Raw genomic sequence first — 72,089 nt, forward strand, 5'->3', positions numbered from 1 at the left:
GCAGTTCCTCTTCTGGTTCACTGGAAGTTGTGGTTTTAACCTGTACCAAACCTGGGGTCATTACGATTTATAAAAATATTTTATTCAGATGACAATTATATAATTCAGGGGACATTCTGTGGCCTGTCTGGTCTAATGTTGTTCTTTAACTTGCTCCTCCCCACAGCAAAAGAGCTCATTAAACCCAATACAGACTAATAAAGCTTCTATAAAGTCTCAGAGATGTTGCAGGGATGGCACAGTGACAGGACACTTACGCTTCGACAAAGGCTCTCGTCTTCAACCGCCACCGTCTCTGTTCGTAGGTCTCCTTCACTTTTCATAAACTGTGAGCACTTCCTGTGCCTTACAGTAATGGATAACGACAGAAGACGAACTAGTAAGGAATGAAACGCAGGGGGTGAAGAAGAAGCTTCATTTGTTTGTATGTGTTGAGAGAGCATTTGTTTTGCACTATGCAGGGCTGACATCTATTGATTAGCTCTTCCAAGAAAATAAAAAAAACTGACATTATAAGCGCTATGAAATTCAGCAATTTTTTTTAACCTTCAGCTACGCTTTTCATTCGTCTGTGAAATAAATTAATAAATAAATCCCTACCACGAGGATGGGGTGTAGGGAAGGGGGTGGGGGAAAAATCGCTAAAGCTCTTTTGGTGTAATTGGCTGAATAGCAAAGACAGCAGAAAATTTACAGGCAGATGACAGTGTGAAGGGGACTCGGTCACAGCGCAAAACCATCCCCTCAGCACCAAGCCGGGAGAGGGGAGACAGACCCAGGCCAGCCACCCTCAGCAACAAGCCGGGAGAGGGGAGACAGACCCAGGCCATCCACCCTCAGCACCAAGCTGGGAGAGGGGAGACAGACCCAGGCCAGCCACCCTCAGCACCTAGCCGGGAGAGGGGAGACAGACCCAGGCTGAACCCCCTCAGCAGTAAGCCTGGGAGAGGGGAGAAAGAGCATGGAGCCAGGCAAGCATGGAGGCCTGACTGGCATCACTTAACCAGCACAAGCTGCTTTGTCTACCTTGCTTCAGGGTAAGCCACAGATCTGGGTCCAAGTTAAGTAAATAACACCAGCCTGCCAGTCAACCAGCCGGCCAGCCAGCCAGTCTGCAAGCCAGCCAGCCAGTCACCAGGCTAGCCAGCCAGCCTGCAAGCCAGACAGCCAACCAGTCAGCCAACAAGCAAGCCAGCCAGCCAGCCTGTAAGCCAGCCAGCCAACCAGCCAGTCAACCATCAGGCCAGCCAGCCAACCTGAAAGCCAGACAGCCAAACAGTCAGCCAACCAACCAACCAGCCAGCCACCCAGCCAGACAGTCAGATGACTGTGTGTCTAGGAAAGACTAGGAAAGAGAAATCCTCCCCAAAGTCACAGCACCGGCACTTCTCTTAATCCAATCAAACTGAAGGGAGAGAGAGAGACAAAGATAAAGAGAGAGAAGAAAGTAGAAAGAGGGAGAGAGAGGTAGAGAGGCAGAGGAAGGGGGAGAGAAAGGGGTGTGCGAGACTGAGAGAGAGAGGTAGAGAGGCAGAGGAAGGGGGAGAGAGAGGGGTGTGCGAGACTGAGAGAGAGAGGTAGAGAGGCAGAGGAAGGGGGAGAGAGAGGGGTGTGCGAGACTGCAAGAGAGAGGTAGAGAGGCAGAGGAAGGGGGAGAGAGAGGGGTGTGCGAGACTGAGAGAGAGAGAGAGAGAGAGAGAGAGAGAAAGGAGTGTGCGAGACTGAGAGAGAGAGAGAGAGAGAGAGAGAGAGAAAGGGGTGTGCGAGACTGAGAGAGAGAGAGAGAGAGAGAGAGAGAGAGAGAGAGAGAGAGAGAGAGAGAGAGAGAGAGAGAGAGACAGAGACAGAGAGAGAGAAAGGGGTTTAACAGATCCTCTTTTCTGCCTGTGTTTGTCCAGCAGCATTGGTATAATAACACCTCGTTCACAGTTTAGCTCTCCTCAAAGGACAGGCAGGGATAACACTCCAAACCCCACGGCTTTATCTCTCCTGCAGGTTTCCATAAAATGCAGAGCCAGGATGCTGGGGTCATGTGACTGCCATGTAGGTCAGGGCAGATGGGAGGGCGGGAGGGAGGGAGGGTCTGGGAGGGAGGGATGGAGGGAGGGAGGGAGGGAGGGAGGGAGGGAGGGAGGGAGGGAGGGAGGGAGGGAGGGAGGGAGGGAGGGAGGGAGGGAGGGAGGGAGGGAGGGACGGAGGGAGGGACGGAGGGAGGGAGGGAGGGAGGGTCTGGGAGGAAGTAGGTTTTCTGTGGAACTGTTGAAAATAGCAGCCTGTAACCAGATTAGATCAATAAGGATTGTTTCTTTATCTGTCTTAGAATAGGAGGTTGAGATGGCAGGCTCAATAAGAAGGCAGGTTTATGAACGAAAAAAGGGGCGAGGGGAAACGAGGTGAACCTAGATTGTCCATTTGAGGCTTTTGCATAAAATGTCTCAAGGTAGGCATAATACCAGGATGGGGTGTTTTCAAGCCCAAGTCTATTTGCAACGTGCTAAATTTAAAAAACATGTGCTGAACAGCCGTCGTCCATATAGCACGTACTGGGCTACTCATCTCCTCCATCGCGTTAATCGTCACATAATCTCCAAGAAGTGGGAGTTGAGAAAGAAGTGCAACTTACTGTGCACATTTAAGTGACAGCTGGCTGGGTCACTCGGATGCCAAGTAACAGGACACCCTAGTGTCAGTTTGCCTGAATAAATGTCAAAAATCCTAGCTCTCTGCTCTGACTGTACCAAATCTATGGATGAAACTGAAACCCTGAGTGAGATATCTTTACCAGCAGTTCTGCCCTCCACACAGCCAACAGTGATGTGAGTGTGCTTTCAGCAGCCGGGCTGTTTGACAGTGTGGTTAAACAGCAGAGAGCCTATCCACTGCAGCCTGGCTTGATCTTATTAGTCAGATGTTGGATAGTTATCAGGGGACTAAAGTGCTTGTCCGGTCAATACTTGCTGGGCCAGGACTCCTACTACCCTGCAGGACAGGCAGAGCAACACAGCTTCTCAAAACTCACCTCCCTTCATCAGTGGAAGGGTTATTCTGTAATCCACCACTCTCACTTGACCTTGACCATCTCTTTCTCTACGAGGAGGTTTGTCCTGTCTGTTCGTTATTGGAGACAAAAGTAAATGTCTTGAATATGTTCTAAATTCAGTTGCTCATTTGACTGAAAAAGTTTTAAGAAATCCCCCCCCCCCCCCCCCTAATTATAAAAATTCATAAAAAGTTATACAAATGTATAAATACATTTTAAAAGTGTTGGGTCATGCTGTTTTGCACATCTACATCTTACATCACTAACATGATACGTTCACCAGGGTATTTAACCAAACACAGACTATTTTCCATAAAAAAAAGAGGAAAAGGTCGATATTCCCGAGACCGAGCGGGGGGGCGTAATTGAGCTCAGTCGTCTTGGTTTCCGTGCGAGTTGGTGGTGGAGGAGGATCCCTCCCTACAAAAGCTGGACAGGATGAAGCTCTGTGCTGTAGGTTGACCTTGACCTGTCCCCTGACCCCTGTCTCCACTCAATCACTCCCTCCCATCCAGATCAATAAAGGACAGGTAATGTGCCAAACGCTGGGCCCAAAAGAGGAAATTGCTCATTCTGAATGACATCCTTTTGACGGTAGAAGCGCCAGGCACCAGTGGATGTATATTTGAATAACTAACCAGGCTGACATACCACTGAAGGGTGCTCTCCCATATTGATCAAATACAATGTCTGCCTGCACATAAAGGCCCACTTCAATTTTTTTTTTTTTTTTTTTTTTTTTTTATCAGCTGAAAAATACATAATAGAGATGATTTGAATTAAGGTTTGTTTTGCTTCAATTCATCTAACAACGCAGACAATAGTAGTTGTTGCTAGGGAAACACGATAACATGGTTTCTGTCTGTTGCTCAACAATCAATTACTTTAATGTCTTTCTGCTGGTGTTGACAGTGAAATTCAGAAGAGTCTGTTAAAAAGCAAAGGCCAGGTGTCTTTGTGTGTGATCATACCATATACAGACACTTTTGTTGGGTTAAGACATTCAACAACCCTTGTCTATTTACAGAAGTTCATGTTTCTTGTTGAAACAACACAGATGAAGGCCAAACTCAAGTGCAACCCTTTAATAACATTAAACAGGTGAACTACATTTGTTTCTGCCAACATGTATTTAGTAGTACTTAAACAAGATAATATATGTTTATAGGGAGTTATTAAAACCTCTTTATAACTAGTCTTGGAATTTATAAGAACCAGATTTAGCAGAAGTGGAAGGACCCTATAAGCTCTAATTCGTTTAAAACAGACACAAGAATTTTAAGTAGTTTGAAGTAGGACACCTTCTGGTAACCCAAAGTCAGGTGTCCATCTGAACCATCCCATTTAACTGGTATTTATAAACAACCCTTCCTTCCTTCTAAAAGCTACAAATGCTTAGGCTAATGCTGATCAGTGTTATTTCAGTGACGCTCACCCTAAACCCTGCTGACATTAAGTCTCCATAAGACTTTCATGCCACATGTATTGTTCTTAAGCTTTTGACAAATTGCATTGAAAAAATGAATTTTGAGGGCGATTTTTTAAGGACAAATTTGGGGTCCGTCCAAGGGGCCTGGCAGGCTCAGACCCCTGAACGCAAACTCAGTTTTCCCAGAGGTCTTCTTCACGTGGCTGGGACCCTTTTCTTACCTTTTGTGACCCTTTTTTCTTCCTCGAGTTAAATTGCTTCATTCGATCGAAGTGCCACCTGAATATCAGCGAGGATGTTCTGATACGCAGACCACCACAGAGTCTGTGCAGTTCAGGCTGTTGAGCGACAGGTCGTCACTCCTCACTAATACGGAGAGACTTGTCCCACATATTTCTGCGTCTCATGCAGAGTCTTACTGAAAGCGCACAACTTAACACTCCCCCCCCCCCCCCCAAACCAAAAGAGGCAAAAGGAAAGCGGGTAAAGAGCTTAAATTACCTGCCCCAGCGATGGCAAAGTAAATCGAGGGCTAATCTTGCCTCTAATGCCAGTATATCCCGACCTTTCAACTTAAAACTACCTAGTCCTGAGAGGAGGCAACCTTGAGGTAACTTATACAATATGCAAGATCTATACAATATCAAGGCAATAACAATCATTCTTTGAGTCTATTCAATTTTAGTCTCATTAATATACATTCATTCTTTATTTTATGTCAGTTAAGTTTAAGGTCATACCTTAAACTGAATCCGCCCCATAGTCGCTAATAACATCCTGGTATCTGGAGTCCAGTACTGGGCTCCTCAAGTTCAAGCTAAATCGAAAACTAACTGAGAACTTCACAACCTGGCAACTGGAAGTTTAAGGATTAGGAAAGGAAAAGGAAAATTCCATTAAAGGAATGGGTTAAAGTCAATCGGGTATTGAAGTAATTGCATTCATTTGCATTCAGTAGCAAATGACACTCTGGCACACCAGCAAATTGAAGACTAGTCACTGACACTATGGATGCTATTAGCCTTTGTATAGTGAATAAAAACTAAATGTACGGACGTAGTGACAAAACACTGACACATGGTCAGCCTTGTCTGGACCCACTTCTACTGGACATTATTTTCATCAGACTCCCACACAGCTAAGCCAGGCTGAAAACAGCACTTGCTTATACGCCAAACCTTTACTTGTTTATACGCCAAAAACATTGAAACGACAACGTTTCCTCAAAGTTTCCTGAAGGCTCACTGGTCCCCTTTCCCCTGAAAATAATACCGTGCTCCATCTTTCAAAGATGTACTTTTCCTAAAGCATTGTTGATTGCCCTGTGTCCATTACTTGGAGGGATTATGATAATATTCCACATTGTGCTCGGCGTGATGCACAGGAAATTCAATACTCAAAAGGTTAATGCAATCAATTAGGATGACAAAGGAGTAAAGTAAAACCCTCCTGCTTGTGGAAAAAAAGACACTGGAGAAGAGAAGGGGGAGAGAAGGTATTGAAAGCTTGAATGGACTGCAGAGAGAAGAGAGGCCCTCGAAAAGAGAGAAAAATTGCATTTATTCTGCGTGTACTGTTCAAAGGCAACCGTTCAGAGTGACACACACACACACACACACACACACACACACACACACACACACTGAGAGGAAGCAAGTAAGAAAGAAAATAACTCTTAAATAGTTAGGGAGTACTACAGAGTCATTATTTGAGGCTGAAGGTAATCAGATGAGGGGATTCTCACACCATTGGCCCACAGGTCCATTCATGTGGCTGATGATCTCCCTCTTCACATCTTTCCCTGGTTTCTCAGTCAAGTTTGGTCTCCACACTGCGTTCCCCGGTGTCGTGTTGCACTGCTCCAATATTAACAACAGTACAACTGAACAAGGGAGCGATATCTTTTGTTATTCAGATAGATGTTACAAAGCTACACAACACAAAGGAGACTCCTCATTGCAGATAAATGGATAAACTTGGATTGCGGTATTGAGCTCAACAGCCATTGTAATAATCCATATTACCTTTCCAGACTGTTGCTCAGTCTGTCAGAACGCTGACGTATTAATCACATCTTGGCAATCCTCCTTGGCAAATGGTATTGTTATGAGAGCTTGGGTGGCAATATTTCGCTAACATTTGCAATGCCTATTTTTTGCAAGCAAGTTGTGCAAGAAAAGCCTAAAACCTCATAACCCAGGTAGGTGGGGCAGACGCCTTGCTACCCACCCACCCACCCACCCACACACACACCTTCCTTTCCTACAACCCAAACGCATCCGTCACGTTTCCTAACAATTACATTTACATTTATGCATTCAGCAGATGCTTTGATCCAAAGCTACTTCCAAGAGAGAGCTTTACAAAAGTGCATAGGCCACTGATCATAACAACGAGATAGCCCCTAAAAACATTGCAGGTAGCCAACACATGATGCATACATCATTGTGTTCCTGGAGGAAACGAACATCAGGTCCAATTACGACATTGAGGAACATTAAATGTCTGTAGCTTGGAAGAATACACTGAAAACATCCCACAGCTCGACTTTCTTCTGTGTACTGCAACCTGAAGTTAAGTTTCACACCGCTGATAATTGCTCAAGTCATTAACTGACACACAGGTCTGGACGGCACCAGTATGACAGAAGTCTCTGTTGAGTCTTCACAAGCAGAAACACACAACCTGAACTCCTAGCACTTGGCTCAGTCCAAACGGGTTTTCCACTGCTAATTGGTCTGTTGCAACAAAGGTGATTTCAACAGTATGTCTGTGTTTACCCTTAGTGTTCGGGTAAGAGTCACCTCTCCATTTTGTGTCAGGGTAAGAGTCACCTCTCAACTCGACAACATCACAGTGCCTCAGCTCACCGTCACAACCAGGATGTAAAAAAGCGGGCTGATTGTATAACACCAAATCTGGGGCATTCAGGTCTAACCTGTGGAGAGCTGGAATAAACACACACAAAGGCGACGCCCACAGCGTAACCAAGGCGCCAAGTCTAACACTTAAGAATTCCTCTTTTCTCTCCTCTCACTCTTTTTCTAAAGGGCTCAACTGCAGTAATTTGACCTACATCCCATTTTTCTGTTTAGGCATTTTCCGAAGCCGGCAGCCGCGTCAGAAAAACAATGGATGAAAATAGGCTTTGAAGTCGGGTCTGAATGGAAGCACAGGGGCCGACACTTGAAATGCCCTCACAGTTGGGCGGCCCTCCGTCAAAAGAAAAACCAATACTATGAGTGAGAGGACACGTCGCTAGCGCTAGCTTCCTACGGCGCGAAGCCGGCGGCCGGAGGAGGGCTTTCACCATGTGCCCGCAATGATGGATGGATTTGCAGGAAAGTCTATTCACATGGAGATGTTACATCATAAATATTTACACTGGGCTGCAGTTTCCATGTAGCCTTTGCTTGTTTTGACACACTGGAAAAATTCAAATGGCGAAAAAAAAAAAAAAAAAACGGAAAAGAGAATGTAAGAGGGACTGAAAAGAGGCAAAAGAGGAGACAATGCTGTTGTTGTTGGGATGGTGGGTCAAGTTTGCTAAATTCACAACCGGAATAAAAATCACCCTCTATTAGGACTTTGAAGTTAGATTTAGTTTGTTATATATTTTTACTGTAGTCTAATTGCGATAACATAAACCAATAAATGAACCAAATGTTGACGTTGAAACATCAGTTTTATATATTCATTCTTTCTCATATTTTCATATACTGTCACTCACACAACACTGACCCCCCCTTAAAAAAGATAGAGATAGCAGGGCTGGTTGGAAGATTAGACTCTAAAGCAACTTTCCTCACAATCCTGCACCTTTTGTGGAAGAAACTTGACGGGCTTGACAGAGCAGCAAGCGCTCTAAACAAAGCCTGGCCTTCCATCCCTCAACTCAACTGTCTCCATCTGAAAGCCTCATCACTTCCCTCACGCCACAGGAGCAGCGAGGGAGGAAGAGAGGGAGGCAGAGGGGGAGGCAGAGAGGGAGGCAGAGGGAGGCAGAGGAGGAGGCAGAGAGGGAGGCAGAGAGGGAGGCAGAGGGGGAGGCAGAGGAGGAGGCAGAGGGAGGCAGAGGAGGAGGCAGAGAGTGAGGCAGCAAGGAAGGCAGAGAGGGAGGCAGCGAGGGGGGCAGCGAGGGAGGCAGAGGGCGAGGCAGAGAGGGTGGCAGAGAGGGAGGCAGAGAGGGAGGCAGAGAGTGAGGCAGAGAGTGAGGCAGCGAAGGAGGCAGAGAGGGAGGCAGCGAGGGAGGCATCGAGGGAGGCAGAGAGGGAGGCATCGAGGGAGGCAGCCAGCAGTTTAGTTGTTGGTAAACAGCCCTGGAAATGTCTTCGCAGCGAGTACAATTAAAAGCCTCTGACTCCCAGAGGAAGCCCCAGAACCAATGAAAACAAATTTGGCAGTTTAATTTTCTTCCCACTGTCTGAGGGAGGGGCGGTAGAGTGGGAGTCTTCTCAGGCCTGGTCTCTGGGAGCAGAGAGGGGAGAGGCAGGGAGGGGAGAGGCAGGGAGGAGAGAGGCAGGGAGGGGAGAGGCAGGGAGGAGAGAGGCAGGGAGGGGAGAGGCAGGGAGGGGAGAGGCAGGGAGGGGAGAGGCAGGGAGGGGAGAGGCAGGGGGGGAGAGGCAGGGAGGGGAGAGGCAGGGAGGGGAGAGGCAGGGAGGGGAGAGGCAGAAGGAGCCTATGTTGGAGTCAGTTGGGCTTTCTGATTAGCTGAATTAACTATATCAAAACCCAATTAAGCTAACTATACTCCAGCTATTCAGGTTGAGGCGAGGGGAGAGTTGGGTCAGGATGCGGGAGCGGCCTTCGCTGGCACACTCTTGCCTCTGCGGGCCTCCCAGAGCAACGTGATTACTGCCGAGGCACACCGAGGCACTGGAGATCAGTCTCTCCTTCAAAGCAAAGTCTCCCCGGATGATCAGCCCTTCCAATTTGGTGGCGGAATGGGGTTTGAAGAAGAAGAAGAAAAAAAACCTTGACTACTTAACCTGCTTTCTGCAAAATGGTAGGAGGCAATGAATTACCGGTGTAAGGTTAACCATTGTCTGTTGACACAAAATACACATTTCAAACGACACCTTTCCTGCACACATTGAAGTGTAAAGGTGGTGGTGCCGAACACAAAGAATATCAAACAGCTGTTGTTGACAAGAGGATCTATGAATCTGCATGTAGCTGCTGTGAAGGTGTAACGTAGAGTAGCCCTTGTTCAGAGCCCTGTAATTACAGCGTTTTCCTACCCGTCCTCTAATCTGTGCGCCGTAGCATCGATGTTGCGTGAGGGGGGTAATTTGGAGACGTAGTTAAGGGCTCTGATTGATGCTGGGAGGGTGTCATCGCTCCGCTCTCTGAGTGACGCCGGCAGAGACCGAGAAGCGCGGTGTCGCCCGTCTCGATTCCCAGGCACGCCACCCCCCCCCCCACCCCCCCACCGTCACCCCGCCCAAACCCCCCAGCCCCCCGGTGTCAGAGAGGGACCCCACTTTGACGTGAGGCAGCCCACAGTGTCACTTGTGAACGTCCAGATCTCTGTTGACTGGGAGGCCGTGGGCCAGGGCTGCTGCATGCATCCTCATGACAGGATCCCACATCAGCACTGCGCTCCGTCCTGCTAACATCATTAGCAGGTTTCATCTCAGGGACAAGAAAAAGAAGAAGACGGAAAAAAGAAGAAAAAAAACGTCCGCCCGTTTCCTCAAGTCAGTAGTCATTAACGTCTTCTCAGGAGTCAGATCTTACCCCGGCACTTTTTTTTTTTTTTTTTTTTTGGTTTACACTCGTCAATTAGTGAAATGAAACTGTATTTGCCTCAATGCGCCTCTTTTCGGTTGAAGTAAGAAATGATCATTATTTGTGTTATAGGGATAGTGGTCTAATTACCGCAAGCCTTCTCTGAAACTTTGGTGCAACAACTATCAACAACAAACTAAATATATATAGTTATCACTTGCTGTAAGATTGACTACAGTTGGTTCCAGTTTGTACATCAGGTCTTATTGGTTCCCTGTCTAATGCAGCCTAGATGGCACTCTCGTGATAGTGTCACTAATAATGCCTGGATGCCTTGTCTCAGCATTAGTCAGTTTAGAACAGACAGTGCTTTACACCATACTGTAATAACAAAAGTATCATCAAGGTCACCTCCTTCAGTATGCATGGACAAGAAGCTAAGCCAAGCAAACCCTAATGAATGCACAATAATGACTTTTTTTGACTCTTTGAATACCCCATGATATAACAATGCCTGAGTAAAAAGTGACTTAGTTAATGATGTGTTGGAAAGACATCTTCAATCCAGCCGTGTAGTCATTGCTACAGCACTCTCATATAGCAAAGGAGTTATTAGAAAACGCCAGAAGATCTTCCATCCAGGTGAAATCCCTGGAGGCTGTGTCCTGCACTAGCCTAGGAGAGTCAAGATGGAACCAGAAGTTGATCACATGCCTTGTCCTGTTCATGTTTATTTTTTTAAATTCAAATCAGAGTTGCCTGAGATTGAGAGAGCTCTTAGAGCGACATATTCATCAGTCCATCCGCTGTGAGCAACGTCTCCACTCAGTTAATCAGTTGGAAAATAAAACGATGGGATTCGAAGTCATTTGTCCATTTTTACAACCCTGAGACACATTGATCCAGGGGGATTAATGACTGGGGTTCATACTGTCGTAGATGTAAACAGGAAGTACAGAGGTTACCGTCATCAGCCACTCACTGCATGTGACCCACCTTGTTTTCTCTTCCTTGGGGTCAAGTCACTCCACATAGAGACTTACTTCATCTGAGAAAGAAAGGAGGAGAAAGAGAGAGAGAGAAAGAGGGGGAGAGAGACAGAGAGAGAGAGAAGGAGAAAGAGGTGGAGAATCATTAAAGCTCAAGAACAATTCATCGCAGTGTCTAGACGCACACAGTTTAAAGAAGACGCGGATGCTTAATACTTTTCATCTGAATATTGTGAGTCCGTTTTCAGAACGCCTCTGACGAGAAGTCAAATGGTGAAGCCAAGCTCAGGGTTTTTCCTGGGTCAAAATGGGTCTTCGGTGCTCAAAATATATATATATATATATGTATATGTATATACATACTTTTTTTTTCTCCCCCAACCCCACATATTTGTGTCCTATTTCCGCAAAGCAATAGAGTTAGGCTACTTAAAGACACTTTACACTCAAAGTATGTTCTAAATGGTATAAATGCTGCCAATTAATAATTGACGTAACAACTTATTGTAAAAGGTCAGTAGCCTAGCCTATCGATTAAGGTAGGCCATTCTGAAGCATGTACACTGCCTGCCTCATTTGATCTTGATAGGCTAAGTATTCTGCAGCCAACATAAAAAATAAACCCACTTTTTATTCATTAAAACTACTTCAGCATAATAATGCACCTTAAATACAAACCTGAGCAAGGGCAGAAATCGCTACCGAATCAACAGACATGTGCAATTTAGCTAGCAGGGGAAGAATACATACAATGAAAATCACCAGTTAACTTGATTTAAACTTGCAAGGACTATAGACTTATACAATAACAGGCTCCCATAAACTGACAACATAAGTTATAGGCTATGACTTACAGTTTTCAAAGACGCACACACGCAATCTCAATTGCGATGTGAAGCGTGTGTCCTAGCAATACTCCGACAAGCACTCTAACAATCACTGCTGATAAGACGGCCAAAAATGTTGTACAGCCTGATTTCTGATACCGTGGCGGCAGAGATTTTGCCATAGAGGAAACACTGCACTATATATTATCATTCCAGGTTAAGAATACCCATGGAGGCTGAGTTTGAAATCATAAATCAAACTTTTGTCAGCATTTTGAGTGGAAATTCTATTTGCATTTCTACAGGTGTATTTGTGCACGTCGGGCTGGCCCTCGCAGCGGAATGACAGTTCAGTGGCCACTTTTGCCTTTGGCGCTCGGGATTTGTCATTGGCGCTAAGGAAAACGGCTTTGGTGCGCCAACATTTTCTCTATGCAGGAAAAACCCTGAAGCTATTAAGGGATGCCCAAAGAAATGTCCTCCAGTTGGAATGGCCCCCTATGTAGAGCCATTTAGTGCAGATGGGAAGCCCTAATATCACAGCAGGGATGGCAGGGGGAGGGGGGTGGAGGACTGGGAGGGGGTGGAGGACTGGGAGGGGGTGGAGGGCTGGGAGGGGGTGGAGGGCTGGGAGGGGGGTGGGTTAACATTTGATGGAGGGAGGCCCATATTCCATTCAGCACGCTGAGCAGGTGTAGCGTCCAGTAAACCAGTCTTGTTCATATTTTAGCACAGCTCGCCAATAATAATTTGCTTAGAATCGGTAATCCTAAAATCTGAAGGGGGGTGGGGGGGGGGGGGGTTTATTGGCAGGCATGACCTTGGAGCTGTTGTTAGCAGAGACCAGATCAACACATTCTTGCAGACCGAGGGGAGACAAGCCGCTTCCTTCTCCTGCGTTCATGGTTAGAACGCATTTCAAATAGGATAGAAGAAAATATGATATTTATAAGTGTGTTATCACTAAAGATCTGGTTTTGAAATAAGCCATAGAGAATGTAGTCGTGTCACATGTGTACTTTCAACAAACGATATATATTTAAGTTGTTATGTTGAATTGATAAAATGTGCTCAAACACCAGCATGCACTGTAGAGCAACCTGCCACTGGAGAGACACCACAGGCCCCACGTGAACTACTGATCTCAAACTAAGTTTGTCAGAACCTGTCGAGTCATTCCAACTCCTCTCCAAAGTTTTTTAACCTTGAGAGCCCAGGCAACCCCGAAAAAAGTAATAATAATTCCAACCTGATCTTCCTACTTATTTTATATCTCCCCTCAGCAACCGAACTTCTACTCGGCAACAGTGCAGTTATTAATTCATGAGGCACTAATTAGTTCTTTGTTTAATTTTGTGTTAAACAGGCTGACCGGAATGATAACGACTCGCGCTGTAGCATTTCGGTCCCACGCCACTCCTGTTTGCTGCAACAAGGGAGCATCGTGCGACTAGCATGATGAACCCAATTCCCTTCCAAGTTGCACTTCATTAAGTCAAAATGTGACAAGGAGCTTAGAGGGAGAACTGGCAGATCTGATCATACATAACAATGCAGAGCCAGTAAGTTTGTAGAAGGAAGTAGGGAGGGGGTTTGTTGGAGGATTGGGGGGTTGGGGGCTGTGGATTCCAGCAATGCATGTTGCTAATTTTCTATTTTTAACCCTTAGGGGCCGTCTTTCATTTTCCTTTAATTGTTTTTGTTCAGAGCCACGGTGTCCTCTTTTTAAATTGCGTCTCCTATCGAGTGCCCTGATCGAGGCCCCGCACAGCGCGGCAGGAAGACAGCAGTAAACAAGGCTCTGGCCTTATCCCCCGTCTGAACGGCAAGGTGCTGCCCTCCCATTGGAAGAGCCCGGGTGCTTCTCCACCAGAGAAGAAGAATCGAGAGCGCGGGGCAAGATGTCTGAGTGGTGGGTGTCTGATTAACCTTCCTTTACGTCAGGTGGAGAAACCTGATGAACCGCATCATTTACAAAAGTACAAAAGCCAGTTTTGAACACAGGAATGTGGCGTACTCGTTCCGTGTACTCGTTCCGCAAAGAACTTTCTGAGTTCAGAAGAGAGAACAGATTGTTCAGTATGAAGATCGTTGGCCTACATAATTAGAATGTCAGACATATTTCACTAGGATCACCAAAACCCTCTAAAAGTCATTTTCTCGAGCAACAACCCCATCAAATGTACAGTATCAGTCTTTTCCTGAAGTAACTCAAAATACACATAAACTGCATTCCTACAAAATGGAGAAAAAGCATGTTGTCCTTCGCACAGCATGGAGCCAGGCAGAGACACTACTGGAAATCACGCCACCATCGTCAGGGTAATTACAGTTGATACACACTTTCATCAGTACAGACAGGAAAGAAAACGAGGGAAAAAAACCTCAAAAACAAAAGCAACAGATGACTAGCTTCACAAAGATGTTCAATGCTTCCAAGAACCTCCCCACTGGCTAAAGATATGATAGCATCAAAAAGCAGACAAGTAATTACACTGTATAATAGGCAAGATTGGCATTTTCGAAATCATTTTCATGTGGATGGAAATGACATTGCACAGACTATTCTGTATTCACTGGTGCAGATAAATAAACAACACAGGGAGAACAGGGGGAGAAAAAAAGCCCATGAAGAACGCGCCAGTACAATGGCAAGCAGGTCAGTAATTAGAAACTCTGTTTGCACAGTAATAATTTTAATATATTCATCAGGAAACAGGACATGCCTGGCATGATAAAATCCCATCAAGGATCATATCCCGGCTCTCTGTTAACCTTTGAAACAGACTGACAGCACATTGCTGCACATCTCAGAGAAAGAATAAAACATATTACTGTGGAGCCTTGATTTGGAAAGGATTCTCAGCCTTGGAGATATAGTGGGCAGTGTGACACAAGACCTATGCTACTGCTTGCTTCTGTTTGAATCCGTGTCGTAGCAATGGTATGGATCACAGCAGAGGCTTGAGTTCTCTTTTTTGTGTCTGTTAAACGGCGTTTTTTCTTTCAGCATACTGAACGTCTCGCCACGTTTCAACTGCACGTGTAGAAAATGTGGTAAAAAGTGCTTAACCTTGTTTTGTTATTGTGAGTGGGGGTGATGCTATGGAAATGATTGCAAATTGCTTAAAGGAGTCCTGACACGCAAAAACCTTGACCTCATGCAGCCATTTCCCAAAGACGGAGGAATACTTAATTGTGAGAGGAACTGAGGGTGGAGCAGAAGGTAATCGTTGTCAACAACATTCCTGCTATAAGATCACTTTGTGCAAAAATAGCTCAAAGTAATTCAAGCTTGAAGTATACCAGTGCCCACACTACCAAAGTGCATGTTACCTTAATGCGATGAACACACCGAATGCAAACCTAAGCTCCATAAGAGATTCAACCGACTTTGCAACTTGCAAGTCAGTGAACAAGTCAAGCAAATATTGTACTTGTTTGTGTGTTGGTGGGGTATAAAACTCTTATAACGCGAATAACAGGAAAACAGAAATAGTTAGTCCACGGAGCTGAACGGCTTGAGAAAACAATCCTGTGTCGTAATGTTTGCTAAACTATTGTCTGCGTTTCCTGGTTTCATTTCTCACGTGCAAACCTAGAAAACTTTAAGTTTACGTGACCCCAGTTCAAATAAAAAGCAACCACTAATTACACGAAACAGTGGCCACACTACCAGAATAACCCAAGCTTCCAGAAGATCCCCCCGCGCCGTGCGGCCTTCATCTCCAGCAGGCTCGTCTGAAAGGCACAATGAGAAATGGGACGTTTTCTTCATGACACAGCTCATACATTTCTGACAGCAGCTCGCAGGCCCCTCTTTGGGTGTTGTCACTTGGGTCTCCCCAGAGCCCTGCTCTGTCCTGGGGCAGAACCCCACCAGGAGGGGGGGGGGGCTGAAGGGCAGATATCCCCTCAGTCTCACTATCCCCTCCTCGCCTAATTTCAGTTGTCCGTCCCTTTGAAACCCCAGTCTCACGCTGGACCCAAGAATAGTGAGCCATGCGCAACAAGTGCAGGCGCCATGGAAACCTCGGTTTCCCCCCCCGAAATATTCCTTTTTCTCTTTTTTTGAGGAGCTGTCACCGGGAGGGGTGGGAGGGGCAAGACCCTGGCCGTGACAAAGCCCATTTTCTCCCCGCTCCTTGATTGATTAAAAAAGACTTTTTAGCGAAACCATGTTAAAGGACAAAAGCCTGACACCCAGAAGGACACCCTGGGGGATGGGCCAATCAGACCGTTTCCCTGGTAATAGAGAGCGCAGGGAGAAAAAAACAGGAACAATATCATAATCGGCACAATGGAAGGGTCAAGCCAAGCATGAAACCTAACAACAATGGTGATTACCAAGATGACGGAAATAAAAGCCCACTTATAAGGGAGCGAGTATGTTCACATCGAAACAACTCTTATAACGCCGGCGTTACCATCGCCGTCATTTGCATTTGGGTGGCACTTCAGTGGTCGTTATGCTTTTGATTCATATATTTCCTTTGTGGGCTGGCTTATCAAACACGCCACGGTTGTGGAGTCTTGTTCAACACGACTTCATTCTGACTGATCCATTTGTTATCAGTCTCCAGCCCAGTTCATCAACCTGCTCCCAGATATTAGGATCCTGCCATGCATGTTTCATTAGCTGGTAAACCCAACTGCTCTGACTTGTGCCTGATTCATGACATCATGACCCTGCCACTATGAAAGATGGTATGGCATCTCTCTTTACTCACAGTCTAGAACCCCCCCACTCTACACCCCACCCCCCCCCCCCCCCCCCCCCCAACAAACACACCAATTATTATTAATGCTTTTTGCATTAGGTTCGCTCCACACTTGAGAGCAAAATTATACATGTTCTGTTGTGACTCGGGTGTAATATGGGATCAATACGCTGTATGCATTGAACATTTCACTGCTCTCGTTGACCTAAGTGACAGCCCATTTAAAACTGTGTGAGAGAGAGAGAGAGAGAGAGAGAGAGAGAGAGACCAGCTCAGCTGGTGTCTACAGCACCAACGGGAGAGACATTATTAATTCATCTCAAAAACACAGGTCAATACCAAGAGCCTACTGCTTGCAGAGCATGGTATAGCTGTTTCAGTGCATTACCTGATTTAGATAACGGATCTCTATGGACTTTGAGTCATCGGACTGTAAAAAATAAAATAAATAACATAACTGCAGGATTATCGTCGGAACACGGCTGTGGAATCCAGAGTTGTGGCGTGGTGTTCTAGAACAGGAACATTTGGGTTCCAAGTTCGACCTCCTTCATCAAGGTGGAGATGAGAGGAAGGTGTTGACAGAGAACAGAGGGGCGAGCAGAGCAGCATTTGAAGCCTCTCTCTCACATGAGGAATTAGTATTCCACATCCTGATGGTTTCCAAACACAAAAAGGCCTTGCCAAATCCCCACGGTGGAGGTGTCAGAGAGAAAATGACGAGAATCTGCTCCTTGACAGGGAGTCATTTATATTTTAGCTTCGTTCCATTATCTTAACGAATCCATCATCAGCCAATGCAATATTAACAGCAGAAAATCAACTCATTAGATCCAGGGGGATTTAATCAAGATTGCAATCATGTATGCTGTTCCTGGAGAGTTGGCTTCTCATTTTTTTTTTTTTTTTTTTCTTTTTGGTCCTTTCCACGTAATTGCCGCATCTCAGATCTTAATAAATTATTCTCCATCTGAGATTGATGCCTTTCCCCCCCCCCCCCTCTCTCTCTCTCCCTCTCACGCCAAGCACTCACCATCTTCGACTATAATATTTACCATAAACATTATTATGTCATGGGCACACAGTTTAAAATGGCCTTTAGCTAACTCAGAGAAGTAATTGGCTTCTCCATTTCTCTCTCGTTTCCCTGTTAATTGCCCAGTGATATTGCTAACAGATCTCTCAGAAAGAGAAGAAGGGAGCTTCTTCTTCCAGCCCGGCTGGGATGAGCTGTCGAGCTTTCTCAACCTTTTATTGGTGGGATTTAGAGAGAATGCCCGGTGTCTGATGTTACTTATTAAGTCAGTGAAAAAAAAAGATAAAAGCCTATTCCGTGTTTGATCTGCAAAACTGCATTTGAAATACCAACATCAGCAGAGAAAACTCAATGTCAGGCCAGGGAGACGTTTTATTCCACTTTTTCCCCCCCACAGGAAGATAACATAAAACCCTCCATGTCCACCTCATGGACAACTTCTAATAACGATCCTTTCCTGCGTTACACCCTGTGTTTACTACTCAGAGACAAACACCAGTATATACATCCACCTGGGTAAAAACCAGCCGGAAGTTTACAGCTCTCTCACAGAAAAGGACAATATCTTGTAGGTATCAGCTCAGTTAAATGTCCAATCCGTGCTGTCTAGATTGTTCTGACATCATTATCCTACGTCTAATAAGATAAAGTGCCCTGGTGAGGAGGACAGACTAAAGCCCTCACACTCCGTCTTTTGCTGTGCCAATGCAGTGGACAATGACATCACACGGCTTACGTCTGTCCAGGTTTAGAACAAAAATAACAACAGCAAGAAACACACACACAAAAAAAAAAAACAACCTCAAATCTTCATAAGAAGTTCTCCTGGACCGACGACACCGCGGCGCGTGATTTTCAATGCCGGCACAGACTAAGCTATGTGAGGAAAATAAAGCCCTAAAATGATCACAAACTATTTGGGTGAAGTGTTATAACAACGGCGATGTGTGTGAAGGTGCAGTACGTGCTGTGTTTGGTCTGTGGCACATGCAGCACGCCCGGTAGGCAGCGTAGTCTGGTAACACTTATCCATCTGACAACTGGGTTTTTTCTCTCACAGACGGGATTAACTCCAACATGTTCAACATGATCCAAAAGTGTAAAAACGGTGGAAGAGCCCTTTAATCTGCCTATGGAACAAAGCCTTTTGTACAAGGGCTAACCTGACCTTGTCAGTCTCAGTTAAACTTTCTGTCTATTCGGCAATATAAAGCCCTCCCCAGGCCTTCTCCCCCTCCCTCCCTCCCTCCCTCCGTCTCTCTCTCTTTCCCTCCCTCCCTCTGTGTGTCTCTCTCACCCTCACCCCTCCTATACCTTTCTTTTTTTTCCTCAAGCCCCCCCTTGTACCCTCCCTCCCTCCATTTCTCCCTCTCTTCCCCCCCCCCCTCCCTCCCTCCCTCCCTCTCTCTCTCTTTTCACCCAGGACTGTGTCTGTGCAGAAGCACCAAATACTGTCTTAATCCCTGTTTCTCTGAGATGGCCAATCTGAGCCCTCTGTAAACCAATCTCAGAGTTTTTTATCTTGATTTATTAGATTACCAGTCTTGGGTCTTGAGCCACTGCCACACACAGTAATCCTAATCAGAATAGACAAGTATTAGCCCAGTTCAAGGGAAGATAAACTCTGGCAGTGTGTCCAACTTTCAGTGCAAGGGCAGCAACAGGCTTATAGGCTTGCTGTGTCATTTTTTTTTTCTCTCCGTAATCTCTGTTCTTTTTTTTTTCTTGTTTTTTTTCTTTTACATTAAGAAAATGAGAGCGTAATTAAATACATAAATCCTGACACAGAACCCCTCAAAAGGCCTGAAAGCACTGAACCCCATCCAGAAGTCTCTCCTCCCCCCTACACTGAAGCTACTGAGCCAAGTCCAATCATTTGTATCTTTCTCGGATTTTTAACTACGAGCAACACAAACAGAAGCAGAAAGCAGAAAGTCCCACTGAAAACATCCGCTAGAATTAATTTTACATCTGAATGAATTCCAAGGCGTTGTTGTCAAATCGTGAGCAAGCCGAGTTAAATACCTCATTCCCTTTGGTCAACAGGAAGTAAAAAACTGAAATAACAAGAGCAAAAATGACTACAGTAAATCAAAAGTGCTTGTCTATGATCTGAATACAATATCAGGACATGTGGGATGAGGCTTTGAATTTGGGGGGGGGGGGGGGGGGGGGGGGGGGTGTTGGGTAGGATGGAAAACCACTGGCTGTATTGTCTCGCCTGAACTGAACTGACACCACAGATTTCTGATCCTGGCCCGTTTTCAGCCAGTTGTGTTGAATGTGAGCTAGCTGGGGGAGGCAGGCCCGGGTCCACGTGACGTGAGGCCAGAGCTGGGGAGCACTCACAAGGGTCTGCTGCTGCGCTAACCCTGGTGGCAGCTGTTAGCCTGCCACAAAGTGCAACAGCAGCAGTGAGGATATCCTGAAATACTATTGAAAACCGCTAAAGCTTTATCCTCTCCAATGTAAAGTTACACTTCAGCCCGGCGCCAGACCAGTCAATCACTGATCAATCTGGGAGAGGTATAAATGGAGTGGAGGCCTTGGGCTAATTCGGCTGCTTTTCCAGTAGGAAAGGTCGAATGGCAAGTTTTTGAAGGAAGACAACAACTGCCTTGGAAGTGTTAGGGCCTTTTTTTGGAGGGTGTGGAAACAAATCCAATGCGCACATCTTGTGTCCGTATGTGTGTAGCGTTTGTGTGTGTGTTTGTGGGGGTGTATTTCTGTGTGCCTGTATGTCTGTGTGTTAGTGTGTGCGTGTGCATCAGTGTGTGTGTGCATGTCTGTGCGTGTGTGTGTCTGTGTGTGTGTCTGTGTCCAGGGGTTGGCCCTGTGCACAGGCCCCGGGGTGACAGAGGGAGCAGAGGTAGATGTGACAGCCATGTCTGTTCCCTGTGTGTGTGCGTTTGCCCTCGCAAACGAGCCAGTGCCTTCACCGGGCCCTGCGGCCATGCTTGGTCTCTCTCCCCCGCCCAGACAACATCCAACACAAGGAGGATGTCCACTCCGGAACAATCTCCTCACTGGTTTCAATGAAACCGATATTTATACCTCCAAAACCAAACAAAGTCAAATGATTAGAAATGCTTATCTTTGTCGCTACTCATTTTCGAGGATAAACACGCGTGATACGTGCAAGATAAAACGGGACAAACACATCCATGAGAAGCACATAACGACTCCAACGCACACGCTAACAAGACGCTTTCCAAGTACAGCTGCCCCCGCTCACACGATTCCTTCTGAAAAGAGGACCATCATCATGGATTCATTCTGAAAAGAGGACCATCATCATGGATTCATTCTGAAAAGAGGACCATCATCATGGATTCATTCTGAAAAGAGGACCATCATCATGGATTCATTCTGAAAAGAGGACCATCATCATGGATTCCTTCTGAAAAGAGGACCATCATCATGAAGGTGTCCGTGCAAGCGTGGCGTGAGCTTTCATAAACGCTCAGGATGGATTTGAGCTGCTCCTCTGAGGTGCCCTTCAGCGTAAGTGTCCCCGTGTGTTCTTAAAGAGGAATATTCATTTCCTGAGGTAGGCCTTGTCAGCCTTGCCACCAAATCCATATCCTGTCCTGTCTGCCTGCCTCTTCCTCTTCCGTGTGAACGCGAGACGGCTCATCGCCCTATCGGTTTCCCCTGTGAACCCTCTGGTACAGGATGGACCAGACGCCCAGGTAGGGTCAGTGTCTCTCCTCTGCCAGGGTCACTGAAGCAGTCGAGTTCAGGGCTGATTGAACACACGTCTCTCTCTCTCTCTCTCTCTCTCTCTCTCTCTCTCTCTCTCTCTCTCTCTCTCTCTCTCTCTCTCTCTCTCTCTCTCTCTCTCTCTCTCTCTCTCTCTCTCTCTCTCTCTCTCTCTCTCTCTCTCTCTCTCTCTCTCTCTCTCTCTCTCTCTCTCTCTCTCTCTCTCTCTCTCTCTCTCTCTGTCTCTCTGTCTCTCTGTCTCTCTCTCTCTGTCTCTCTCTCTCTCTCTCTCTCTCTCTCTCTCTCTCCTCCTCTCTCTCTCTCACTCTCTCTCCCACACCCTCTCTTGCTGTTTCAACTTCCTGAGGAATTTACTTGTGTTAGTGTTTATTGTAAGCGAATGACTGATAGTGCTATTTGTTAAAGATAAGGCATAAAATTAAGCGAAATGTGCTCCCGTTTCAACCACAAAACCAGAAGGAAATGTACTGTAAAACGGCACATAATATCTATATCGAGCGACAAGCTCAATTTCTCTTCATGTGAACTGTGAAGAACATCTTCATCAGTCACCCCCCCCAACACACACACAGACACGCGCATTGCTACACGCAATGCTACCCGAAATAATAGGAATCTAAGTGTTTGTGCAGAGAGGGGAGACAAGCAGCTGTTCGAGCGTGCAGGAAGAAGGAGGAGGTTAAAAACAGTCAATGGAGGCTAAAGAGCCAGCAGGTTTGGCGTTGACAGAAAGCGTGGCCAGGGACTGCAGTTCAGGACTTCTGGAAACCACATCAAACAGGTCATGGCTCGGTGCCAAGACGAACACACCAACTGCTGCAAAATAATGAAAGGGGGAAGAGGAGAAAGGAGTGTTTTTACAGAGATGTGGACAAAAGAAAGGGAGAAAGGCAAGAGTGATATGAAGGTGGAAATAAAGAGGCAGATGAAAGACGAGGAAGACAGAAAAAGAGAGAGAAAGACAGGCAGTTAGAGAGAACACGAGACAGTGAAAAAGAGTGCATGAGCTCAAGAGAGAAAAAGAGAAAAGAGTGTACACAAGAGACACTGAAAAAAAGAGAGACAGGAATGGGGGGGGGGGGTTGGCCTGGTGGAAGAATACTTAGGAGATACCCAACAGCCTCTGGTCCAGTCAGCCTCTTAGTGGTCCCAGGCAGTCCCTAGTGGACCCAGTCAGCCTCCTAGTGGTCCCAGGCAGTCCCTAGTGGACCCAGTCAGCCTCCTAGTGGTCCCAGGCAGTCCCTAGTGGACCCAGTCAGCCTCCTAGTGGACCCAGTCAGCCCCTAGTGGTCCCAGTCAGTCCCTAGTGGACCCAGTCAGTCCCTAGTGGACCCAGGCAGTCACTAGTGGACCCAGTCAGTCCCTAGTGGACCCAGTCAGCCCCTAGTGGTCCCAGTCAGCCTCCTAGTGGTCCCAGTCAGCCTCCTAGTGGTCCCAGTCAGTCCCTAGTGGACCCAGTCAGTCCCTAGTGGACCCAGGCAGTCACTAGTGGACCCAGTCAGTCCCTAGTGGACCCAGTCAGCCCCTAGTGGACCCAGTCAGTCCCCTAGTGGTCCTAGGCAGTCCCTAGTGGACCCAGGCAGTCACTAGTGGACCCAGGCAGTCCCTAGTGGACCCAGTCAGTCCCTAGTGGTCCCAGGCAGTCCCTAGTGGACCCAGTCAGCCTCCTAGTGGTCCCAGTCAGTCCCTAGTGGACCCAGTCAGTCCCTAGTGGACCCAGTCAGTCCCCTAGTGGACCCAGTCAGTCCCTGGTGGACCCAGTCAGCCCCTAGTGGACCCAGTCAGTCCCCTAGTGGTCCCAGGCAGCCTCCTAGTGGACCCAGGCAGTCCCTAGTGGACCCAGGCAGTCACTAGTGGACCCAGGCAGTCCCTAGTGGACCCAGTCAGTCCCTAGTGGACCCAGTCAGTCCCCTAGTGGACCCAGTCAGTCCCTGGTGGACCCAGGCAGTCCCTAGTGGACCCAGGCAGTCCCTAGTGGACCCAGTCAGTCCCTAGTGGACCCAGGCAGCCCCTAGTGGACCCAGGCAGCCTCCTAGTGGACCCAGGCAGCCTCCTAGTGGACCCAGTCAGCCCCTAGTGGACCCAGGCAGTCCCCTAGTGGACCCAGGCAGCCCCTAGTGGACCCAGTCAGCCCCTAGTGGACCCAGGCAGTCCTCTGGAGGGTCCAGGCGTTGTGCTCGACTGCCAGGTCCCACTCCCAGGCCTATCAGAAACCAGCCACTTGTTCAGGGGAGCACCTGACTAATACCCACTACAATGTCACTTCTATATTTGTATCCTGCTAATCTGCTCTCCGGGCTCCAATCTTTTCCACTTTCTTGCAAATTTATCACCAGACCGAAAGGCTGGTGCCAGATCCTAAGTGCCTCACCCTTTTAAATTAAACAGTGGCATTTGTGATAAAGCCACTAAATTCCTTATCTAACTGCTCTGAAGAGACTTTCAAGGCAAAGTGTCACTTTTCCTAAACTGGAGTGCTCATGACGCCACCCCCCTGTACACCCCCAACACACACACACACACACACACACAGCCTTTTCTTCTGCTCTCCTGTTCGAGGGACAAAATCGAGTCTAAAATAGAATGAAACGAGGGAAGCTAGAAGTGGGACGGACAGCTATTTTCTGCTAAGTGGACGTCTGATTCTACTTAACACTCCCCAGCAGTGTGACTGCTTTACAAACACATGCCTACCACTAGATACTTGGCTCATTTGTAAAACATTCCTAATAATTTTGCTTACGTAAGGTACTAAATTGTAGAATTCATACAAAAAATTACAACAACAGAAAACTTTACGTATTCACAAAACATTCCTGAATAAATACTGTTTATATCAGTAGTCTAAGGATGTGTAAAAGCTTCACAGTGCCAACTTTAGTTTTCAAATACATCCGAAACGAAAAGCCTTACTAAAACAACTACTTCCTTTCAGTAACAGGTTGTGCTTCACCATCAATTACGTGGGCTGTTATTCAATTAGAGCACCAGGTGATGGGCTTAGATGAGGCAGAGGCACAGACAAAAGATGTCTTTCAAGGCTCCTCCTAAGTAGTCAATGCCATGTAATTTGACCTAAGATAACACAATCAGACATGAATAAAAAGTGTTTACATGTCTATTTCAGTCTGCTCACCGCACACAATGCACCAGTGGGGCTGGAGTGTGGAGGACATGCAACCTGGGCAGTCCAGATCCCTCTGTAGACACACACTGACACGGTCTTGTCAATAAATGTTGTGTTCGCTTTGCTTTCCATTGCAGATGCATTACCTAATATGGCTCCGCCTGCTTTCTGGGTTATTTTGAGTCGGAGTGTGATATTGTTCTCTCTCTCTCTTTCACTCTCTCTCTATCTAACCTTGTCCCTCTGTATGGATTCCAACAGAAAGCAAAGCGATGAGGCACTCATAGTGTGGTGTTGTTGACGGAATCAACACAGGCAAAGCAGGTCAAAAGGACAGTCATTGATTAGGATATGCACAGTATACCGTGTGTAATAATACTCTCTAATGCCTCATATGGTTCAGTTCAATACCACAATATGTACTGTAACTTCCCACCATGCAATACAAGTTAACATATCTTTGGGAAAAAAAGCTTTGAAAAACAGTTTGCTTTCAGTAATGATAGAAGATTGTGGTACCACTGGCGGTTTAACTGGGTGTGGCCCTGCTCCTCTCGTTCAACAATAACCAAACACACACAATAAAGACACAGCACAACTGTATATCTACGTTATTTAGCTTTCTGTCATTTCAATGTCAGTGCTTTTGTTTTCTTACTTCGATGTTGTTTTTAGCTTTTTCCCCCCTCTAATCTCCTTGTGATATGCAGTGATATGACTTCCTGCCTGCTCCATTGTTTTCGCACTTTTTTCAAAAATGAGGTTAAAACAAACTGTTCCTATGTAGAAGGTCGAAAAACACTGTTATGAAACTTGTAAGGGGGGGTGGGGGGTTAAAGGAGAATAAAGGTAATGCTGTGCCACCAACAGGGCACTCCTGTCCCACAGGACGGTCCACTTCCCTCTCAGTCTGACAGAAACCCAGAGATTAGTCTCTGTAATTAAGAGTAAAAAGCTTCAGTTTGACACTCAGGGTTCCTCGGGGCGATGTCGTGTCTTAATCTCAGTCTCTTGTGTTTATTTATCATTTCGCAAGTTCTACGCCCGAGGACTCCTTGATTACCGAGACAAGACACAGGAGGATTTCCTGGGCCAGCAGAGTGAAATCTCCAATGCCTGGCTGTAAACTGGCAGTTTGCTTAATGCTTGACCTTTGACCTCTCCTGGGTAATAACACCTTGGTATCTATCTTCACACACGTAGAGAGCACAGCAGAATCAGATATTCTGATGCCTGAGAAGGTTCTGTGTAGCTTTGGGAAACGCTATGAAGCAACTGTTTCTAATGCTAATTGTTGAAGAGGCTTTTATATGCGTATCTGATTAAAAAGGATCCACTTACCTTATGAATGACAAAAGTTGCCTTCTAATAAAAAGTATTAAAAGTATTTCAACTTGACTGGGTCCTAATGTGTCACATAAAATTCCTGGCAGGCTTAGGTATTGCCTACTTCATACTGTTCATATTGTGAACATTTATAACTATCAAAGTACAAAAATATGTAACTTGTCCCTGACCCTGAAGATATGCTGTTCTTGCCCATTTCTTTTTCATTTTTTCTTTCTAAAGAGGAAGTTGCATTTCCAGAGGTCCAGATTGAGATAGGGGTAAGATTTCAGGAATTTTCCATGTTTTTTCACACAAGCCATCTCAGCTGTTCCTGTCTTTAGTCACACTCCTTCTACACAATTCACAAAGTATGACAGAAAGTCTTAAAAACAGCAACTGCAGACTGAGATCTGCATGCTAAAATAAAAGGCTGAGAATAGATAAATAAAATCTGTCACCCAGCTGTCCAGCCTAAATCACTCCCGACCCCTTCAACAAGGGCTCAACTGCCAAAGCAAACCAGGCTATTTCAACTGCAGACAAGAAACCACAAAATAACTTATCTTGATTGAAAACTCTGACAATTACAGTACTGTATGTATCATTTAACATAATTACAGGACAGTGCTGTATGCTTTTGGGTCTCCCCTTTGTACTATCCTTCCTGTTGTAGAAACGACGTGTTGGCTGCCCAAGTTGCCTCTACTGAACAAGGACCCTGACACAGCCAGGAAAGGGGAACACTTCAGAACCGCCAGTCACAACGGCCGAGTCAGAAGGAGGGTAGAGAGAGACTGTCCAAGCCAAGAGAATATAAACGAGAGCACAGTTCAAACGTTAGCCATGTCTTCAGTTTGAATGAAAAGAGAATTTGGGGGTGGGGGTGTGGACGTGGGGGAGGCCGGAGTGGGTATGTATTTGTGTGTGTGTGTGTGTGTGTGTGTGTGTGTGTGTGTGTGTGAGTAAGCCTGGGCGTGGGTCTGGCAGGATATTCTGTCGTTACGAGAGAAAATCAGCAATAACAAGAGGTACAAATCTCTTTGCATGTTGTGTCTACCAGGGTTGAATCTTACAAATCCTCGGCCTGCCAACTTGATAACTTATTTCGGATTGGCATCACTGCCAGCAGTTCCTGCCCAGCAGTCTGAACCCATCTCAGAAGGCCGGAACATCAACTACCTCCACGCTCTTCAGGAGAGCTTCACATACACGTGTTACTAAGCGAGTCATGTTGAAAGGGTTGAGAGATTTCAAACCAGATGCTAAAACTGGAAAAAGATCAGACACTGGGTATTCCATCACCGGAAAAACTCCAAAACTAGCAGAGAGCAAGTCATGACAAAAGCCACAGATCTCAGACATGGATTAAGCCTAGTCCCACAGTAAAACACTTTTTTCCAATGGAGATCTTCACTGAATTGTTCTCTTACTGCAGGACCAGGCTTGATCCATGTCTGGGAAACTGTGCCAAAGAATACAAGCTGCAACTTCTATATGTGTAACCGTGTTTCCTATGACAACTGTGAAAGGAGAATATAGGATAAAAACTAAGCAAGACCATGCACAGCAGCCATGAATGGCCGATGGTAAAGTAACCACCCCCACCTGACTATCCTCTGATGGTGAGACATTCACAGTGTTCAAGGAAACCCCCTAAACTCACCCCACCCCCCACCCCACCCACCCCACATGGAGAAGAAGGGGTGTTAGGGAGTGCAGTGGTCCGACTCACCCAAACCAATAAATCCACGACCAGTCCGGGTATGGTCTCTGGAAGGCCCACAATCAGGCCGTCCTATCAGGCAACAGATAAATTGTATTTTGTGCTGACCGCATTGTCTCAGGCCTCTGGGTTTTGGTAATCTAATGTGTTCAACATGCTCTTGGTCACCTTGACTTTGGTTGCTATGGTGTGGAACACAAACACATCCCCACCCAGAAATATACCAAATAAGGCACAGGGAATGACCAAGAGAGCTCGATAGACAAGAATATACCGTAAAACACAGGGTAAACACAACATATCTACACCAACGTGTCCATGCGAGCGTAGGCGGAGGTTATTGGTGACGCAGACGCAACAGCTAATTAAGATGCGCCAATAATTGTATTAGGCGGGGATATTGTTGACTCAAAGAGAGAGGATGATTGCCTCAGCATCAACAAAAATAAATAAATGGAAGTTCTTGGCAACACAGAGGTCTTTCAGGACAAGTCCGTTTGTACTGAAAATGACCTTTAAACACTTTCCTGGCTCGCTTAGCCGGCAGGCTACAAGAAGGCAGCCGTCCTGTCTAGCTGTCGACCTCGGCAGATGTGAGTTCTAAAGAGTTCAAAAGAATTCTGCATGGGGGCAGCGCCATTTACATAATCCTCCACATATATTCCCTTGCAACCTAATCAAATTATTCACAAGTCTAGCCCCTAACCATGTAGACCCTACAATACACCGGCTTTCCATTACCAGGCTCTGTGCCTTAATCATATCGAACCAACCAATGTCAATTTTCCCTTTAGAATGGACAACAGGCACAGCAAACAAAGCACTGCCGCGTCTGACAGACAAAGATTTCAGCCAAACAGCATATTTACCCCTCTCTTCCCTTGTTTGGTGTTTCATATTATCCTGAGAGGGTTGTTGTTTACTTTTGAAGTGTGGGGGTAGTCTTTGAGACAGTAACTTATCACTAGAAGAACACATGATACTAAAACAATGGAGTCTTATTTAAACTGTCAAAAAAGGGTCAGTTGTTAGGCTGGCAGCTGTCACTATGGATGTCTGACTAGTCAAGATTTCTGTAGCAGAATTGAAGTTGAACACAGTCATATTTGATTTTAGACATCATATAAGTAAAATGTTAAGATATTAGGTAAGATCAAATAATCAATACAGTTGGTAAAGATACAGATAAACATACACATAAATCACAGCAAGGTTTATAAATAGTTTAACCTGTTAGGCAGGCATTTGCACCAATGTAGGCAGATACTCAAGGTATTTTGAAGATCTCCCAAGAGTACTCCCTACTTACTGTAACAAACAAAACCAAAAAAAGAAAACATTGTCCGGACTAAAAATCTTTCAGATAATGTTAAACCTTCAACAAACGAACAGACATAAATCTTAAAAGCACTTATTGTGCAAATGATAGCAGCTTAATCTAAGTGTGTGCATATTTAGTTGCCTCTGGCTTAGCTTTGTTTGAGCCTGTAACTCCATTGTTTATCTGCCTGTTGTTGCCTTGTGTTTCAAAGACAGCCAGGGGGCAAAGAGTTAATACATCAGGCGATATCCAGCCAAAGTTTACATCCCTGTGTGCGGTCAATTTTCAATGACTTCTTTCCCCGACATCGAAATAAACTATTTTATGTCTCCAAATATGCAGATCATTTTGCTTAATGAAAGATGCTTGACGTCTCAGATCCAATTAATATGCAAATGCAAGAGAGGATTTATTTGTGACATTCTGTATGGGTGAGAGAAAACAAAACCCCTTCTTAACAGTAACACTAATTGCTGTGACTGATTGTCACATATCATCATTCACTCTGAATCTCCTAAATACCAAATTTCAGATAAAATTCTCACATGCACTTTGTGTGGATTTATTAACAAAGGACGGGAATATATCAGAGCGTCTGGTGCAGGACCAAGTATTTTCCTACCATGACAAGGGCTTATGCATAAACAACTGACTTTTGCTCTCTCAATGCGATCTATATTGCTGTACAGTTGAAATAGAAGATACACTTAATACCATTGTATTATTTGATAGGATTTGTAGTTACTGAGAAATACCTGTTTTTCATGAATATATCGATGTTTTTGAATTGCAAATGAACATTTAAACATAGCTACCAGTGGGTGTTTGTCATTATTTATATTTTTGGAAAAACGATAATGAGTCTAACTGTAATGTGATTTAGAAAGTGTTATGTCTAGTATCTCATTTTGTGGACACTTTCAATCATTTCTTCACAATAGCACATTTGAAAACCCAAGACAAACTCAATATGCACATATATTACAAATACATATCTTAATCTTTTCTCCCTCCCCGTCTCAATGCCAGACTAATCCAATCCACCCCACACGTGGAAAAAAAAAAAAAAAAACTTTCAATCAATGATGTATTTAATACTGAAAAAATAAAATCACTAATGTAACTCCACTATTAAAACCCTTTAATGGATGAAGCAATATACTTTCCTGTTCGCATCATCCTCAGGCTTTAACGCTTAAGGCATCCTGGTAGACGGCATGCATTTCAAGTACCGCAAAGAGCGACCACCATGACACTTGACACGAGACATGGACATACAAGACGAGCCGTAATCATCTGTCAAGACGCACCGAGAAGACAGGAGGAGGGGGGAAGAGTCACAACGTTCTCTATGTACTTATTAGACAGTTGGTAATGGTCCACGCTAGTTCTCTGAGCATACTGAATCTCGGGAGACTTATACATTGCGCTTGACATTTATTCATTTAGGATAACGCTTTTATCCACAGAGACGAGGATGTATCTACTGCTGTCTTGACAAAGAAAGGGTGTGTTTGGTCGTGTTGGTACACCTTCCATGGTTCCGTTGAACATCCAACGAGCTGTAAAAAGGAGAGATGGTGATTTAGTGCATCCCAATCGAGAAACACTTCCTGGCCCGTAAAAACAACTATCACCCTCTTTGGATTAAAAGGCCCTATCTTCTTTAACAACATCCGAAAAAAATGTTGCTGACTGGCAGTTGGGTGCGCAAAATGAAATGATCCACTGACATCTCCCCTAATGCTTTCAATGGCCGTGTGATATCTTTATAGCTCTTGGCCTTGCTTTGTCAATGACGAACCTCTCAACTTGGAACTGTTTAGAAAAAATAAAAACTGCATAAAGCACAGTCTCGCTTTCATAAAAGGAGAGGGTAGCTCGGTGGTTAGACTGTTTGACTGCCGATCAGAAGGACCCAGGTTCAAATTCTCCCTTGTGCTGAATTGCTTTGGATAGAAGCTTTTGCTAAATGAACGCATGACATTAAAGCTGTTTTATGCATTGCAAAGATGCTGCTGTCGAGAGCTTGAACATTAGTCTCTGCTCTCTCTGTACTTTGTGTATTTGACATTGGGCCGACATTAGCACTAAAAGACATTCTGTTTATTCTGAGAAATTGCATTAATCTGAAAAGGCAATTTACTTTTGAGCACAATTTAAAATGTGCAATCCATACTGGAAAATGACTGATAAGCACCAAGCTATGATACAGTACAATCACACGGTCAATCCAAGGTCACCACCTAGCCTTAGGGTTACTAAGGTTACTTCAAATAGGCCTACATTTAAACACAAACTCACTGCCAATCAGAAAACAATCTGCAAAATATACAGTTCTTGCACAGTGCTCGAGTACCATACAACTGCCTTTTATACAGCGCTAACATCACTTCACAAAGTCTTGAGTAAACGCATCGCAGTGTCTCTGTCTGTCAGTGTTTGTATGTGGAGCCCTTAGTGTGTTTGCATGCCAACCTTGCTTCAGATTGCTGTTTGAGGATGTAATTGCTCTGCTCCTCTCCTCCTCGGAGTGGCCCAGGATGGATCTACGCGGGCTGTTTAGCAGTCAATGGCCGGTGCAGATTGTAAACAGATCTCCTATGAATTGTGGGTTTAGCGGTTTTGTGCGTCTCTAAACAAGGTTCTACCGATAACGCCCTTCTCTCTCTGACAAGGGCTGACAAAAATCTGCCACTTTGCTGCAAGGATGTGATTTGAGAGCTGCCAGTCAACTTGATTGACAGTATTAATCCCCCATAGGAGCAAATAGAAGGGGAAACAAGCCCATGCCCTTATAGAAAACATGTCCCAGTTTAAATCCTACTTTGGGTAAATATTTCTCCCATCTAATTACATAGTTAAGTACAGTATACCGTGGTGTACCAGAGGCTTTTGGAAGTTAAAGTTAAATTCAATTGCAATACTAAAACAATTGATTATGACAAAAGTAGGTAAACAATCGCGATGTGTATAACAAAGAACTATACACTTAATGAAGATAACAATATCTCTATGGAGCTGCATAGGTTTGAGTACTTCTTGCTTGATGATCACTTTTTAACTCTGCTCTTAAGTATCTAAAATCCTTAACAGCTGAACCACAACCCCTCCACAAACACAGCAGAGCGCACACAGCCCAAACCCATTTTAAGTTTTTCCAGGACATTCTGTTTGTTTCCCACATATTCAGTTCTGCCTTAATTCGCAGGCTGTCTTTACGATTAAGACACATGCCCATGGCCCTGACTCACACTGTCGCTTGTAAATTAATTATTAAGCTTTGCTGGGCAGTAGGAAAGCAAGTCATCAAGCATTAAGCACACATATTAATTTTCAAAGAACCAGTGGTAATGGGCCTGTCTTGGAGACAGTAATGCTAACACGTCACAACCAAGCAGCAGTCCCATTAAATTTGATGCTAAAACCCGGAATATGGAGATCTTGTCGTCTAGCTGCCTCCAGCCTGCCACAGAGAATAAATATTCTACCAAAACAAGTAAACAAAATGTCACAAGTCCATCCGTGTCTAAAGACACAACCGGGGTTTTTGGATTTCATGGGAGAGAGACTGTGTAGGCAGTGATAAGACATGTGACACCAAGGTTCAGTGCAGATTTGTGGTCCGTCTATATGAATAAAATTACGATTACACACATAATCCCCATGGCTTTTAAAGGCTGCGATGCATTTTGGAACATTTCCAACTTTGTCATAAGGGTAAGAATATGGTTGCCCTTGCTTTGGACGCAAGATGGTGTTTGTTACCCGAACATTCAAGGTTGCCATCTTTCAGAAAGATAGTGTACGGTTATTGGAGAACTGTCAAAACAAGACTTTCCAAGGAAATTCCCAACTTCTCATGTACAAACATGCATGTCTATTGTGTGGATGGCAATACAAAACAACAGCAATTTTCTTTGTTCTCAATTTTCAGCCAACCACAGAGAGCGATGACAGGAAGTGTGTCCATATTGAAGGTGTGTCCTGTACATAGCATATCTGCTGCCCAGACTAACAACAGCGTCCTGTAATACTCAACATGTCAAGGACAGACTGACGCCTTTGCGGATCTTTAGATTTTCAACAGAGGGTCCGATCTGGAACAACCCGGTTCCACCGTTCCCATCAGAACCTACCTAGCTGACTCAGGGGACAGCTACGGAACGAAACGAAGGCCGTATCTACCGCAGCAGAACTTAGACAGTTACAAAGACGGCCCTTGGATTCTTCAGTTTGTGATACAGACGTCGTGAAATGTTAGACCACACATGAAGTGAAAACGGCCCATTATTGATAAGAGAAGAGAAGAGGAAAGGCCCATGTAGGCGACCCCATGCTGCAGCAGCGGTGGCTTGGCCAACCACTCTCTCCAGGCCTACTCCTTGATTAAATGCATAATCCACTACTCCCCATCCCCAGTGATTTACTGTGCCTTTAAATCAGCTTGCGCACACATAAAAACCTCAAATAAAAATCACCAAGAAAAACCATTGCACTCTAACTGTTCTATTAAAATGATACCCCGGCCCAGCCTTTCTTCTCTGCAATACCGTTTATTCCACATGAATGCGTATCTTCATTTTTTTTTCATAGGTATGCATATAAAATATTTAAAGTTTAAAATGTCACCGTTGAAACATCAAATGCGGGAGTCTCTCATTAATCAGGGAGGATGGAGGTCCTCTTTTAAGGTTATAACCCTTTGAAAGAGCAAAAATTACATTTTTGACCTTGAAGATGAGACAAACTCATAAACGTGAAATAATTTGCAGTTTAAAGGGGAAAGAGATATGGGATGCCTGAGCCTGCACTGACCTGAGCTGAGGGAGAGACACACCAAACAACTGGTTTTCATATTTACATCCAAGCTGTTGAGATTAATTTGAAATCACATCAAGAAAAAAGAAACAAAACTGAAAAAACATCAAAAGCGGCCAACTGTCAAACTTTCAAATCCACAGGGCCCGAGCTATCTGCTGTGTGAGAAACAAATACTTTTTTCATGCGGTTTTATTAAATGGTGCATGACATTTTCATTACTCAAGGAAATTAAATTCACTAATTTTCTTACAAGTCTGGTACGTCTGCTATTTTAGGGAGGCGTAAAGAATAGAACAATTGTTTCAACACCTACACATGGAAATTTTAATGGGAATCAGCCTTCGGAGAAGTAAAAGGATTTCAAAGCTTTGAAAGAAATATGTTCTTTAATGTGGGGAGTTTGGGTTTTGATCTTCTGCTAAACTAGGTTTTGATCTTTTGTGTAACATGTTTCTTGCATATTAATTTACATTATAACAAGTCAACATAAGCTATGCATCTGCACAGCTCTGTTATATAACCCTCCTACATTTGTAATGATAAGTTAAAACCGAAATGCTGTTTATGCAATTAACAATTTAGCCAATATTGCAATCATAGTTGCTTTAGGATTTCCAACAAACACATTCATTCCTTACGAAAAATCCCCAGAGGAATACATAAAAATCTCAAGTTGTAACCACCCAAAAACTACTGTAAACGCCGTACTCCAAAACCTCCACATCTCCAGGGGTTAGCTGCCTGTTTAGTCAAGCCCAGTAGGGTTAGGCAGCGTGGAGCAAAGGATGTGTGATGGTTGAGGAAAGGAAAGATTCAGCCAGAACCATCGACATGGTCCTTTCTCCAGAGATGAAAAGGCTGATTACCTTCACCTCTCAGGGGTGCACGCCACTTGGCTGACAACATCATTGGAAAATAGACTGCCAGGCTCCTTTGGGCCCTATAACAGCTTACATTTAATGTGGGGGGGAAAATTCGCACTAAAAAGGAGGTGACACCACAGCCTGTGCACTCAGGTTGTTGAATATATTATGAAGGGGAGGGCGGGGGGTCGGAGGAGTCATGGTTACTTTGGTGTTTATAAATGTAAAGCAGAAACAAGTCACAATAATTAAAATGTAGTATTTAGGTAATTAACGGGTTGGTGTATGACTGGAAGAATGGTGGTGGGTTTATCTGAATGAGTCTTTCTGACTGACACAGAGTCTAGAGGATTTAAAAGGAGACAACAAACTTTCTCTGGTACAGTCTTAGTGTAAATTTAATGACAGTGTTAAATCCTGGGCTGTTAGTTCTCAGACAAGGGGACAGTCAAGTCCTACGGTAATCTACGGCCTGAAGACATTCAGCTTTTTTCTAACCACACCACAGTCTCTCCATGTTGGGTAGCATCAGCAGGACTCAAATCTTACATCAGTGGTCTTCTAACCTCTAACCCTACTCATGCTTACTAATCTGTTGTTCCATTGTCCAACTCTGCCCATACATTTCCCTCTTTGTTAGGGTTACAAAGACAGTATAATTCACAATACAAATACTTCTCACTTCTCTAAGTGTTACTTAACTATTTAGGAATAAATTGATGGATTAATTGGATTATTAGTAAATCTGATTATTCTGATTTCGGTAGAACTGTAGAACTTTACTGTAGAACAAGATTCTGGAATGGCATATTGTTCCAAAACCTACGGTGTCTGAAAAAAAATAATATATATATAACAAGGAGAGAGAATATCCTTGCATGACACATACAGTATCTGTAGCTAAACGCCTAGTGCAGTGTGACACTTTATCCAGAGGGTGTTATGATTAAACTTAGACACATTTCAATTCAGCAGTCATATCAAGAAGAACAAGAGGAGAGACCAGATCAAGAAATCCTAATTATAATTACAAAATTACATAGGGTACAACAAGGGCACCCGGTTTAACGGTAATAATTACAGACATAGAGCACTAATAAGAAATATGGCATGGTGAGAGCATAGTGGCTTATGGCACTCAAGGGTTCTCCTGTGTGTGGTGTGTGTGTGTGGTGTGTGTGTGTGTGTGTGTTTGGTGTGATGTGTGTGTGTGTTTGGTGTGACGTGTGTGTTATGGTGTCCTGATGCTACTTGAGCTTGTAGAGCTCTGATTAATACAGGATCAGTGAACCAACACTGGCCCTTTAAAGAAACTTTGGCTTTACTGCACCTTGGAAAACCTCCCTCCAAACCAGCACATGCCCTTTTCCTGTCTCTCTATATTACTCAGCCATGATCCTCTTAAGAAGGCTTGCTCTCCAGGACGATACCATATGTTTTCAGTTAAGACTAATTTCTTTTTCTCATCATTTAATACATGAGCTTGCCTAGCCAAAAGCATTAAGGAGACCTACTTTGTCCCTTCTTCCTCCCCTTTCTCTCTCTTTTTTTGACATCTCTCTGTATTTCAAAACGCTGCCGTTTTAAATGTAATTTACAGCCACAACACACACAAAAAAAAGCTCAGCACTCTAATGGCGTTGTAAGTAATTTTAAGCTAATTCGGTGACCTTTGAAATGAAGTTCATGCTGCCGATAAATTTTGGTAGCTGTTGATTAGCAGAAAGGTCATTGAGAGGCTCTCTCTCAGTCTCATGGTGTCGGACCCTGGCTCTTTAAGACTTTCATCAACGCAACACAAGTTTATATTTGAAAACACGAAACTGACGCTACTTATGGTCATCTGCTATGTGCGATGTGAGTTACATACCTGCATTCTCACTGTATTGAGTGGTGCCCCTTTGTTATGGCAGGGAGTGGAAACAGATGGAGCCACAGTCGTACAGTAGCTGATGTAGCTTGTGTTTGGTTTGGGTAAACAGTGTTAAAAGGTAATGATACCCATCGTAAAATATCGCCAACACAAGTTCACTTCGGGGTTTGTGAAGTAGTGTTACCGGGCAAAGTTGTTAAGCCGCTTCCCGGGCAAAACATTTATTTAACGAAGAACAAAAATCCCCCCCCAAATAACACAAAACCACATATAGAAGCGATATGTGTTCGTTATGTATTGATAAGGAGCACATGCTGTAATATGCAGCATTACAACCCTCAGACAGAAATCAGCCGGCATTACCCTCAGACAGAACCCAGCCGGCAGTACCCTCAGACAGAACCCAGCCGGCATTACCCTCAGACAGAACCCAGCCGGCCTGCCGGGCCCTCGGCCTGGCCAGGTCTTCTCACCATGTGCTTCTCGGCTAGGCGTGTGCCTGCACCGTAATCACAACAACAATCTTTTACAGATTGCCCGTAATTAGAAAAGCCCCTCTCCAAACCAGCTCCATGTTAAGAGCATGATTGCAGCCAAATTGAGTAGTAATTTGTACGATGCAGAAGCGTGTGCTCTGTGAGTGGTGAGGTCGTACAGAAAAAACCCTCCTGGCTAGGGAAGGTTCTAGACCAGGGGTAGGGAGGGGGGGTGGGGGGGGGTTGGGGGCAAGCTGGGGCCAGGTGTACTGTTAGAGGGGCCAGTTACATTAAACATTACTGTTGTCATATCGTTTTCTTCACTGCATTGCAGGCATTAACAGGCAAAAGACCATGTTTATAATTATTCAGAGACTACATTTAGGGGGGGGCACAAGGGGGTCCCATGGTAGATATAGTGACATTTTTCATTCTGATCCTCAGTGAAGACCCTGATAAGTAGAATGATTCAAGATTGCTTCAGACTCATTCATGTCTTTTTTTTTTTTTTTGCCGGCTAATCGATGAATCAATAACGCGCACTTTGAGGTCAGGAAAAAACAGGCCAGTTTAACTTTGGCAATGTTGATCCATCTTGATTGTCAACAAACTAATCTTCCTAAATCTCAGATTTTGAAGAAAAAGGAAGACACATCAATAGGTTGCTCTGAGACAGTAATGTTTAACCTTTGATTGGCTGGGAGGCCATATTGTAATGTGACCTCAGGAAACACCAGACTAAACACAACACACAAACCGCGCCCTGAACGGCTGACGCTGGCAGCCGATGCAAGCTCAGCCCAGACAAAACAACTAAACCTCAATGTTTTAAAATAAATAAAAAAAAAATGAGGATTGGGTTTAAGTACAGTTTTTTTTTCAACACCCAGTCACCCTGGTTCTAATCTGTGAAAACATTACTTATGTCTGATTAAAGGCTTTGTCTCTGTCTGTACCAGTCACACACAGTGAGCTTCCTGCTACAGCACACCCAGATGATACAGCAGCTATCCAACTTACCAGCCCTGTCAGGTTGATTGGTGTCAATTTCTATTCCAGTTTTATCAGTTGTTAGAATAATATTAAAGGAAGGTTAAAGAGCACTTTAGATTGAGTTGTGGGTGGGAAATATCTGCAAAGGTGTAAAAGAATGTCTTATAATTTTTCAACTGTAATTACGGCTGCCAATCTGGGGCGATTTTATAATTCCAAAATCCTGACACTTCACAAAGACTCTATAATTGCATTACTGTGGCCTTTCACACATCAAAGGTCTATTAATTAATTTTTCCTGGGATCTGGTCTGAGATATCTCTGCTTTCTCCTTAATCCCCACCTCATGAGGAGATGTGGAATTTTTCACGAAAATATGAAAAACAGACACACAGTGACTTTTTCTTCTTCCCCCAAACTATTTCTGACCTGTCCCAGAATAGACCAATGATTTGCTGCTGAATACACACTGAACACAAATGTTTTTTCATAAACTGAGGGTTTTGTACTGTAAGTGGAGTTCCAAGTTTTTGGAAAGATCCTTGGAAGTGAAGTAAAAGCTCAAAAGATGACATTTCATTTGCGGTTGTACTGTGTGTAACTCACTTTTATAATCCACAGTAGAACAGGCCTGTGTATGGGTTTGGTGAGTGATACAACTGGCAGCAGCTCATTACCAGGAAACCAAATACCACACTGAGTGGAGTACTGTAATGCCACATTTGGAGACTTTCTTGAGAAAAACACTGATGTGTTTTAGCCCACTGACAGCTTGAAATCTGTTCACTGAAGAAACTGATGAGAACCATAGCTCTAAATGGTACCCTTGACAGGAATGGAGATGATGGCGAGCATTAAGATTTTACGTGCAGCAGTTGACTTCGATATTACTGTCTACAAACCTAAGGAGGAACGCCTGTGACTACTCCACCAGCTGAGAGTGACGCTTGAAGCTCGTACATTAGTACTACTGTGAATGTTGAAGTGTATGAGTCCTTGTTTCTTTCCCACAAGAAAGCAAGACTTCGAGCTAAAAGCAAACGGTCCACATTGTTTCAAATGAATCACTCAAACTGTTGTACTTAGTCTCAGAAATGAAGACTTTCGGATAATGTTACTTTACATTAATAAATCAAAAGTCTGACTGAAAGGATCCTACTATTTCTTCTGCTCTCTGTGTCTTTTGACAAATCACATTGCTGGGGGCTGGAATCAAAACAGGCAATCATATAAACCCTTCAACACACAGCAGTAAAGGGTGGGTTTAAACTTAATACACCCCCTTGCTTCTGACCCAGTCAGTGGTCTCCTAAAGAAGTTTGTATTGAGAAAAGGAGGAAAAACAAACTTCTGGGTACCAAGATTGTGCAGTCCCTAATCCAGCAGTGAGGAACTCTTAGATAATTGTTTAAACTTTGAAATGGAAAGACAACAGCCAAATACTCGTGAAGAACAAAAAAGTAAAAATGGCACTCAAACAAATGGATGAAGAATGAAGAACAAATCTAAAAAATTCTGGAAGATGCTAAAATCCCTGAAGAGCCCCCAAAGCTGGGGGCTTAGCGAGTTCCTCCAGGCCTCTTGTGTTGTTTATTTACGAACGACTGTCCAAGTGGTGAAAACAGACTTTAGTTTCTGCATTTCTGTTCTGATCCCGGTCCAACTCCATTAAACATCAGAGTTTCAGAAGAAGCCTCAACAGCATTGTCAGAACTCTGGATGGATTTCGGGCAACAACAAAAAAAGACAACTGCATCAGAAATTGACTTCATTAAGAACCAATTTTTCCCTTTCTTCTATTCCTAATGGGAGATCTGTTTCGTTTCGTTGTTTTTACTCATAAAGCAGTGCAACGTATGAAAGCCCCCAGAATGAAAGCCGGTACAATGGTATTATGAAACAAAGGCAGAAAGGAGATTGAGGAGGAAAAAACGAAGGGAAATGGCATCATCTTTAAACTTAATGAAACGGCATCCGTAAAAAAAAAATCTCTAGTAATTATAATAAAGATGGGAAAAACATAATAAATGACTCCCTGCCCCCACCTGCTAACAGTAATTATAACAGACTCAACAATAAATGGTAAAGCAGCACAGAGACGCATCTTGGGAATTCTCAGGGGTCGGTGGATTAGCTCGAAAAGCCTGAATGATTAAAATACACTAATTAAAATTTTGTGTTCCTTAGTAACTCGTCTTCTAAGGCCCCTTGTGCTGGCAAAATGGGAATAAATGTGACAAAAGCAAATACTCTTTTGGACCTGAATAAATAAACAAGTCTAATCAACTTTGTACTTTTATAGAATGGGTTACATAAAAACTTCTTTGATGACCTTTTGTCACATTAGTGCTTTTCAACTTCTGCTGTAGTGAAGCGGAATATTTTGATGCTGTTCCTTACATCAAGGTAGAATATTAAGTCAAACATCTAGGATGTCTTATTACATCAATGGTTTAATGTAAAGTAACATTTCAAAGACAACTCAAAACCCGTATCATCAAGCCAATGCCAAACTTGAGTATTACGCAGTAAGCTTTAGTATGTTATATTGTAGGCCTACCTTTCTTATTATCTTACCTTTATTATTTTTAATTACCTGAACTTCAGCGTTACAACATTGCTTGGCACATGAGCAAAGAAGTTTATAATGTGACCTACATTCAATATAGGAATGCTTATTTGAATACACTAGGAATGAACACAAATGCACATTTGGTGAAGCCTGTGCATCTGCACACATGAGGCAGTGTAAAACACTAGTGACAGTCGGAGCCAGTGTGTGCTTAGAGGATCAGAGAAGAAGGGATGAAAGAGTTGGAGGTAGCAGTTACAATCAAGCAGCAGCCTCATAATCTTAACAGGAAGCGATACCCCAGCCTCCTGCTGCTCTCTCACTAACAGCCCCAACCAGGAAAGAAACAATCTCAGAAATGTGTTGCGGCGTAAATGTAAGGTGTCAGGGACGAGGGTGGGAGCAGGCTTTGAAAGACCGCGAGGAGGACGGGATATTCCCGAAGGTTTCCCTCCGGAGAGGAAGCGTTCCTCAGACGTACCGCTGTCTTCGCGGATGATGTCAAACTGCCGTTTTCGTGTCAGCAGGGACAGTGCAGCGAGATGAAAAAGAAATATTTCGCAGTGATCTGTATCTTTTCGACTGAAACACAGATGTGGCAAATCGCTCCCTAGAGAATGTCCCTCAAAGTCAAAAGTTAGAAAGGAAATCAAAGAATCGACTTCATGGTTTGGTTCAAATGATCATGCGGCCTTAGGTGGACAGTGGTCATAGGGAAGAACATTTTACAACTACATCAGAGAGTCCAAATCAGTTTAAAACTGACAAGCTTACTAAAAACATACAGCATTTACAGAGGATTAACTTTCAAGTTCATCTCAATGCAGCGCATACAGCAGTACTCTTTCTAATCACCAAACTTCCTTCACATGTCCGTCTGTGTGTCACTGCAGTCACTAAAAAGACGTCATGACTTCCAAGTGTAATAGTCAATTAGGGGTTTGGGTGTTCAGGCCCCAGGATAGTGACTGGGACCTGGCCCTGTGTGACTGGGACCTGGCCCTGTGTGACTGGGACCTGGCCCTGTGTGACTGGGACCTGGCCCTGTGTGACTGGGACCTGGCCCTGTGTGACTGGGACCTGGCCCTGTGTGACTGGGACCTGGCCCTGTGTGACTGGGACCTGGCCCTGTGTGACTGGGACCTGGCCCTGTGTGACTGGGACCTGGCCCTGTGTGACTGGGACCTGGCCCTGTGTGACTGGGACCTGGCCCTGTGTGACTGGGACCTGGCCCTGTGTGACTGGGACCTGGCCCTGTGTGACTGGGACCTGGCCCTGTGTGACTGGGACCTGGCCCTGTGTGACTGGGACCTGGCCCTGTGTGACTGGGACCTGGCCCTGTGTGACTGGGACCTGGCCCTGTGTGACTGGGACCTGGCCCTGTGTGACTGGGACCTGGCCCTGTGTGACTGGGACCTGGCCCTGTGTGACTGGGACCTGGCCCTGTGTGACTGGGACCTGGCCCTGTGTGACTGGGACCTGGCCCTGTGTGACTGGGACCTGGCCCTGTGTGACTGGGACCTGGCCCTGTCACTGCCTGGGAGTCAAACTACAGCTGCGCTTCAAAAAGGCTGTAATCCCAGCCGGTATTACCAAAGAGGCTAAAAAGATTCAAAAAGCCTGCTTACAAATTTAATTACCTTTGCAGTTAACCAGAGCTTAGCTGCCAATGACCTGCTATTTCCACTGAAGGGGGGGGGGGGGGGGGGGGTTGAGGGGGCCTGTGAGATGAGCGTGCGAGGCAGGGCAGGGCAGATCAGAGGCCTGTGAGACGAGCTTGCGAGGCAGGGCAGGGCAGATCAGAGGCCTGTGAGACGAGCGTGCGAGGCAGAGCAGAGGCTTGTGAGACTAGCGTGCGAGGCAGGGCAGGGCAGATTGGGGGCCGTCCGGCGGGCATTCTCAATACCAGCTCAGGCCCACAACAACACACTCATGGCCCTATCTTCCGTTTGAGTGCAAATTAGATACAGTTGATTAAAATATTGAGTCATTTCACAGCCAATGTTAGGGGAATAAAGGAGCCAGGGGTACTGGAAATGTGCTATGGTGTGTGTGTGTGTCAGAGAGAGAGGGAGAGAGAGAACGAGAGCCCTGCTAAATTTGAACAGTGAGCACAATCGCATATCACATGTATGGATTCCCTTTCGAACACCCCGTCCTTGCCCAAAGGACAACTTTGAAACACATGGAGTATAGATGTAACAGCACAGGATTCTCTGTAATCAATCAATTTACTGCAGAACAGTGCGTGTTGGTATTATGTGATGCACACACTGTGAGCAGGCGCCTTTTTAATTCCTGCAGCAAATGTGTGCACTCTTTGTTAACCCAAAAGAGAGAGAGAACACGACTTCTGGCATTAAAACTTCTGCCTCATTGCAATTAAACAAAAGAAAATGAACACTTTCGGGTTGCCCTGGTAACCTAATTGCATCAGTACATTGCACACAGGAGCCAAAGTAACTGAATTTTGATGAAAAGGCGGCGATAATTTACGGCATTGAGAAATTAGTTGCCGTGGCGACGCGTTAATTACATCTCAAATTAACAATGCAAGTGTAGTGAAATTAAATATAAATCATATTTTCTGCATAAATTACAGGGGTTGATTAGTGCGGGCGCCAGGAGAGAGAGGTTGGGATTCCAAGGGCCTGTCATATCCCCCGCCTCCCATCCTCCCTCCTCCCCTCCCTCCCTCTTCCCATCCTCCCCTCCCTCCTCCCCTGCCTCCCTCCCTCCCTCCTCCTCTCTCTCCTCCTCCCCTATCCCTGAAAGCCTCCCTCTCCCCCTGTCTGGCTTGTCTAAAGACAGGGACTGGATTACACCAGATGAGACAAATCAACCATATCTAGCACGTTGGCGTTCTATCACCTGTAACACACATTTATCGCCCGGTGGTTGAGGTGTGTATTCTTTCCGCGTGTGTATGCGCATCAGTGCGTACACGCGATCTCATGAACCTTATTCTAATTTGGCTCTAATAGCACTCTGTACTCCGAGCTGTTGATATTCCACTGTTGCATTAAGTGTGAATAAATCCTGCTGAGGAGAAAGTCATGCAGTATGAGCTCCCCTATGCACGATAACGTGTCCTAACCACCTCCACCACCGCCCTATCAAGGTACGACACCACAAGCACACTTACAGAGAGATTCATCATCAAAATGGGCCTTGCAAACCTCAAAGGGTGTGCTAAGTTGTTTAGAACAGTAAACAATCAGTGTGTGTGTGTGTGTGTGTGTGTGTGAGTGTGTGTGTATTTGATAGGGAGAGAGAGTGAGTGAAAGAAAAATAAAGAATGAGAGGAGGAAGAGATCAAAAAACAGAGAGAGGAGAGGTAGAGAGAGGTAGAGAGGGGGGAGAGAGTTAGAGAGAAAGGTAGAGAGAGAGGAGAGAGCGAGAGAGGTGAAGACGGGGGAGAGAAGTCGAGAGAGATGTAGAGAAAGAGGTAGAGAGAGAGGGGAGAGGAGAGAGAGGTAGAGAGGGGGGAGAAAGGTAGAGAGAGAGATATAGAGAGAGAGGGGAGAGGAGAGAGAGAGATGCTCTCCTCCCCTTGTTCCTCTTGTGGCATGACTTCCCTCTAAGCATCACAAACAAGCCTCTGGAGGGGAGTCAGGAGGGGGTGGAACAGAGAAAGCTGAGCACCACCACAACAGCAACAGCAACCAACTTGAGCCGTCTAAATTATTCATACACCAGATGGATACGTTTCCCCTGAATTTCACAGTAAAACACGCATATTCACCTGCCCTGCTATCCCCGCACCGGGGCCTCAGCCAAAGCTGGCTTTCCGGTGGAACACCCGAATCAAGATAAATATCACTTTCCCTAAATCATTTTCATGACTGATTAATATCAACTTTGAAGAACGGAAACCCCTCGACTCTCCAGTGTTACGTTTGTTCTTCCCTAGGAGCACGATGAGGAGGAACACAATCCCTTTGCTTCATCTTCAAAGATATGAACACTGATACGACCTTGTCTGAAGGAGATCTCTAAAATCACGCAGCCTCCGGGGGATCTGGAATATCACTGACTAAAATCAAACCCGCTCTGGCTGCCTGTCTTTAAGCAGTCCTCTCCTTCACTCTGCCCGCGGATGTCGACAGCTTGTTTTTTTTGTTCAAAAGGAATTTACGATTGTAACAAAAGCTTATTTCTGCTGATATCAGTCGGACTTTACCTACTGTGACCTAGTTGTCATTGTTGCTATAGAGAAAATGTTCCTATTCACTGAAGAAAATGTGATTAATTGATCTAAGGCATCGTGATCCCCTTGAAGTATGCAGAACTACGTCCTAGGACTGCAGGTGTTATAGCCAGCCTGGTTGGAGTGTGTTGCTAGACAACGTTAGTTTGAACAAACCTGAGTGTTATCCCAAAAAGTACCCTGACGACAAATACCCCACGCCGTCTATCGACATGACTCACAGCTGTGGAGAAAAAATCCTCGAAAATTAGCCTGAGTTGGCAGTTAGTGTTGTTATTTGTCAGCTTCTTCAGTGTACCTCAGTGCCACTCGACGCTGTAGACTGCTGTCTGTGGAGTCGTTCAGAGAATTGCCAAATGAGGATTATCTCTCTGTGCACTCCCTTGAGAAAAATGCCTCATCTTTCACAATGCAACATTTTATATTAGAAATATGCTGTAAGACCCTGGCTGCATCACGTGGTTGAACAAAGACAGTTCGGTGAAATTATAAAACGAGAACTTTTAGTGAACTTGACAACTGTTTCATGAGCGAGCTACTCAGAGCTGTCAACTTCCTGTTAAGCATCTAAAGTGCTGATGTGCAGAGTATTGCAAGGCACACAGCGCAAGACACAGGGTGTGTCCAGTACTGATGCACTGAGCACAGGTCCATTCACTCACACTGACTTCCTGCTTCGGGACAAGGAGGTTCAGACGACCCCCCCCAGGGAGGCCACTCCCCCTGCATGTCCATTTATGAAGGAGGACGGCTTTTAAAAGGACATGGCCTCATTAAGAGAATAAGTAGCCTTTCTGATGGTCTTTTGCAGCCCCCCCCCCCTTCTCTCCCTCCCTCCCTCTCTCTTTTGAAAGTAATGCCGATGCAGTTCCAATGAGTGGAAAGTGCTGGACACTAGGATGGGATGTGGTTTGATGATACGTCTTCACCATGGCACAGTCCTCCTATACTGAGACTGTTGTGAACATGGTGATCTACTGAAGACGAGTGTTTTGATCACTTAAGAGGAAGACATTACACACACAGAGAGACACAGACACCTTCCCTCCCCCCCAGCACCCACCCTCCTGGTCCTCCCTCCCCCCCCTCCCCCCCCCCCAGCACCCACCCTCCTAGTCCTCCAACCCCCCCACTCCTCACCCTCCTTTGCCCTCCCCCCCACTCCCCACCCTCCTGGTCCTCCCTCCCCCCCCCAGCCCCCAGCCCCCACCCTCCTGGTCCTCCCCCCCCCAGCCCCCAGCCCCCACCCTCCTGGTCCTCCCCCCCCCCCCCCCCCCCAGCCCCCACCCTCCTGGTCCTCCCCCCCCCCCAGCCCCCACCCTCCTGGTCCTCCCCCCCCCCCCCCCCAGCCCCCACCCTCCTGGTCCTCCCTCCCCCCCAGCTCCCACCCTCCTGGTCCCCTCCCCCCCAGCTCCCACCCTCATGGTCCCCCCCCCCCCCCAGCCCCCACCCTCCTGGTCCTCCCTCTGGCAGCTGGGCCCGCAGGTGTGGCCCACCCCATGATCCACAGCAAACACCTGCCTTTATTTACCTGGCCCAGGAAACAGACTCCAAAGCCTTGCGCTTTTGGATCAATACCACATAAAACAGCCAGCGGAGCGGGGTAGTCTCCTGGAGCATTCTGGAGGTCTGCTCTACCCAAATGCCAAGTAACTAGAGGAGAGAAGAAAAAAGGAAGAAAAAAAAAAAAGAAGAAAAAAAAAAAGCGAGACCATACCAATAAGTTTCAATAAAACCCCACCGGATAATACCAGCTCTTCAGGGGGAACCAAAAGCACATGGCTTTGTAGCAGGAGGGGGGCTATTTTCTTGTGGGGGGGCGCTCTGCATGGGAGATCCTGGAGGTCTCGCAGCTGAGCGTGTTCTATTGAGGCTGTTTAAAGGGCCTGACCTCGAGACATCAGTGGTCATGTTTGTTCTGCTTAAAACGGTGCAGCATTAAAAGGCATTTCTGAAAAGAGCAACACGAAATATGAGGCGGAACAGCCAGCTTCCAGGCAGCATCTTCACATGAATGTTGACAGAATTCATTAACCCCAACCCCACACCCCAAACGCTGGGCTATTCTTAGATAAAAGAATAATATTTTGTCAGATAGAGACCTCAATGGAGTACCTATACTGGGAACATGCAGGATGACTCAAAGGCAGTTATTCCACAGTATTTACTTACTTAAAGAGACATGCTTGGCGGGTAATGTAGTTAAGGGAAGATAGAAACCCTAGTGAACTTGACACTCCAATTATGTCTCCACTGGAAAGTGCAGTATTTGATCAGAGGAGGGAAATCGAGCAAAAATGAACTGAAACCAGATCCTGTCGACTTACTTTCCCTGCCGGTTCTCAGCTCTGGGTGTCACTCAGACTTAATAAAGCTCTCCGGTTTTCATTTTATCACAGAAAATAGACTGTGAAAAATAAAATCAGTCAGTTTTGCCGTAATGGAGCAAAGTAATGGGAGAGGGTGAAACTGACACAACACACTTTCTCCATGGTAATACCATCAAAATGAAAGCATATTCACTTCTGGACTTTTCCGGGAATCAATTCAAACCGAATAGTGTTCCTTTTCCTCAGACTGAATCTCATAACAGCTCCAACAAATACAGCACTCTTGCACTGGAGTGTCACCTCTGGTGGTACCAACACAGCTATTTCACCCTATTAAGTTACCTGGCTGTCCGGTCTTCCCCACAGCCTAACCCTTGTCCACTCCATACCTCTTATTTTATTTCCGCACTTTGGACATTAGAGGTACATTACACACATCTGCAGTAGCTGAAATGACTGCACTTGCACACCCAGGTGTTACGTTGCAAGGTTATGTCACGACAGAGGCTGCAGGCAGTGTGACCTCCGACGGCTTGATCTCGCCGATGAAAACGATCTGCTGATCTCCTCTACTGACAGGCACCAGGCTGATGCCCTTGTGCCGCAAGTCTGAGCTACGTAGAGAAAACCAGCATCCCTTTAACCTCAGGAGACTTTATAACGCTAAGAGTAATAACCGTTTGATCATTTGTAATAACGTTATTTATAATTTTGATTGATTATAAGATGATGTTGCACGTGGCGTGACATGCGCAGATGGGTTCACTCGTCTAATAATGCAGACAGTTACTTCTCGGTCTTCACTGACACGAACACGAAGAGAATGTTTATCAGTCTGTTCCTCTATGTGAATGCATTGTTTTTCAGATGTAATTAGATCAACTAAAAAAGTGAGAAGAAAAAAACCCACACTCTGTTTCCCAAGTGTTCCGCTGCGCTATTAATTATTCTGAGAAAGACAGATGCTAAATTGTGTATGCCCATCAGCACTTAGACTTTCTGAAGATTTATCATTCATGTAAATCATGAATAAAATATTTCCTTGTTGGGGGAAAATGCTACATCTGTTTTGGTGCATCCTAGGTTCCCGATCACCCGTTAAAAAAACCATGCCCTGAAAAACTGACCACTGGACAAACAAACGTAGAGAAGACTTGCGCGACATTCTGACTTCCAGAAACACCTGAAGAAGAAACGAGGCGTGTCCTGAGTTCCGCTGCGCTGTGGGCATCACTCTGCTTCTCTAAAATGCACAATGCATAAATGCAAGGCGCACACCATACTGCTGTTATCCCCAGATGCTTGAATAAATAAGTAAACACCCCGGCGCGGGCGAGAGAGAGAGAGAGAGAGAGAGAGAGAGAGAGAGAGAGAGAGAGAGAGAGAGAGAGAGAGAGAGAGAGAGAGAGAGAGAGAGAGAGAGAGAGAGAGAGAGAGAGAGAGAGAGAGAGAGAGCGTCTGCGAATGAGGCTGTCGCGGCGACGGAGGTCGAGCCACCGGCCTATGGGACGGTGGCGTCTCCGATCGCCCCTGGCGACCATCACGTTGCCGTGCTCCGGAACCGACAGCGCTGCTCGCGCAACAGATGGGGCTAATGATGCGAGACAAAAGAGATCATTTCGCCGCGGCCTTCCAGGAGGGCAAGGGGAGCGGGGTGCAAGTTTGAATGATAGGGCCAAAGAGAAGCACGCAGGGAGGGGTACGGCAGCCATGGCTAGCCTTCTTTATGAATCGCAAGGTGCCGTGATGAATAGAGAATGGCCTGTGAAGTTCGTCACAGAAATATGAACGCTTTGTTTATTTCCCCTCTTTTCAGTTCCTCACAGAAAGCTAACTGCCCTGTTTTAACTTCCTGAGTCAGAAGGGGAGGGGAAAAATATTTTAGAAAAGGTCTATATTTTACTTATTAGTAAAATGTTTGGGTAAAATAAACTCATTTTAGGAAAAATACATTGTTTTCAGGGTTTGTTGGTGGGAATCTTTTGGTACTTCACGATTCGATTCGATTCTTGGGGTCACAAATCGAAAAAAAAAACATCTGCTAAATGACTAAATGTAAAAATTGATTCACATTTTTTAGCGATAAAAAAATAAATAATAATAAAGTAAAATAAAAAAGTTTTTAAAAAAAAGTAAAATAAAACTAAAACAAATAATATTACCCCCCAAAAAATATATATATATTTGAGAATTGATGTGAATCGCTAGAAGACTGAATCGCGATTCAAATGTGAAACCATTTTTTCCCCCACTTCTAATAGCAAAGGACCCAGTCAAGTCCTAACGTGAGATTCTCAATGGGATAGATGCAGCACACAGTGCAAAGCTGGTTCAGTCAGTCAGTTGTCCATTTGAACAGGCAGAGATGGATGGTATGGACGCAATGCAGATGTTCATGAAATGCAAAATAGATTCCTGAATATTTGCTATTCAAACTCATTTAGCTCACCCTGCCAGTCTACCTTAACATGGACTTATACAGTACATACATCTGCGCGCACAAATACCCACATTTGAATATGAATAAAAGTGTAATCAATCATCCACAAAGGACTACCATGGGTGTATTCAGCTGTTGATTAATGACAAAGTCCAAAAGGTTTCATAAAATCACAATGCTTTTGACTTTATGACATTAATATTATGATTCAAGGATACACACCACCTCCCAAACTCTAACAAGAGCAACAAAAACGACCAGATGTAGGTTAAGGAGCCTCTTTCTTCAACAAAGCAAGATGTTTCCCACACACTGTGTAGCTGAGTCACAGAAATAAATAACCTTTTTTTTTTTTTTTTTATTGTGCCAAAACGACATGAAAAAAAAATGTATGAAAACTGACGTTTCGACATCTTCGGGGAGATTAGATTAATAAGACGTAGTTTAAGAGTTAACAGGCGGTTAAAAAGATGTTCTCCATGTCTGGGACATCCAACTAATGACTCTGTACTGTCCTGTACCGCCATCCAGCACAAGAATCAATCAAAAAAACAAAACAAAGGACCTCTAAGCATGTGAGCTGTGAGCAGCCAAGCACCTTGGGATGGGATTTAAAGAGCAAAGAAGCCGACCGGGCCCCAGACAAGCCCCTCCCAGCCCAGCCAACGTATCACTGGGAGAAGTTCAGCCGCGATGCTGACACAAACAGTGGAGCAAGGCCCGTATTAGAGTCAGGTTAGCAGAGATAACACTATCTGGACGGTCCCCATGGGCACCAAAAGCCAGGCCTAGCTGGCAAATAAAGCTACAGAGTCTTGACTCCCCGGCACATTAGCTGTGATTACAATGACCTTCATTATATCAGCTCCCCTTATTACAACACGTGGAACGCGTCTGTCTCCTGGGTCGCCACAGTGGGGGAGAGAAGAAGGGAAAGAAAAGGAAAAAAAAACTGCCTGATTCAAATGGTGGGGTTTGTGCGTCGCTGGGCTACCCTGGAGTTCAAATTGAACAATGGTAGAATAAGCACCTGTGAACAGACTGCTGACCGAGGACTTCACCACTGAGGATCTTCGGGGGGTTTTCTGAGCCGTAGCTCCCCAAGTCTGTTTCTTATCGCAGGGTTGTACAAGACTGTGTTAGGTAGATGTTGATGAGTACTTCACCAAGCAAAGGGCAAAAATGAAAATTATTTACTATCCGTTCAGTGAAACTGAAGAAATCATGAAGGGAATCATTCAATTATTATTATTTTAAGAATCTGTGGGACAGATTCTTCCTCTCCCTCAATCGAGCCCAGCGGGGGTGGGGGTGGGTGGGGGAGGACCAGGAGGAGGGGGGAAGGACTTACCCCTTCCGCCCCCCCCCTCCTCTCTGCCCCCCCTCCTCTCTCCCCCCCTCCTCTCTCCTGGCAGGTGACTGAATAACGACAGACACTGCCCACAGAGACCTGCTTCTCCCCATTCACTTAATACAGCTAACAGGCCACAACACTGGAGGAGTGGAACAGTGGGGGTTCGAGTGGGGAGGTATGTTTGTTTTGTGCTGAGGTGATGAGGAATGGGGGGAGGGGCGGGGGGGGGGGCAAATCAGCTTGCTTTGGATTAAGAGCAAATCATGAGAATGTAAGCGTTCCTCGTAAGTGCCACGGTTGCAAGTTCTATACACAAACACCTGTAGCAGAACCAACAGGTGCTGGAGCGACACACACAGCCACACAATCACGAAGATGAGCCGCGTAACTGACTGCACAGGAAATACTGCAACAGCAGGCCGGGTGACGTCTTAAAAATATCTTTAGTTTAAGACATTTACGTCCCCGGTGACCATTGCGTAAAATATTCTAAAAGTTCAGCTAATTAACAGACCGCAATAATAATAAAATTAAACTGCAACTTAATTATAGGTTCATAATGAGCCGATGCATCGCAGCCAAAACTGCGAGTCCCACACCAAGGTAGAGAGGCACCTGCCAAATGCTCCCTGGGTTTTTACAGCTTAATTAATCTAGGCCTTGGGGGTATCATGACTGGTGAGTCAATCGTGAGACTGTTTTGCGACAAAAACATTTGTAACGGGAAGCAGAAGTGCCACATCCACACTGAGCACAGACACCAGCCTTGTCCGGATCAAGACTTTAAGGGTCCTGTGTGAAATAGGGGTATACAACAACAACACAATCGATCAAGACGCACACAAAAAAAAGTATCACCGAAATGAAACGAAAGTGTTTTAAACCAAAGCATGACGTTGCAGATAATTGAGTTAAGGGATAACAATTAGATCCACCAAGATAATTAATTTGGCTCACCATCCAGTTGAGAGACACGTTTGGGTGATGTCCAGTTACCCCCTCTGGTCTCTCCTTGTGGCTGATCTGGGCAACTCAAACCTCCGTTTGTTCTCTTGCTATGGAGGCAAGAAGGACAGGAGTGTGTTACAGTTTGAAACCAGATCGTTTCACCTTTAATAGGCACATATTATGAGACCAAGCCACACTTGCTTGACTTGTTGCAGTTTACTGTACAGACAATTAAAGACGGTTTAAAGTGAGGATCTACACTTGGTTTATTTAGACATGCTTTCACATCAACATGGCTCCCTGTAAACTTATTCACACCTTCAGACCAGTAATATAAATATTTTTTTTCCATTTGAGAGTGTGAAACACTGAAAGAAAGCAATTAGGAATTTAGAGTGAGAAATACTGCTCTGAATGTTGCAAAAGCACTCTGTAAGTTAATAAAGAGCATTATCATCCGTCTTGTGACGTTATTAGATTAGTGCTTTACAGGAAAATAGAGCAAAATGATCATACCAAACAACACCAATCCCTCAGTGTAATGACCATTCAGTCACAACCAGTAAGGCCATTTCAGAGTTTAAGGTTTGCGAAAGCGAATAAAGAGAACAATTCTGTTACATTAAGCTTCCATGGTACAGTAGATTAAAATAAAACATGAAGAAACAAACTAAATGTCTCAAAGAAGTGAAGATATGATATGAACCAACCCCTAATGACTGCTAATTACAAACTAGAATGTTGTAGCTGATAGGCTAAATAAACAGAGCAGCAAAAGAAACATAATAAATACAATAATTATTACTACTGCTAATTACATTTCCCATTATATTCCTAATTAGATGGACTTCATTTTCCACATATTGCATAGACGAGAATTCCAGTTCTTAGTTAATAATGGTTGAGTTGTGTTAACATTTCAAAGTCAAGTTTCTGGACAACACAGACCAGACTGAGAGCCAGAATAGCTAAAACGCTTCTGCAACTCAAGTCCCTAAAACGTGGGAACCCAGAAAGGCCTGTGTCTCTATGACACACACAATGTATGGGCAAGATTTAGGCATAAACACTTTAATGTTGCTGATGTTATTTCCATAAGAGGAATCTACTCGAATGAGCATCATGGTCAACTATTGCCTCTGCCCACAGTGTGAGTGAGACCCGTCAAATCTATCCTGCTACATAAACTCAGCCTAAAGCCGGGTGCACACTGCGATTTTTAGTAGTCCTTGGCGACTGTTGCTCGTCGAACAGGATCCCCGCTGTAAGCTATGTCACACTGGCGGATCCAAGTTGTCATGATTCATGACTATCAGTGTCAAGACGCGAAAAAATTGACGCATTCAATCGACATTAAATGTAGGAATGCTGCTTCATTAAAGACATAAAAGTAGTAAAAGCCATCATAGTAATGTTTTAAGATTCTCAGAATTAGTCTCAGACGACCAAATTGTGGCCAAAATGAGCTGGCAACCGGTTGAGCCTATCCAGTCAAGTGCGTAGCGTTAGTTTATGGGGGGAGTGGGGTTCTAGGAAAGTTAGGCTAGCCACCTTCCTGGCTAAAGTAAACCTAAGGACGGTAGGAGCTTTGTTGCTATTTTAACGATGTGTTAGTACGTCATTATTTTAGCATAATTTATCACAAAATGAATTAAGTTAGCTAATTTAACTGCAGACATTTTAACTGGGGCCCAATATTCCGCTAAAATGAAATTATATTAGCTAATATAAATAGCTTGTTAGTTTGACTGAGCATCGAGTGAGTTGATGACAACCTAATCCCTTGCATTGACGCTACAGTAGGCTAGCTAGCCACCTGCGTCGGAGATGTTGGTAAATGGAAGTAGCGTTGGGGTTCAATTAAAAAGCTTTGAAAGTGCATACAAAATTACTTGCACTACTTACACAACCTTTTCAGTATTGTATTCCTCCAACGGATATAGATCTTCAACATGTTTAAATGTGTCGATCTTCCGCCGTTAAGTGTCGCTGTTGCGTCCGCCATTTTTTTTCTCTCGCGAAGTGTTACCCATTATTTCACCCATGATGCTTGGCGTGATAGGCAATCTAAATCCATCTAACATTAGTCACTCATAGGGAAGCTTTAACCAATAGGTAAATGTTGGCAAACATGCCAACATTTGTTGGCAAATCAGACTTAAAAGCAAATTTTAGTCAAAAACTAGGTCTATTTTTATACAACTGGCCTTTTGCTGAGGTGCATTGCAGTAGCTTTAAAGTCTTTAGTGCGTGTACAGTACTGTATGTAGACCAAGTGGGTGCCAAGGAGAGGCAGGGTGGATTAGAGGCCTGGTTTCCACATGGCAGCACTATAATCCTGCCATCTGAGGTAGAGAGAGTACAGGTGAAGCAGCACACCTGCTTGGGACCCCTCTGCAGGGCCCACAGGAATACTACCTTGGAACAGCTTAGAACTTCCCTGTTTAGGTTTGGATAACTGCCACTACTACCAAAAAAGGAGTTGGGTATTTTATGTGTGTGGGTGTGTGTATATGAGTGTTAGGTGTGTGGAAATGTAGGTGTGATTGCATGCGTAGGTGTGTTTCTGTGTGTGCGTGTGATAAGATTTTGAAAACTTTTTAGTGTTCTGTTTCCGTTTTGTAAAAGGCAAAGACGTACAGTAGTAATGTCACCGTAAAAGAATGCTGTCAGAGTTTGCTTTGGTGTTTCTCCAGTTAGATCAAGAGACGAAAAATGAAAGAAGAGAAAAAAAAACAAACAAGACCAGAAAGGAACATTCAATGCGTGTTTGACAAACTGATATTTATATTTTTTTAAGTCAGTCCATTACAGAAAAACTGGTTTTGATGTGTTATAACATGAACTGGTTTTCCATTACATTTTTCAAGCATGACCTCACAATCCCAAACAAAAAAGCACACACCCAAGAAACAGGTACCTGAGGTAAAAAAGTATAAACAAAAAAATAAAAGGAAAATTGGTCTTTCGCAAGTAAATGAGACGTGCGGTTTAAAACGGCCTGTCTCAGACAGGTATTTCACCACAACATCGTTGCCCTTTCTGGGACTAAAACAGCAAGAAAATATTTCCTCACGGCATGCCTTTGCACAGATCCGTAGGGGCAAATAGCAGAGTGAAAAGCAGGTGAAAAGCAGAGCTTGACATTGCTAAAAGGTACAGGTCAGGTTCGTGGTTGTGTAGTCATCCTAACGGCCTGTGCTTCCCTCAACACAGCATTACTGTTTAGATGCACCACAGATGGTGTCAATCACTCTGGAGAATAGGATGTTTGTCTGCCTCTCTCAGTCGGTCTGCCTCTCTGTCTGTCTGCCTCTCTGCCTGTCTGCCTCTCTGTCTGTCTGTCTGTCTGTCTGTCTGCCTCTCAGTCTGTCTGCCTCTCTTTCTGTCTATCTGTCTTTGTCTGCCTGTCTGTTTGTATCTCTCTCTCTCTGTGTGTGTGTGTGTCTCTCTCTCTGTGTCTCTCTCTCTGTCTCTCTCTCTCTTTCTCTGTGTGTATCTCTCTCTGTTTCTCTGTCTGTCTCTCTCTCTGTCTCTCTCTCTGTGTCTCTCTCTGTCTCTCTCTCTGTGTCTCTCTCTGTGTCTCTCTCTGTCTCTCTTTCTCTCTCTGTCTCTCTCTCTGTCTCTCTCTCTGTCTCTCTCTCTCTCTGACTTCCCCCCCCCTCCCCTTCCCACATGTGTATTTTTCTGAGTTGAAGTTGATACTGGTGGTCAATCAGTGATGTTTGAACACTCACATTAAAGTTTAACTGGCAGTTTTTCCCCACAGCGATCCCTGCCTCTCGTTCTGTTACAGTAATGAGACCTTGGTACTTGGATTGCTGTCTCAAGGCATAGCATCTCACAGAAACAATGACATTCACCTTGGAAGTTAAAAAGGCACCCAAACCACAGCACAGACTTTGTTGAAGAAAGAGCAAGGTTAAAGATGATTAAACAGCATTTACGTTGGTTTGAAAAGCCAACTTAAAATGAAGAAAGGCATCTTCTGTAAAAAAGTAAATGAATAAAAAAAGTGTGGATCATTTAGGTTTTACTTATAAGAGTAGGATCACACGACAGTCAGATGTAAACCAGTGATGAATGGTTGTGTATATTAAACCTCACAGAGTGTCTTTATCAAAGTCTTTTGATTTCATCTTTTCATCCATTGAACTGAAAGAACCTGGGAGAACTGAGGTAATCAATTTGCCTTATAGTTTCCTCATTAATATGATCAACAGCAAAATACCAACCGCCGTGTCATGAAAGGCTTCAAATTGAAGAAAAAAAAACACTAAAACCTAGTCTTTTTTTGCAGCTTTTCCTTGCTTTTACTCGAGTCACTTATTGTGTAAAAGCTAATGGAGCTCTAATTTGGAATGAGTCAGAGATTACAGAACAGATAAAGTAACTGATGTCCGTTTGAAGACTGTCCTCAACAATCGGTCAAAAAGTTCCCTTTTAACCGTGTTCGTCAGCTGTTTCCTGTCACCAGACCAAGGAGGCTAGACGATGGCACAATGACACAGGTTATGTCAGGAAACGTACAGATGCACGTACTGAAATCAGAGACTGTGGAGTTCATCAAAAAACCTGCACAGCAACTTTAAATAGTTTCAGCAAGCATTTTGTTGAACCCCCCTAAAACTAGGAATGAAGCAAACTGCCACACACCCTGAGAGTACAGCATGTGATCACAACTGAACTTCTTTACAGTTTCTATAGACCTGAACTGTGAGATTTTTGTGCCGGTTATCATTGCCCTAAAGCACATTCACGCACAGCACGCCCTGGCCTAGGTCTTACATAAAAAAAAACACTTTTGTTTAAAAATTAGGTAAAGCTATGAGATACCACACCTGGGCCACAGTGCCCCTTAATTACACAAGAAGATTGTTATCTGTCTGTTTTCTGGCTGGATGATGGATCAGACACAAGGAGCGATCAAGCTTCAATCTCTCCCCAGTTGTCATGTGATCTCTCATTCTTTTATCTATTAATGATTTCAAAGGCTTCCAACCATTATTGCTTTTATTCTCTGAAATAAAACACAGCTGCTGTCTTGGGCGTGCGTGCGTGCATGTGTGTGTGTTTGAGGGAGAGAAAGGGAGGATGAGAGAGAAAGAAAGAAAAAGAAAGAAAAAAAATAAACCAGCGCCAGGAGAATAATGCACATTCTGGTTTCTTAAACTAAACATTCACGTAACTCTCCTAAAACAAATACTCGTCTTTATTTCTCTCAGGAATCCTTGAACAGACAATGTTTTGGGCTAAAAGGTTTTGAGCGTGATGAGTCGTGATAAAGCATACAAACAGTTTACACAAACCCTACGGGGAGCTCCATCACCCATTGGTGGCTTCCATTTTAAAAGAAATACTCAGTGTACTGCTTATATTTGTGGTCGATTATGCATGCAGGGAGCGGTTCTGTCTTTTATTGGAAAATTTACACCCGTGCCGTGATTTATATAAATCAGTAGTGCCCACAAAGCAGTAAAACTCTAATTGTTTCTTCCATTTTGAAAGTCTGGCGTCCATTAAGACTGCTGTGTGTAATAAAGAGGACTTTTAATCAATCCTCTCTTGTTGACGAGTTGACGTGTGAATGGTTCTCTGTACCTGACAATGCAGCCGTATGGTGTGTTTTTTTTCTGACGGAGAACAAAGAGAACGAGCCTGTATGATTCAGATCCCTGACATCGCTGGCTTTTTTCTTTTTTTTCATAATCTTCAAAGGTAAGTAGGTAAGCCGCCAAAGTTCCTCTGAACAACATTACATCTGCTACTGCTCCAACAGATTTCCTACTTAAAATCCCAAGTTTGTTTTCATTTTTGACCAAAAAATAAAATAATCTGTTTCGTCATAGCTAATTCCTATTTATCCGTTTGAATTGAAAACAGCCTAAATGCTCCGCCACTCAAACGCTCCCATCTAAGGCCCCTGATTGAAATCCGCTCATCATCTAAGTGCTGGTGACCCCAGTCTCCCGCCTTGAGCACATTATGGTGCTCTGCTAGTGCAAGAGGGTTGGCAGCCATCTTGCCCCCAATGCCCCCCCCACTGGCGTGTTGTCACTGACCCTCTCATTCTCAGATTAGACCAGACGACCCTTCCTCAACCGGCTGGCATGGTCACTGTAAATCCTGGAGGCTGCTCGTGCTAGGGACCTGGGGTAATTAATAAAATCCCCATTACATGCCTTGTGCCTGTTGTTTGCTATTTCAACACCCCATTTGTGCCACGATTACAGTCATTATCAGTCACCGCCATTAATTCTCTACCCGATGCCAGAACTGCATACTAATAAATTGGGCTCTAAAAATTTTTACCTTTCAAGGAGTTGGTGTTGGAGCGGGGCCAGAAAGCGCCACTTCAGATTAGGAGTCATCTGGTGACTTGGAAAGGGCCCTTTGAATTGCAGGCTGCTGCATCTTTGGAGATAGTTCAAATTTCCCCTTTGATAATTTTTTTCCACCCGTCCAAAATGAATCTTTATTAAGCTTAAATCCTAAATAAAAATGAAATTAGAAGACTGCAAAATATTGCTTTCTTTTCTGCCTCGATTCCCCTGTGTGTCTCCATGCAAATTATAAGGCTTATTTATGTAAATGAGGTGTCGTCTTTAATTAGTTTTGCTTGAAGGCATTAAAATACATGTATTCTTTCCCCAAAAATGATTTGTTTTGTTACTCCATTCAGTTTAAGTTCAAAATGAGCGATTATGCCAACTAAAAAGCTTTATTAATTTGATAGTTTTTCTTTTTTCCCTCCCTCGTTTAGGGCATTATCTTCTCCTCCCACTTCCTCAGAGGAGAATTTCTCTCAGTGAAATCTTTTTAGGCGTCGCTTGGAGCTCTTCTCTCCTAAAGCTCTTCTGGAAGACCAGGGTTAGACCAGGGTTAGACCAGGGTTAGACCAGGGTTTGACCAGGGTTAGACCAGGGTTTGACCAGGCTTTGACCAGGGTTAGACCAGGGTTTGACCAGGCTTTGACCAGGGTTAGACCAGGGTTAGACCAGAGTTAGACCAGAGTTAGACCAGGGTTAGACCAGGGTTAGACCAGGATTAGACCAGGGTTAGACCAGGCTTTGACCAGGGTTAGCTCACACAAACTAGGAAGACTCTCAAATGCACCCACCACCAGAAGTATTGTTCTGACAGAATCTGTAAAACCAATATCAATTCATACAGAACACACAAAAAATCTTTGAACATCCATTTTTGACATTATATTATATTTGACATAACATTGCTTGTAAAAAGAGCTATACAAATACATTTTGATTAGATTTTTGCCTTAAATTGCCTTTTTGTATATGCGTTCAGAGAACATTTGATTACTCTGAATGCTAATTGTAAATGCCATTGTTTTTCCCATGACAAGGCAAAGAATGACAACTTAAAAGTGCGTTGTGTTCCTACTTTCTCGTTTCCCCTATTTACATTTGGCCTCCACATCATAGACACATACTCCAATGCAACGCGTCCAGAGTCTTTGAGTTCAGCCATCAATCAGATGCTAATACCAATGTAAATTCCGACAGCCTGTCAGCTTTCAGTGCCCAGATCTAAACTGAAGCTCGATGACCTCTTAAACGACTTTCAGACTGATTTGGGCCTTATTTTAATATTTGTTTAAAAGGATTTTCAGCGTTACAGTAAATCTCACTCTCGACACTGTTTTTATGCATTTACACTTGATTTACAATGTCCTGTTGAGTGGCTATCGAATACAAGACTGCTTTATGTCGTTGCCGAAGGTGTTGGGTCAAATTCAGTTAGATAAAGTGACTCACAGTGTCACATCGTATTTCAAACACCTTACACTAATAAAGGCCAAACTCAGGCTTCATCATAGTTCAATATGATATCAATATGCAGTTTCACTTCAACTGCTCAAGTATGCTGAAATGGCATACTCTGCAAGTTAAGATGCCCCCACCTTCATCTCCCCACTAACATGATTTATGTAAAGGAAGCTAAAACCATTATAGCATTTTTATTATTATTGTTCTTTCAAGGCTAATGCAACAATAGATTTTTGCATGATTGATGCGTTACACTAAACATTAGGGGATTACATTAACTTAGCATAGAACAGCTAAATGGCATGAGATTACTTATTGTTATTTTTCTTCCACATTGTATTATAAATACTGTAGATATACTCATTCTTGGCAAGTATTGATCGTGCTGCTGGGAAAATATGAGATGCTATCATTGAGCATCTTCTTTGGTTTTTAATTGTATTCCGTTCTGAACTTAATTTTCTCTGTTGAGAAAATACCAATAATGGTCTTTCATTTATCCTTACCCTATACAACATGGCCAACATGACTTCTGAAAGTCAACTTGCAGCTGGGTCAATACAGGGCCCCACCAAAAAGAAAAAAAAAACTAGTGCTAGTGACTTAGTCTCTGATCCACCCCCTTCTTACTGCAAAATATTACAAGTCTCTTGTGGGGGACAGAGAATGTGGCAGCAATATGCAGACTTCAATCAGCAGGGAGGAAATTCCTCTGGTAACAAGGAGGAAGCGGCTTCAATCGTTACTGTCTGGAAGTGTCATCGCAGGAAGTCACGTCACAGGAAGTGACACTGCATTACGTTTAGACCTGCAGCTTTAAACATGAATCCAAATAGTTTCACCACTGTAGGCATTGAAGATGTTGCTCACGTTACAGAAGGAAGCTCATGGTGTATGCACTCTGTATGGACACAGCGAAGCGGTGAAACACAACTGCAAACAGAGGTGTCCAACAGTTCCTACATCTTTGCATGCCACATACTCTCCAAGTGAATACTGGTTGACTTTTCTTAGGTTCATTCTGCTGCAGAGATCAAAGTTAGCAGACAATCTATATTACGTGCCAGTAAGGGTCATATAAACCCAGTTTATTACCTGCTGACGGAAAGACATCTTTTTTTTCTTTTAAGTTGACTCACACTTTGAATGCTTCTTTCCGGTGTTTGTACAGATTGTGTTGCCGTGTTTTTCTTCCTCAACTCATGTCCAGGCCATAGTCAAGCAGTGACAGGCATCGAGCCAACTGATCTTCACCCAAACAGTTCATTTGTGCCAATCTAGTGTGTGCAAAGCTATAATTACCTGAAAACGTAAACTGGAAGCTATGCCTGACAAAAACAAGATTCTGTCATAAAATTGAGCTTTTGAGGCTTGATGGTGCTGAAATGACTATAACACATATTAATAGGATGTTTTAGAGGCATGGCACTTTTCCATTTGTCTTGAGGAAGAAATTCTGAGCAAAAACACCTGGAACTCTAAGTGCCAGAGAGAGAAAGAGCTGAGGAGGCAGCAGTCGTGGAGTTGTCATATTAAGTACTATCTCACCAACAGCAATTCTTATTGACAGTGTAATGCATCCTCAGATCAGAACATTCATTTCTTGATTGTTGCAATCTGACAGTTTAATAAGTTCCTAAGTGAAAATCTACAATTCTTAAATTTGTGGGTGAATTTAAAGCAAAAACCTAGCGAACTGCTAATGGGCATTATTTTAAATGGTGAAGTTTATTTTCCATGTGCACTGCAGCAATCCTCCCATCTAATCTCATCTTTGTCTGAAATGTCCTCAACCACACGAGACAAAAAACATTCTTCTCTCAAGTCAGATCGTTGAGTTATAACAGTAAGGAGCCAGTGACTAGATTTGTGCTTATTGACGTTTTGAGAAACCGATTTAGCTTGAAATACAAGTCTGAGCACCTTTCAAAAGGAACAAATAGTTCTCGAGACATGTTAATGGCATTACTGTGAGAAATTCATATCTACCGAAGCAGAATTCCACAACATGCATAGGAGTGATGATTTAGTAACAGAGACATGCTGTTAATGAGGCCGGATCTCCATAAAAAAAAATAAAAAAAACATTGTGGAAGACGTTTTTATATTGGTTTGTGAGCGACAACAAGTATGTTTTGATTTTCTATTCGTCAAGGACAGACAACGCCTTGAATGCTCTCTTTTAGATATGCTTCTAAAAATGGTTCTACTTGAAGTGTCAGTTGAAATAAAAAAGCTCAATAGTGAAATCCATGAAAGCCAAGGGCTACATTTCAAGCGGGCAGCAGATCTCAGCAACACTGCCGGGTGTGAAAAGCTATCTTAGAGGCCTCCGATTTCAAGGACCTTAAGGCCCCCTCTACCCTTGCCCGGTGCATGGGCCCATACTGCAAGAAATCATATGATATCCAAACATTCTACGTCCCTGTTGTTACTGTCTATGTTGGGTTCTCCATGGAGTGCTGCATACATTAAAAGGTGGAAATTGAAAGCTAGGAAAGGTTAAACACTTAACGTCAAATATGCGTTGACCTCAGTAACCTCTGTAAGTCAGAAAGAAAGGACAGCGTATGTAAGGAGACAAATATCTTGGAGAAAACAAGTAAAGACGGAGTGGTTTAAGAAAAATGTAATTACTCTAATAAAAGTAAAAACTCAAAGACTGTGTGAGTAGAAGCTTGCATGGTATGGTAATGTCAGTGTGTGTGTGTGTGTGTGTGTGTGTGTGAGAGGAAAAAGAAAAAGAGGGAGAGAGAGAAAGAGATAAGACTTTGACTACCTGTGACAGAGTATTAAGATATTAAATCTCTAGTCGTTCCCTCCATGTAATTTTACAGCACAGTTGTATTGTGTGCCTCCTTTTACCCCCATAGAAGGAGGACAGAGAACTTCAGAACCACAGGTCTTTCATCTATTCAAACATCATTGCTGTGCTTCACTAAGCTTTTATTCACTAAACGCACCCCTCCAGACTTTTAAAAAGTGATATGGAATGTGATATCAGCACAAAGAAAAAGTATAATAATGCAGTAGTTACCCTAAGGGGAAAATACATAGATTTTCTTTAAAAAAAAAAATTAAAAAAAACTTTTGGTTTTGTATATAAAATATGAGAAGAAAAGGATTACATATAATTTTGTAAGCTTTTCAAATTCTCATCACACAACTAAGTGAGAGATAATTTATTTGTTAACATGACCATTTATATGGCGATTTTATAGATAAAACAATCCCGATATTCTAACTACAAAGTTCAGCCAACAATCTGTCGAGATGTCACGAGCAAAGATCTAGAATTATCAAAACTTTCAGCCTTCTTGAAGAAGAAAATACGAAAAAGCCACAAGAATTCCAGAGAAAACAAAATGCCTGTCAGGGCGAGAGTACTAAAGATGCAAGAGGGGATTCTGGCATGGCCTGAGCAAAGTCATAAAAATATTTTCCTTTTTATTTAATGTCGTCCATAATTCATTGCCAGGAAAAGCTAATCAATAGCACCTTAATGAAAACTTGAGCCATATTTTATTTTGCCGCAGAGAAGTCCCGGATCAGCATTTGTTGCCTTGTTGTGTGGAGGATTTCACCCTCGGGCTGTTAGACAGATGTGCATCACACTTGCAGATACCTTAAATATTTGCTCTCTTCAACCACAATCGCTTCATCAACACGCCAAGGAGTGGGAGTGAGATTTCAAACGATGAAAGCCAACGACACTCAAAAAATAGGATAAAAGTGAATGTGTTCAATTGTCTCCAAACTTCTCCACTGTAACTTAACCGATGAGAGGCAAGACACAAGTGTAATGTTGATTTATAGACAAGAGTTTCTTTTGAAATGTTGACCTAAGAAAGCACTTGGAAAAACGACACGTAGGCCTACTTGGGGGAAAAAAAAACAAACATAAAAAACGCCCCAAGTAGGCTACATTAAATCTGAGATCATTTGCGAACCATTACTTTTAGAAAAAACATGGATATGGTTGCGGTTCGTTGCGTTTGTTCATGTAATAGTTTATTAATCTTATTTGTCTTTCTTATTTGTCACATATAATCAAATCGAGATGGCACCGGAGCAAAGGGGCTTGAGGAAAGTGGCGACTTAGAGTCACTGGGAGGGAGTGGTAAGATGTAATGCTAATTGTTTCCAGTGATCCTTGTCAACATACGCCAAAGCTCCAGTCAACTATCAATGAACTCAGACTACAATTACGAGAGAAAAGGTCATTTCCATGCTCTACGACACCGTCCTAATGAAGCACTTTGCCGTCTATTTAGCAAACATCCCTTCCAGTTGGTAAAACCGACTTTTTATCAGCAGTGAACTGAACGATTCATACTCGTTCTCTTTCCTGTGTCGAAAGAGACATTGGCAAAAACCACGATGGGAAACTCCAGGGTTGTTTATCTAAGGTGTAATTCCCTCACTCGGAGGGAGGTCTGAAGACAACAGTTATTCATCAAAAAAAGAAACTAATATCTCAAAGGTCAAGTCATAAAAAGACAATATCCGCCTTCTCTCCCGTGCCTTGATGCATTAGTTGACGCTAATGAAGCGAAGCAGGTTGAGGGAGCTTAGTGGAGTGAGATCCATACAGCAGACTGGTTCTCTGTGGCGGGAGCTTGTGTTACGGCCAACAGTAAACCAAACTGACAGTAGCCTTATCACTCCTCCCAACCTTACCAGCAGCATAGGGTTCAGACAGTGCAACGGGTCCACGACATTACCTACAAAAACACCGTTTGTGAAATATACAGTAGATTGACTTCAGTAATGACTTGGAATCGGTATTGCATTTTTTCGTCTCGGCTGTTAATCCATCTGGGCCCACGTGACGCGTCCTGACATGGCCGTGTGCGGTGCTGTCCAGTGGCTACACGTCGTTTACATGTATTTGCATCGTCAGCCAGAGGTGAGAGAGTGGAGACCTGCCAAGTTTAAGACACCAGCCTTAAACAGAGACAGCCGACAACTCAACGCAGCAAAGTACAACCAGCTCTCAAGCTGCTCACTACACTGGGCAACCTGGCCGAGACGACACGCAAGGCCCCGTCGTTAACACCAACACAACGGGCGCTCAAGACACACAACACAACTGAATTTCTCTCGACTGTTTTCATGTTCAAAAACCCGGGCGTGTCATTGGGCCTTGCCTTCGTAAAACCCCAGGTTTCCCATCACTCACGACTTATTGCAATAAGGAATGTAAATCCCAAAACACAAAGGAATGAGCACCGCAGTGCTTAGGCTGTCAGATCTAACTAGCCAGAAGGTCTTCAGTGAGCACGGCAGAAGGGAGACCCATCATCTCCAATCAGAGAAAAAAAAACCCTCTCCGACTCCCATTCATTATGGATTAATAAAAACACTGATGATGACTGCCATTTTATACAAATCTTAAGCTTGACTCCTTTGTGGATTCAGTGATGTACAGATTGGAATAGTTATGTTTATACATGTTAGTTTTAGTTTTTGTTAGTGATACTGAACTTGTGGGGCCTTTTGAAAAGATATGAAAAAGGACTGTCTTGTTTGTGAAGACTGGTAGAGTAGAAGGTGGTGTCACACTGTTATTGACCCCCCCCCCCCCCTCAAATAGACTACTCGAGAAGGACATGGTGTTGCACTGTTAGTGTTCCCCCCCTTACGGCAGCCTGTATTTACGTCAATCCCTCAGGCCATTTGTTTGCAGCACTTCCTTGCCCCACAGCACCATGCATAATGCAGGAATGAAAATGTTAACAGTGGCAAATAAAATCGGGAAGGTGCCCCCACAAATCAGGGCAGTTTAGGAGCACATTTAATCATCCATGCGTTGGGGGAGAAGGCACTGCGATTTATCGTGGCATTTCCAAGAAGATCAGGACCCCATTTTTCCAGGGGCTTCCGGAAGCTTCCAGGCCTGCTGGCCCCTCTCCTGCTGAGAAGACCAGCATCTCAGGGTTTCTCTCTGTACACCTCCTCCTAACGTCTCCGCCATTTGGCCCAATTATCATCTTTGTGTTCATTTGGAGAAAAGATGGGGGGAGGAGTGGGGACAGGGGTGTTGTAGCTTGATGCCTTGCACAAAATTGCATCAATAGATCCCACCCCCAGAAAGAAATAACAAAAAATAAGGATTGTTTGAAGTTACTTGGGTCTCCCAAGTAAACACTTCTACAGCGATCCAATCAAGGCCTAGCATTTCTCCGGCACGCTGCAAGACAAACAAGTCGCAGTACCATATGGTGGTGTCAGGAAAATAAATAATTCAACAACAAAAAAATGTAATGTGCAATACACAGACGAGCGACCAAAGAAATACCAACACAGGCGTCCACGTGTTTAACCCCTCTAATAAGGACCACAGGCTAGGGGGCTGCTGATAGACATCCACGCTCTCTGCCCATAACTAGATTGAGGATTACTTTGGCATTTCAAAGAAAAGGACTGGCAACTATCTGTGGTTCCAAGGCCAGCGTTTCGCCCCGTGATACAATCTCCAGTGCCTTTCAGCACTTCCTGATGCAGAGACCCACCTAATCTAATGAAGCAGGGAGAGAAGCTGGCCGGGCTTTTAGCCCCCATGCCCACTCGGGTCTCCTCACGCTCCCGACCGCCGTCGAAAATCCACTTGTTTGTCAGTTCTTCTCCTCTTCCCTGAGGTGTACTCTGTGCGGCTTGAGTCATCATTGTTTAAGTCTGTAGAGTTTGAAATAAAAAAAAATACACACACCAGCACGCAAACAAGCTGGTGGCAAGGTTATAGCCAGACAGACAGCAGGGCACTTGTATTGTGCCAAGCCCAGGGAAAACCAGAGAGAGAGAGAGGGCTGCGGAGAGTGGGAGAGGAGATGCGCTGTGTTGCTGACATGGCAGACGTCACGTCACACTAACCAGAAAGAGTGATATGCACACACAGTTCTGGCAAGCGCAGAGGTTCTGAAGAAACAGGGTCTCCACATGCAAACGGCAAGGGGGTTTTGTGGGGGCTTTGCAAATGGTGAATTATTTACTATTCATAGCGAGCTGCATTTAAACAAGGACAACAGATTTAGTACAAGAAAGAAACGTACTGGAAAAGACTTATGAGAACTACCCATATGACATTGAACATAAATAATATTACAGCATTACTTTAATTTAAGTTTATGCACCATTTAAACTCAATAAATCATTAATGAACCACTTCAAGTTACAAAATGATAGGCTGTTTCAAAAAGGCTGACGATTTCTCAATGTCAGATTAGAAACCAATATGATAAAATAATCAGTTTATGGTGCTGAGACTATGAGACACATGTTTCTTTGAATGTTCCTTTTTGCTGTGTTTTTAAAAACCCCAGACTTACTGACTGGTTAGTGCCTTACAAACCATGCCATTACTGTGTCATGCAACCCACTATTTTTAGACTGTCATTTGTTTAACTTTTTAATCAAATAGATTAGTGACTTCAAAACCAATCTCCTGTCCTGTGGGAAAAAAAATCTACTTTATTAAACATCTGGAAGAAATAGTTTCTTTAGGGGAGATCAGCTTTGAAATGAGCAAATATATGTTAAGTTCTGTCAGAAAGCGTTGCCTCCATCATTTTGAATCTTTTATCTAGTTTTTTTTTGCAGGTCGTTTCTCTGCCTTTTTGTCTGACTGCAGAGAAGGGTTGTCTAGGGCCTTCTTTGGTGTTCAAAAGACGAACATGGAAGATGACAAATGAAAAGGTTTTGTTGTTGTTTGTTTCATGTATCACTGTAGTACTGGCTTCTCAACCACAGTATCTGGCAGAGTGCTGTAGGTTTGATATGATATCAAAGTTGTACCCTGACATGTTATCAATGTGACAATTAGTTTTGACAACGTTCCTTCTGTAAATGCCATTACACCTGCCAGTTCTGTTCATGGACAATGTTTGTTTTTCTAACAGCGAACAGAACTTCGCTGCCATGTCTTTACCTTGAAATACAAGCTGTTTGGATGCAGACAGATTGATAGGAGCACAGTGAAATCTCCACAGCAACACTAAACGTTACATCAGACATATATCACAACCAAAACTGCATGTTGTTAGATCAAGTTGATAGCATTTCTTGGTACACTTAAATAAACACACAAAACAGTCTTTCCAACTCAGTTTTAACCACTGACGACACAAAATGTTAAACTTTAAACGGTAAACAAATACGGGACGCTTTAAAACTTTAAAACGTCTTCTACCCTGGCTCGCCCTCAAGTCGTTCAGGAAACAGATAGTTCAGAAACATTTCCTGACAGGAGCTTCACGACTTGTGAAAGCGTGAGCTTTTAGCGCGACGCATTGATGTTTACTGGCTCATCAGGACAAAGGAAGCCAACAAGATGAGCTGGAGAAAAAAAAAAAGATGCCCTTAGTTGTTTTGCATCCACGGTAAATCACTGCCACTTTTACAGCCTCTAATAAGTTGATGCAAGGCCGTTTTTCTTCCCGCCCATCGTTCCAACATTTAAGGCATATTTACAAGGAACTTGTTAAAATATTTAATAATATTTAGTGGCAATTTTGGAGCGGCCTGCCACCGTCAGATTTACACCCGGTAAGTGTTTAAAAAGGCGATGACATGAATAAGAAACTGTCAAAACTGTCTCATTTGCATAGACAGGCTATAACTCTAAGATACCTAGCGTTAAAAAAAAGAGAGGTTTTTAACAAAACGAGTCATAAAAAAAGAAAAGAAAAAACGTGTTGGGAGTGAGTGATGGCGTCGACTCCTCCAAAGTCACAGCACAGAGAGCGCCACCCACTCAGTACAGATGCTGCCGAGATCATGTCAGCCAATAAAGGGACATATATCCTGTCTGGATGAGCTCAAGATGGAACATCTCCTATAGGCCACCTTAATTAATTGTGATAAAAGGGCTAATTCAGAAACTGCGCTGGAAAAGTGAACCAAACAATAACATCACCCACAAATCATCTCTCCCCCATCCAATATTTCCTCCATAACTTTCTAATTCAAAGTCCTCCGCACGTGAGCAGTTTGTCAAAGAGGCTGGCGGTCGTAGCCGGAGTAGCCCACTCTGCGTCTCCGCGGCAACGCAGGCTATACCAGTCAGATTAATGGGTAATCTGCCCAGACTACGCTGAACCATGTTGGGTTGGGACTGGACTCGGGGTGGCCTTGCACAGCCCCCTGGTCTCAGGGAGGGGGTTGGATGTTGAGCCTCCATGACCAGGCCCTGCCCTGGCTGGCCCAGTCAGAGGGGGCCCCATTGACACTGATTGCAAGGCTATGAGTAGTTTCTCCCCTGTGCCCTCTCAGAGCAACTCTAATTAATAGCCAATTCATCTTCTCTGATCTGAGCCAGCACATGCAGTAATATATCGTTAGTTTGGCAAGCAAGCTATTAAAGTGTAATAACCAAGTACCAGCACTCGATTTGGGAGAGTAGCACATACTTAACCATGGAGTGGAAACAATTAATTTATTGGAGGATCTCCTGTAACCAATCATCTCACAAGCGCTCAAGCTGTGTCGCAACAAGACACCTCCTGTTGCGCGCAACGTTTTTTTTGTATTTATTTATTTTTGAGCCGCGCACCTGAAACTCACGCCGCGGTTACGTAATCCTCGTCTAATCCCCGCAGTCACACCTTCTCCTCGCACAGAGAAAGATCCACCACCCAGCAACCATCTCCAAGGTGAGACGCTTCATCACAAGGAGATTCCTTCCCCTCTCCAGTTACCTCACCACCAGCGTTTCCCGAGCGCACATCCAGTCTGACACCCTGGTAGCAGAGGACCTTTCCCAGTGGATTATATGTATTTACAATCGCTCCATTTCTATTTCTATCCTGAAACCTTACAGTCTTATCTCGTCGAGTATAGCTCATCAAATGAATAGTAAAGCTATTAAAAGAATACATAAACAGGCGAGGTAAATTCCTTCCATTAGACTCCTGTAAGAGGGTTGGATGTGATTGGTGTCATTAGGTTCCTTCCTGGTGCTTGGATTTGGTGCCAATAATACATGAGTAGAGCAAATAGCCTTAGGTAGGTCAACTGGGTGGAGCCATTGTTGACAAAGCTTAGAAAGAAAGCCTCACGCTGTTCAGTACACTAATCACATGTATGCATTTTTAAACATACTTTGGAATACAGACACACTCATACTGTGATCCCAAATGGCATGACATAGTCATGAGCCAAATCTCAAACTGCCACAGTAGTGAATCGATAAACTAGGAACTTTGGAACTTTAATAATAGGAAATAGTGATTTTCTCGTTTGTTTTGTGTCGCAGACAATTAAGATGAATATAGAAAAAAACGGTCACTGTGGTCTCTTTTTGCTTGTGCACCTTTGAACAATAACAGCTTCCTTCATAGTCCTATTGTTTCTGAAAACAAATAAAAATGTATAAGATCCAGGCTTGGGTCTTTACCTACCTCTGAAGCAAAACCTTTCAAACCCATTATACTTTTTTGCTAGAACTAATAACGTTTTTGTCTCTTCAGCTTAAGACACTAATTGACAGTTTTTTTTGGAGGATAGCCCAGATGGAAAAATAAGTACCCCCTTAAAGACCCAACTCCCTCTTCCTCCAGCTTTAAGTCCCTTATTAATTAAACTTTCACCAAGTCGGGAGTTTTTATTAAAAAATGATAAAAGTCTTCGGCCGTGTAAACCAGAGCTTGCCTATTGTCTATGAACCTGAAATTTTATTTCCATAAATAAAATACTTTTTCTAATACCATCATTTGCAGCAGAGGGACTGGGTATGTAAGACTGAGTAATTAAAGTTCAGTATGTTTTGAATTTCCAAGTACTTGAAAATTGGTCAGCCTCAACCAGTGGCCTATTCTTCAGGCTAGAACAACATGCTGTTGGTGAAACAACATGACTGAACAACAAGCCCCAACTCTTCTTCTTCACTAATTTTATTACCATGAAATGAGAGAAACATGGGGGGCAAAGAGTCAAGGATAGCTTTCCTGTTGTATGAAGAGGACATCAAAAAAAAAAAAAAAAAGCTGGGTTAGCTTTATATCCAACATCACAGCATTGCAGTCTGAAATGTATACCACAGTCATACAGTGACTAGGAGTCCAGCTTAACAAGAACATCTGTAAGATTATGGTCGGAAGGCAATGTACGATACAAATCTGTATCGATCCCAGTTATAGATTAACACACGTTGTCTTGATCAATTGATTCTCCCATGTACACCTTTGGAACATATTTGTCAATCAATGACATCAGACTGCAGTGTCATAGACTGATCTTCAGAGCAGAAGCTCATCTGCCTCAATCGAAACACACATTTGTCTTTCACACTACAACTTTAAAACCTAGATATCCCCATATAAACTATAATTCTACTTAAAAAACAGAAAATCCTCTGTCCTACATGTGTCAACATCACATGGCAAATTGGTCACCAAAGTCTCACATATCCAGTAACTTAAATGAATATAACTATTATGTTGTAATGAATAATGTTTTTTGTTTTTTCCTTTTTAAATGTATGATCACATACGAAATAAACGATTATTATAACAACATGTGATTAATAATGATGTATATATTTTTCTTTGCCTTATTAATCATCAGACCTGTAACGCACTGCTTGGGATCGGACTACTGTTCCCCAGTGGAAAGACTGGCTCAATGATATTGACAGGTATCCACCAAAGACTTGGGCTCATTGGGGCACTATCATGTTGATGTCTAGACTCTTTGTAGCTCCATCTGAATACAGATTCAAAGTCAACCCCATGGCTCTTTAGATCACAGTAAGGTATCCTGGGGGCATTCCCCTCGAGCTGGTTATCTAGAGGGGAGGTCAGCGGGGGGTCAACACGCTTTTTCCTCTCCTGTATCTCACTTTACCCTGCCAGTTCATTAAGAACACGAGTTGTAGCAACACTGTCAGATAGTAAAACATAGGGCGCCAATGAAAAGACAACCTTTAGAAAGTGAAAATTCAGTAGGTTCCAAATCCATCAATATTGAGCTGAGATTGTACTGTGATTCAGGTCTGCATTAGACAGGGATCTGGGCTCTGCTGAAGAGGCTCCAAATGGCAGCCAATTAAGCAGCCTTTAAACGTACAAGTCAAGCATCACTTGTTGTGCTGCCTGTAATGGAGTTTTATGGATATGAAAGCATTTTGATGGCTCTTCTGGTCGCAGAGAGAAAGCTTAAACTTAACAGGAAATACGGCCTGACTGTGGGTATTCTGAACAGTAAACAGCTCATTTATCATGTTCATGAGTGCACAGAGAGACAAAGACAAACACAAAGAGATTCCAGCTCCAGCACCCTTCCTGAAAATACAATTTCATCAAATCATGAGAATCACACTTTCTACTTATTCTGCTGGATGGAACAATTCAGGCCTGTTCCACAATTTTTTTGTGTCGGTTATCTGTTTTCTGCTAACGAGATGTCACTAATATGTTCTGGAATG

General features: G+C 44.0%; 2 long non-coding RNA genes across 2 annotated transcripts in view; both read right to left on the bottom strand.

Annotated features, from left to right (window-relative positions):
• Positions 1 to 463, bottom strand: part of LOC146252608 (uncharacterized) — a 4,573-nt gene extending 4,110 nt beyond the window's left edge. Inside the window, exons 1-2 of the long non-coding RNA XR_014731987.1 lie at positions 258 to 463; positions 1 to 40 (exon numbers count right to left, since the gene is read on the bottom strand). The exon at positions 1 to 40 is cut by the window's left edge and continues 25 nt beyond it. This is a non-coding gene — a long non-coding RNA (uncharacterized LOC146252608). The remainder of the gene's footprint in view (positions 41 to 257) is intronic.
• A 10,460-nt stretch (positions 464 to 10,923) lies between these two features.
• On the bottom strand, positions 10,924 to 53,903 carry LOC146252609 (uncharacterized). The gene is made up of 3 exons (XR_014732033.1): positions 53,789 to 53,903; positions 51,888 to 51,985; positions 10,924 to 11,247 (listed from the first exon to the last, which is right to left on the bottom strand). It is a non-coding gene; the product is annotated as an uncharacterized LOC146252609 (long non-coding RNA).
• Between the last annotated feature and the right edge of the window lie 18,186 nt (positions 53,904 to 72,089).

This window comes from Hypomesus nipponensis, chromosome 18 (genome assembly GCF_054491055.1).
Source record: "Hypomesus nipponensis isolate SF chromosome 18, ASM5449105v1, whole genome shotgun sequence".
NCBI lineage: Eukaryota > Metazoa > Chordata > Actinopteri > Osmeriformes > Osmeridae > Hypomesus > Hypomesus nipponensis.